Raw genomic sequence first — 72,089 nt, 5'->3', positions numbered from 1 at the left:
GTTTTCTGAGTTTTTTTTTTTTTTTTGGGTCCGGTTATGGGGCCTGAACTCTGGGCCTGGGCGCTGTCCCTCAGCTCTTCAGCTCAAGGCTAGCACTCTACCACTTGAGCCACAGCGCCACTTCCGGCTTTTTTCTTTTTTTGCTTATGTGGTGCTGAGGAATCGAACCCAGGGCCTCAGGCATGCAAGGCAAGCGCTCTACCACTGAGCCACCTTCCCAGCCCTGTTTTTTTTTTTTGTTTGTTTGTTTGTTTTTGCTGGTCATGGGGCTTGAACCCTGAGCTTGGGTGCTGTCCCTCAGCTCTTCAGCTCAAGGCTAGCGCTCTACCACTTGAGCCCCACAATACCACTTAATGGCTTTTTCTGCTTATGTGGTGCTGAGCAATCAAACCCAGGGCCTGATGCATGCCAGGCAAGCACTGTACAACCACTGAGCCTCCTTCTTAGCCCGCGTTTTCTGTTTTGTTTTGTTTTTGGTCGGTCCTGGGGCTTGGGTGCTGTCTCTGCACTCTTCAGCTCAAGGTGAGTGCTCTACCACTTGAGCCACAGCACCACTTCTGATTTTCTAGTGGTTTATTGGAAATAAGAGTCTCACAGACTTTCCTGCCTGGGCTGGCTTTGAACTGGTATCCTCAGATCTCAGCCTCCTGAGTAGCTAGGATTACAGGCATGAGCCACCGGTGCCCAGCGTTTTCTGAGTTTTTAAAGCAAATAAAAATAAGTGTTGAATTCAATTTTTGTTTGAATTTCAATTTTTCTGTATTGGTGTGCATGATCATATATGTATTTTCTCCATTAATCTGCTAATAAGATGTTATATTAATAGATGTCTTCTGAGTTAAACCCTACTTAGCTGTTATGCAGCTTCCCCTCCGTTGATGAATTTGATTTGCCAATATCTTACTTTTTTTTTTTTACTTTTTTTTTAAAATGTACATTTATACGTGAATTTATATGTACATGTTTTGGTTTCAGGGTCCCCCCCCCTTTTTTTTGTCGGTCCTAGGGCTTGAACTCTGGTCCTGGGTGCTGTCCCTAGCTCTCCAGCTCAAGGGGAACATTCTACCAGTTGAGCCACAGTGCCACTTCCGGTTTTCTAGTGGTTTATTGGAGATAAGAGTCTCATGCCCGGGCTTGGCTTTGAACCATGATCCTCAGATCTCAGCCTCCTGAGTAGCTAGGATTACAAGCATGAGCCACCAGCATGCGGCTCCGCCTTGGACTCAGGGCCTGGGCCCTGTCCCTGAGCTCTTTTGCTAGCTCTCTACCACTTTTAGCCATAGTACTACTTCCGGTTTTCTAGTGGTTCATAGGGGATGAGTCTAATGAGCTGTGTGTCCATGGCTCACGACTGTAATCCTAGCTACTCAGCTGAGATCTGAGGATTGTGGTTCAAAGTCAGCACAAGCAGGAAACTCCATGAGACTCTTAACCACCAGAAAATTGGAAGTGGAGCAGTGGCTCAAGTGGTAGAAGCGCTCGCCTTTAACTAAAAAGCTCAGGGACAGTACCCAGGCCCAAAGTTCAAGCCCCACGATTGGCAAAAAAGAAAGAAAGAAAGAAGGAAAGAAAGAGAAAAGAAAAGGAAAAATCTCATGGTCCCCAGCCTTGTTCTTCAGATCTCACCCTCCCAAGTAGTTAGGATTACAGGTGTGAGCCGCTAGCACCTATCTCTTTTTCTCTTTTTCAAAAGGGTTATTATAAAAGTGATATACAGAGGGGTTACAGTTATGTAAGTCAGGTAATAGAGACCCGAAAACACAACAAATCAAAGAATGGTTGGACAAATGGGATTGCATGAAGTTGCAGAGCTTCTGCATGGCAAAAGACATAGCTAGCAAGATCAATAGAAAGCCCAGGGATTGGGAGAAGATCTTTACTAGCCATACAAAGGACAAGGGTCTCATATCTAAAATATACTTGGAATTCAAGGCAAAGTGGCCAGGTCAGTACAAGGAAATGACCAAAGCCAGAGCCTAGACCTTGGAGCCTGTCTTGACTTCACTTAGGAAGTTCCTCAGAAGACTCCACATAGAGCTCCCCTATGACCCAGCAATCCCACTTTTGGGCATTTACCCAAATGTTTACAAACAAGACCACACTAAAGCTACCAGCACAACTATGTTTATTGCAGCATTATTTACCATAGCTAAGATATGGAACCAACCCAGATGCCCCTCAGTAGATGAATGGATCAAGAAAATGTGGTATATATACACAATGGAATTCTATGCCTCCATCAGAAAGAATGACATTGCCCCATTTGTTAGGAAATGGAAAGACTTGGAAAAAATTATATTATATGAAGTAAGCCAAGCTGAAAGAAATATAGGTCCCATGGTTTCCCTTATTTGCAATATCTAGTATATGTATGAGTCAAACAGAAAAAGTCCGATAATGTGATGTTAGGAAAATGAACCCTTAGATGTGTATTTAAGTGTTTTTTTCTTTCATGAATTTCTTTCTAAAGCTTTTATAACATTACTTCTTTGTTGCTTTGTATGTCCCTCCCCCACAGTATAACCCCTGCTTTCAATATATTTGATGTCGGTATAATTTGTGGAGGAGATGGGGAAAAACCAGTCGTTTAAGGATACAGGTGGACCCGTTGCAACAATAAGTACAAGGTGTCCTGTCGAAAATGAACTTATTACTTTGGTGCGGGGGTGGGGTGGGGCGGGGGGTGCGAGGATTGGGTGGGGAGGCGGGGGCGGCTGGGAAAGGATGTGAAGGGTAAACAAGGGAGGAGGCTGCAATGCTTGATAAGTAATGTACTCATTATCTTGCCCATGTAATTCTCACCCCTCTGTACAGTATGTTCACAAAAAATAAACATAAAAAAATAGAATAAAATTCAACATTGTTCCCTGTAAGACTCATAACATTTTCTACCTTTTTGCCTATTTGATATGAAAAGGAACTTTATCTTTCAAAATCTATGTTCTTCTCTATTCACAACATATAAGCATGCTGTTATTCACCTTTCAAATTTGTTATCTCCAAAACCAAACATTTAGATTGGTTGTATTTGACTAACTTCATAGAATAATCTTTTTTCATTAAGATTCCACTCAGGATTTTGGAAAGAATGCAAGGAACGTCTACTTTCATGCTAGTGGCACATATGACATAATTTGTTGTATGTCAGAGTTTAAATTCAATCACCATTATTAGGTCAAAATGGAAACCTTAGGACAATTCAAGAGTTTAATATTACACTAATTTTGTTATTATACCTAGAAGTGTAATAAACAAATGTATTGTTATATATTTTCCCAGTTGTTCACAAATACTTATTCCAAGGCTTTTGGTAATAAATACATCACAAAATCCATACATCCTTCAATAAATTGACTGTAATCACAAATTATTTGTCCTTTCATTCATTCATCCTCATTTTTTGTCATATAATTATTTTTCATGCTTTCTTGAGGCTTTTCACTTCTCTCTTGCAGCTTTTCTCCTGGGGACTGTTCTACCATCAAACATGCAATACTATTTTTTAACTACTTAGAAAAAATCACCCTCATGTCAAATCCTACTTTTTGGAATATTCAAAGCTCACTTTTTAATTCTAATTTCAGAAAGAGTTGGCTATATTTACTTTCTACTTTCTCACCTCCTATTTCCTTTTCAACACACTTCCATTTCCACAAAGTGACACTTTGTTGAGATTTCCAGAAATGACTGTGTTTCCCCTTTGGCAAATTCTCAATGCTCAAAAAAGATGAGCAACAGATTTTATAGAGTGGATCACACTTTTTTTTGCTACACATATTATTTTCTTTTGATTTCTTTATTTTATTTTATTTTATTATTGTGAAAATACTGTACAGAGGGGTTACAATTACATGGGCAAGATAATGAGTACATTTTTTATCAAGCATTGTAGTCTCCTCCTTTGTTTCTCCTTCCCATCCATTCCCATCCGCCCCCCACCCCCACCCAATCCTCCCCGCTAACCCCCCGCACCAAAGTTGTAAAGTTCATTTTTCGACATAACGATGTGTACATCTCATTGTTGCAATTGGTCCACCTGTATCCCTATTTAAACGATACCACTTTCTCCACAGACTTTCTTTTTATATATGTCCATAGTTATATGTGTGCATCAAGACACATTCAAGCAAAAGTATTTTATCTGAAAGTAAAATACCCTAAACCAATACTTTTTCTTTGCATTATGAATTTAATTTGCTTTTTTTACTCAAGGCTAGACCTTACTGCTTTGAGCCACCGTGCTATTTCTGGTTTTCTGGTAGTTAATTGAAGATGAGTCTCATGCACTTTACTGCCTGGACAGACTTTGAACCATGATTCTCAGTCTCCTGAGTAGGTATGATTACAGGTATGAGCTACCAATGACTGGTAGGAATGCAAAATGTAAATCATTCATAGGGGTACACAAATATAAACTCATTTTGCAATTCCAGCTACTTGGAAAGCTGAGGTAGCATGGTTTGTGGACAGCTAGAGAATAGTGCCACTCCCTATCTTAAAAAACAAAAGCAAACTAAAGAGCAACAACTTTTCTCCTTTTGCTCCCTAACCAAAACAAAAAACAAAAAAACAAGCATAGTTAAACTAGTTCATCTATGAATATTTACAATTTGAAAACTGTTAAAATTTTGGAGCCTTTATTCTCTATTATTTTGAAACTTTCTTCCTCATTGTAAAATACAAAACTCAGCAGTCCCATATAATTCTTTAATCTCTCATTTTTACCATTTTTCTTATTTGTAAATTTATCAAAATATATTTACTTCTGGCAAATTGAATTAAGACGGCTAGAAGACATAGCAAATATGAGCCAAGACTCAGTTACTCACACATGGTAGTCAACATGCATAGGAGGTAGATACCAAATTATCATGGTTTGAAGCCAACCAAATCATAATATTGTTGTTTGCTTGTTCATTTTAAGCACTGCTTACTGAAGCTTGAAAATATTATCTCATACTCATGCTTAGTTCATCTGTTCAAGGCTGTCATTCTACCACTTGAGCCACAACTCCATTCCTGGCATTTGGCTGTCTAATTGAAGGTAAGATTCTCTCCCATATATAAGCCTAGACTGGCTACAGATATCCTTAGATCTCAGGTACCAGAGTATCCGGATTATAGCCTTGGGCCACCAGTGACCAATTTATATACAGTTTTAATATACTTCTTTTACTAGAGCATTTTTAAAGTGGTTTTTTTTTGTTAATGAATTTTACAAAGGAACTTAATTCCACAAGCCAGCTTATGAATACAATGGATCTGAATCAATGTCACCTTTTCTATATTTCTCCCTTATAAAACATTCTTCATATTTGTAGAAAGCTTGGAAAGCTAACACAAATAGTTCCACTCTCTTCACCTAGTTCTTCCATTTGTATATTATATAAATGCTGTGAATGTCTTATAATTAATGAGTTTATGTTCTTGCATTATGATTAATTAAAGTACATTAATGAGAAGTTTTAAATAACATTTTTCCTGGGCCTCAAATGGAGGTTCAAGCTCTATTCCATGCTACCTTACCTGTCCAGAAAAACTGCATTGTAATCCCAAATCATGTTAGATGTATGGCCATTGGCAGGTTTCCTAACACTTCTGACCCTTGATCTTGCGTTTGTGAAAACAGACTAAAGAAACTGTCAGGTTGAACTATTGAGAATTATTAATTAATTGGGAATTAATAATTGATTAATTAATTAATCTAATTGATAAGTACATTCACAAACTCAAGTTCTGTTCTGTGAAGTAATCATTAGTATTAAGCAATTTGGAGTGCATGGTAAATGTATAGAATATAGTTCAAACAAATGATAAGAATCCACATTCATGTGCACATGTGCACATTCAGCAAGCTTACCAAGATGGCCGCAGTAATTATGTGAATGAGAAAATAGTAATGCAGTTTTCAGTGAAATCTCACCAGGACAAGAAAATGCTAAGTTCTTCCAATCCTAGATATAAATATGTAGCAGTTTGTTATAAGTCTTTTGGAGGAAAGAGTTCTAATTTTGCCCTAGTGAGTAACAAATTAAACGGTTGTGTAATATTTTACTTTATTCCTTTTGTGTGCTTGGGGAAAACAAACACACAATTAATGTCAATATGACCTGGGTGGTGGTGGTTCATGCTTATAATCCTAGCTACTCAGGAGACTGAGCTCTGAGGATCAAGGTTTGAAGCCACATTTCCAATTAACCACCAAGAAGTCAGAAGTGGATCCAGGGTTCAAGTGGTAGGGAACCAGTCTTGAATGTGTGTGTGGGGGGAAGGGGCACAAGGGAGAGAGTGAGGTCCTGAGTTCAAGCCCATGTACAGGCATCCATCCATCTACCCATTCATCTATCCATCCATCCATCAAGCAATCAATCAGTAACATCAGCAAGTGAGTGTTTACCTAAAAAAAAAAAAAACTAAAAAGTGAAAGAAGTAAATCAAATACCTGTTTTGGAAGCTAGAAATCTGAGAGGCAACAACAGACAAAAGCTTGCCACAAACTAGGTAAATTCATGTGTAATATGTCAAAAGCATATGTAGTAGGGAGGCCACGTTTGGTGGAGCAGAGAGGGTTAGGACATGAGCAGGTCAGGAAATGAGAAAAGTGATACACATAGTCAGGACCCCATCTTTTAGGCCTTATTAATAGCTATATCTGTTTATCCTTCTGACCCTAGATATAATTTAAAAAATATTGAAATCTACTGGAATATAATTCTTTTTCCAACATGATTATTCTTAAATTTAGGTATTATTAAGGACTTAAAAATATTGTTTAATTGTTTTCTTCTTTTCTTGTCATTTTTGTATCTGTCGTTTTGGGGTATTAACTTAGTACAGTTTATGATGTTTTATTTACAGCTCTGTAATTTTACTTTTAGCATTTCCAATTATGGCTTAACTTGATCCTCTTGGGCCAATTTGTTCAGTTGTACTATCATTCTTCATTCTAGAATGGATACTTTCCTACAAATATGAGTTACTTTCCTGCTGCTACCTCTCGGATTCTAGACATTGTAATTAGCATAAATTAAAGCGTTTTTTTTTCTAACTACCAATAAATAGTTTATTCTTTTGGGATTAAGAGTTTAAATTGGATATTATAACATAAAAACATTGCAGAAACAGGCAATACTGGTACAAGTTATGCTTAATTACCTTTCATGGCTAGAAATGTTATATGTAAATATCAATTTTGTTTCACTATGCTGATATAAATTAAAGTATTATAAGAAAGCTTATGAACAAATATCAAAGTTGTAAATTCAGTACATACAGAGTATCTCTCACACTAAGAAATATTAACTAAAGAAATCATTTTACTTTTAAGTCAGAGTTTATTTTTTGAAATAAACAAGATGAATTATCCAATATGTAACATTGCTATTTTCTAACTAGGTAAAATAGCAATAGGCTGTCAATGCACAATTTTTAGGGGACTAGTTTTCAAGTAGTATTTTACATTAACTTCTAACAGTAGTGTAATAATTTTAATGATAATATATTAATTTACAATAATAATGAGCCCTACTCCAATAACATTAGTCCCCATTACTGATTTAGGCAATGTGAAGTTTAGGAATCAGCTAGCCTTACTTAAAACTCCCCAAGTGAATTCATGTGATTGCATAAACACTGTTAAGAAATAATTGTTAGAGAACACTTTTTGGATATGATATGAACAACAACATTGCACAGGTCCCATACATTAGATATTACCTTACAATTAAAATAATAAAGGCAAGAAACCTAGAAATAAATGACAATTTTAGTAAAAACTTAAAAGTATATTTTACCCCGTCATTGTGGATTTCTCTAAGAATGTTTGTAAAGGATGATTAATATTGGATATATATTTGTCAATTCCCACCAGATAAAATCACCTTCTAATTTTCACATAAGCAATGTTACCTATTGAATATGACTATGAGCTTGCGATTAATTTAAATTACTTCCCTAAATATACTTTCTAAGTCCTCTTGCATTCTCTTAGCTTCTGTGGCGTCTGAGAAAATATTTTACCTCTTTTCTCTCTATTGCTTGTTAAGAAGGAAAGGACAGTTATTAAATGTGTGTTTAACAGGGTGAAGAAGTTGGTATTAGGGAGCAAGAATAATTGAAATGTATAACATTGAAGCATAACGAAAAATCACTCTGGAAGCCAGTTACCTCTCCAGTGTTAGATTCAGGATAGCCTTCAATTGCTTCCTGCAATTCGTGGATGGGATAGCCACTCACCCCCTGTCTTAAGGCCTCCTGGGGAGCATTTTTGATGTCAGAAGTACTGCTCAAGGTTACAGGACTGTTACACTTCAGAGTTCTTCCAGGCTTGTCAAGCACTGTACTCGAAGTCTCGAGTCGAAGTCTCGACTTACTCGAAGTTTCTCTCCTCTCTTGCTCATGAAACTTAATCATACACACAGTGGAAAATTATAACATGAACAGTTCTAGAATAAAAGGTGTGTCACTGTGCTAGCAGAAGGAACACGCAGAGGTGTCTGACATAGTCAAAGTGAGGTACAGTAATCCTTGCAGATTGTTCTAGGAACTGATTTTAAAGGTACTAAGATAATGAGGTTTTCTACATAAATGATTACAACTCTGGAATAAAAACGACAGAATGAACATGTTAAGCTGCAACACAATTATTCAGTGTTAAAGAAATCTTTTGGTGTGTAATTTTAAAGTATTTATTTATTTTCTGAGACCATTCATGCCAAAATTAATAGTATGATTACTCAATTGACATCATAAGTAGCTCTAAATGAAATTGTCACTGACAAATGCAATTGATTCAATAAAGTGAATTAGTATTAACATATAAAACTAGTTAAAAATTACTATTTAAAACTAGTTGATTACCAGTTAAAGTTAGTAGTTTACTTTATTGACCCAATTAGAAAAATTAATACACACTTACATTTTAAGCATTTTAAAATTAATATTAGTATATACTTTGAATGTGCCTATAGGAAGAATATAAAAATTCAAGATGTAGTCTTACCTTCTGATTTACAAAAGAAATGAATGGTCTCAGATGCTTTTTTTCTTTATAAATTTTCTTATATTTCTGCCACCAAAATCCTTATAGTTTGCACTTTATTGAAATAATTCCCATGAAAGGTATAGAAAAAAACATAAGAAAATAATATATACTAAAATATTTAAGAAAATATTCTTACATATTTATTTTTACATTTTAGTCAAAATAATACATATAACAAAAAAGGTCATAATGTAATATTTGAAGCTGAAAATAATAATAAGCGTAAAAATTGCTTCCCAAACAAGGAAACAGGATGACCCATTGCAACAATGATACCCACAAGACAGTATATTGGAAATGAACTTTACAACTGCAGTGGGAGGAGGAGTGAGAAGGGTTGGGGAGGGAATGGATAGTGGGAGAACAACAAGGGGAAGGGGTAACAAGGCTCGACAAGAAATATACTCATTGACTTACTCATGTAACTGTAACCCCTCTGTACAGCATCTTTACAATAAAATAAAATTAAAAGAATTTGAAACGCTAAGGCAAATACTGGGAGTAAGTACTTGTAAAACATTTACGTGGTAAGTGTATGGAATTAGCATATTTATAAAAACATTGAAAATAGGGGTACTGGAAAGTTGGCTAAGTGGTAGAGTGCTTGCCTCTCATGCATGAGGCCCAGGGTTCGATTCCTCAGCAACGCATAAGAAGAAAAAAGCTGGAAGTGGCGCTGTAGCTCAAGTAGTAGGGCACTATCCTTGAGCTGAAGAACTGAGGGACAACGCCCAAGCCCAGAGTTCAGCCTCCATGACAGACCAAACAAACAAACAAACAAACAAAGAAAACAAAAACAAATAGGCACAGAGTTAATTAACATGGAAACTGAAGAAACACTATAAAGCGGATGGTGATCAGTACAGTAAGTTTCTGGTCAGCCATTCTGATAGCAGTATGTGGAATAAGTAGAAATGAACAATGGAATAGAGGGAACTGTTTCTCATCTTTTGGATATAAACTTTCAAACAAGGTGCGATGGCTAGAAATATAAGACTAGAGGATTGGTATCAGAGATGTTATAATCTCCTGCTTAGCTTAATGCAAATACAGAATGGATATATAAGTTCATAGATACTCCTTAGGATCCAGCAATATACCTCCTCATTCTGTCAGCTGAGAGAATTGCAAGGAGACGACATAAAAGAACTAAACACAATCTGATAAAAGATGATTTGTTCAATATTAAATAAAGAGGGGAAATTCAAAAAATCCTAGAATCCAACAAATAACCCAAACAAACACAACCTCCTAGCCAGGCAGCAGTGGCTCACTCCTCTTATCCTAGCTACTCAAGGACCTGAGATTTGAAGCCAGTCTAGTCAGACAAATACCAGGAAAGCCTTCTCTCCAATTAATAAGGAAAATTCTCTAAATGTAGCTGTGGCTCAAGTGGTAGAGGTCCATCTTCCAGCAAAAATAGTGAAAGGAGAGAATGAGGACCTAAGTACATACCCAGCACTAACACACACATTCCACACATGTACAAACACACATGCATACACAGACACACACACACACACACACACACACACACACACAAACAAATTCAAAACCATCTGCTAGAATCGTTGTGATTCAGTGAAGAGGAACATTTATAGATATGATTCATAACTCTGTCTTGAAAAACTATGGATACAATATAGCACAGATTATAAGTCAAAACTTGTGTTTACTATTATTTAATGAATTGTTTCCTAGGGGTCTTTTGAAAGAGGTACTAATTTCTATGGGATTTAAAAGGGCACCGAACAAGTTTGTAAGTGTTCTCCATCCTTGATTATGAGAAGTCACAGCTTACTGCACATATCTATTAAAATTAACTGGTATTTTTTATATGTAATTCATCATAATACATAGTTTTAGTAGAAAAACTGCAATACTACAAAAAACCATGCAATAAAATAATTACCATAACTTATTTAATAAAGCATCTGAAGCATCTATAACTAATCTCATAGAGTTTACAAAAAAAAACATCCTGCTCTTAGTGGTTTTGAAGTTATTTCAAATGGATGTGTTAAAAGTATATGTCTTCATTTACTAAAAAATTAAGACTTTTAGAATACAATAAAGCCTATGAAATGAGCAATTGTCTATCATCATAGTTTATTATACATGCCCATTATTAATTCATCTTTCTATAGTTTCTAGGATTCAATATCAATATTATAAATCTATTTATATTTGTTTAATATAGTTTTTCCATAATATGTTTTATCACAAAAATATTATGAATAATGTTATAACAAATAAGGTAACATACTTTTTATAGCAAATATATTTTTCCTCACTCATCGATATGGTTGATGTATTCTATAAACAATTAATATTTGAAAATAATTAAATAACTTATAAAAGATATGACTTTCATAAAACTGGTTAGGTCCTAGTTGTATCCATATAAAAAAATTCATAAAAAATATAATATGTCCTACATTCCAATATATAAATTTGTATGCATTCTATTTTGTCTTCCCTTTGGGAAAAACTGATATATATATACATGTATCATCCAATGCACAGTGATTATTCTATATACTTATTGTTTGAGTGGAAGTGTACATTGAAATCCCTCACTGGTATCAGCACTCTATGACTTTAAATCTAACTCTTGGATAAAAGAGAAACAATATGCTACGTGGCTCATCATACTTTAAGAAGCACCCAAGAATTTATGTGCAAGCCTAGACCTTCTAAATTATTGCAAGAAACTGCTCGTCATAAATACTATCAATGTTTCCTCTGATTTTCAGTCTTTGCTAGTGGCTGCCATAATCCTAACAATTTCTTTAATTTCCAGTGGCTTCATTTTTTATTTTCTCTAACCCAAATCTCAAAAGTGTTATGTTGCTGTAGTTTAGCAACAAATGGTACCCCCCTATCCTTCTGTTTACCCATAATCTCTTCATGAGTGGTAATTACTATGAGAAACATTCAACATAACCCATTATTTTTCTGTCCTTAGGACTGTACAAGGTATCTAGTTAAATATCAAATGTATAACTCTTCCAAAAGGATATATAGAAAAAGTAGTGGATTTAATCAGAAAATTAATATGACCAGGTTTTTTTTCCTTTCTATTTGAATTAGGAGGGGACATTTTTGTTGGCTAATGATAACATTATGTGGTTAGTTTCGGCAAACATTTTCCTAAAATAATTTACAATGATGAGTAATTGGTATGATTTAATTTCATAAAACATGTACATATGTGTGACTGGGAGCATTCATAGGACTACTTCATAATTTTCTATGATACAATAAAAGAAAATGGAATCATTACTGCAGAGTTAAATGTTGCACAAGGAATACATTGAAGGCATGACTAAAGGTCCAAGAGACGAAAGACATAGAAGTTTATAGAAAACCTTTTTATTGTCTGAATATGAAATGAGAAAGGAAAAAAAATTTAAAAACTAGATGCTACTGACAAATCACTGTAGGTTTAGATACTAGGAGGCTGAGATCTGAGAATCCCGGAGTTTTCAGTTTGCAGCCAGCCCCAGTGGATCAAATGGTAATTATGAAGTACCAATATTAAGCTAAAAAGCCCAGCAAAAGTACAAGGCCCTGACGTCAAGCCCAAGTAGCAGCACTAACAATTTTTAGTAAGAATTCATGCATAATAATAATGATATATAAAAAATATTATATTATCATTTTATATGATGTATATTATATACATTATATAATGTATATATTATGTAATGATAATATGATGTATGTAAGATATTATGTTTGTATATAATATTGTATATTGCATATATTATAATATATACTATAACAGTATATGTTAATATTAGCTATTGTATATAAAGTATGATATATAATAGATATCATATGTTATACATTATATTATATGATGTATAGATATATATAATGTGTTATATATCATACACAATATGTAATGTTATATAATGTGCAATATATAATATACATAATATTATATATTATAATATAGTTATACTATATTATAATTCTATTATTATACATCATATGGTATATTATATCATAGTATATATGTGTTACAATTATTATAACTGTATTATAATAATTATTATTATACTGAAGAAGCTGAGTGCTGGTGACCCGCATATGTAATTGTAGCTATTCAGGAGTCTAAGATTTAGGATCACTGTTTGAAAACAGCCGAAGCAAGAAAATTTATGAGACTTTTTTCTGCAGTTTACTACCAAAAATAGCTCAAGGACAATGTCACTTCCTGAGTCCAACCCCCAGTATTGAGACCCAAGAGAGAGACAGAGACTTAAATAGATACAGAAAGACAGAGAGGAGAAAAAAGTATAGTTTTCTTAGGAGTAGTGACATATGAAAATTACTGACTTGACAACTGTTTGATAGAATCAACTGTTTCTATACTCTATTGTTACCATAACAATAAGTCAATAACAGGAAAAAACCCATGTACATAAATGGATAGTTATCTCAATTTCTCGCCAGAACATGTTTTTTTTAAAGCCAGACCAATGATCCAAAAATCACGGCCTTAGTCCACTATGCTTACAACAACAAGATAAATGATACAATTTTAAATATTCATTGAGTAGTTGAAATTAGAATACAATGTGTAGTGGTATTTCTGAATATCTAGTAACAATATTCTTCATACCATTAAAATAGACAGCGGTAACAAAAATCTCATTACTATTTTAGGCACATTCATATAGTATTCTAGATGGCATCATAAATTAATATGTATATTTCTATACCATTCACTACATAGAAAATAGATCCTCTACAATCTCTCTTTCAAAACTGAATGTAAATTGATAGCCTCATCACACACACTTGAGAAGAAAGCCATTTATACCATGTTAATCCACTTTCCAAAAAGAAGATTTTTACATGATAACTTTGATAGGGGAATTTTCTCAAAGCAATTTGTCAAGTTGAATATGACCCTCCAGCCTAAGTGAAAATATCTAGTTGTTATTCATGAGAAGAAGCATATCGGTTTAACAAGGTTGGCTTATTATAGTAGAATGGCAATTCTAGAGTTCATTGTATTACTTTCATATACATGTGTATATTGACATTTTCCCTGAGAATATTTTATTCATGAATGAGCTAAATTTTGAATTAATGAAACTATCGGACAATTAAGTTACACTACTCATGGTTGCAATGTATACTTAAAGTAATTACTTTTCTAAAGAATAATGCAATAGGCTATAGATGCTGTTGGTAGTTAATGGAGTAAATAGGCTTTGTGTAATAATTTTATACTAGAATGCTATTATGACAAATTTTAAGATTCAGATACACTGGTTCTTGCATTTATAAATGTATGTGTATACATGTATATCTATGTTTATAATGTATATGAGTATTTCTAACATTGTTTTGCAGATGATAAAAATAACTTTGGAAGACTTTAAACACTTGTCTAAGATTCCTTTTTTTTCTTTTTCTATTTTTTATTGTGAAAATACATTACAGAGGGGTTACATTTACATGGGCAAGATAATGAGTGCATTTCTTATCAAACATTGTAGCCTCCTCCTTTTATTCCCCTACCCATCCTTTCCCATCCTCCCTCCCCACCCTCCCACACAATCCTCCCCCCCCATCAACGTTGTAAAGTTCATTTTCGACATAACGACTTGTACATCTCATTGTAGCAATGGGTCCACCTGCATCCCTATTTAAATGATTTGTTTCTCCCTTCCCTTCCACAAATTATACCGACATCAAATAGAGTAAAAGCAGGGATTATATTGTGGGGGAGGTGACATTGCCCCATTTGTTAGTAAATGGAAATTCTTGGAAAAAATTATATTAAGTGAAGTAAGCCAGGCCCAAAGAAACATACGTCCTATGGTTTCCCTTATTTGCAATATCTAGTATATGTCTGAGTCAAGCAGAAAAGGTCAGATAAGTTGATGTTAGGGAAATGAACCCTAAGATATGTATTTAAATGTTTTTTTTTTTGCTTTTATGTGATTATTTGTCTAAGATCCTTAAAGAGAAGTATTAAGGTCTATACAAAAGAGGAAAAAATGGGTGGTGCTCTGGTTGTTGATATCTATAATCCTAACTACTTGTGAAATTCAGATATGTGGATTAAGGGCTAAGCCATTACAAGTAGCAAAACCCACGAGATTCTTACCTCTAAGCAAGCACTAGAAAGCCAAAAGTTGAGCTGAAGCTCATAGAGTTAACGTCTTGAGCAAAAATGTCTTTTTTTTCAAGTCTTAGGCGAAATGCTCTGGGATAGTGCCTAGACCCTCAATTTAAGCCCAGAACTGGCACATATATACATATATATGCACACACACACACACACACACACACACACACACACACACACACACACACACACACACACACAAACAGAGGCAGGAAGAAACATCTCACTCTTTAGAGCATTCTGATTCTACCATACCACAAACATTTTTCCATCTCTGCCATTTAAAGAGCTTAACTTATGATCTAACATCCATGATGGTGATACTTAAGATTACTTTCTATTTCCCTGGCATTGTTCTAAATTATGTTCCATCTATCAATGGACAATCTTAGTAACAACCCTGATACAAAGATTCTGTGATTACATTCAGTAAAAACTAAGAAAAATATAAATGACTAAATTTAGAAAATTACTGAAGTTATCACAGCAGATAACTGGTTTCAGAATGCAGTTTTAGAGAATTACTCTATTTTATCCAAGTGTCTTACTTGTATGATCTAGATTGTATCAATGTTGTCCTTCAGAATGTCCTAGATTGAGTTGGTGACTTAAGATTCCTCTTAACCAACTACCTGGCACTGCCCAGTTGAGAACTTGGACTTCCTCATGTTAAACCATTCAAAGTTGCAATGATTCCATATGTATGGCCCTTTATCTCATAGCCAAGATTCCATGGTCCAATGATCAAAGGAAGTAGCATTGTTCATGGTTAATCATAGCTAATTCCAGTAATAATATTTTTATTTCCTGTGTTGCCTCCTTAAGCTCTGCTCTTATTCTATTTCCAAAGTTAAGAGTGCTTCACAGGGGGACACAAATACTATTCAACCAGAAATCAAACCTTTCTTTGTGTAATGTGAACACCTCCTACCTCTACAGCTGGTGAAGAACAAAGTTATGATACTGGTTTTGGTTATCGTGGATACTAAAAGAAAATTGGACCATTGCTACATAAAAGTGACAATGAATATCGAGTATGGTATTGCTTAATACCACAGTGTCTTGTAATTAGAGGCAGTGGAAAAATTATGACTACTTAATCAAAGACATGACAAGATAATTATGGGCACTACTATAAACCCGGATGTGTCAGTATTGAAGATCATCCCCAAAACAAAGAAAACATGACTAGCTTTCACATTTCGGATTTTAAAAGTGAATAGAAGGCTGATGTATTAAAACATGGTCTCCAGGTTTTGATGCTATTGCCAGTTGTAGGGATCTTAGAGAGATGGGACCTACTGGGAAGTTCTCAATCATTGGGATTTTGTCTTGTCCATTCCTTGCTCTCTTTTGCTTCTTAATATTCAGAGACGTGTGCTTGCTCTGTCATGTACTGCTTTCACAATGTACAAGAAATGTTACAAGTTAGCCAAAACTCTGTGCTAAAAACATTTTCATCTTAATTTAATCATATTAGTTAGGAATTTTATTACATTAGTAGAAAAAAATCTAGTACACCATCAGAGGTTCTTGTGAGGACAAGGTGAATATGAAATGATTAGAAGAATAAAGAAGTAATTCTAAATAGTAATTAAAGCCAGGTGGCTAGTTGTGAGTTTTGATGAATACATATCTGGAATTGTTATAGTAATAAGGGAATACATCACTGTGTTGTATAATGCAATTGATTTTAATATCCAGAGGGTTTCCTGGAACCAATATCCCCTGGATATCAAGGACCATCTATGTATAGATAATCTCCTACTAGCTGTTGTTAGCTAGAGAACCCTAACTGATACATACTTGAAGAAACAAAGATAAATATAATATCCATCCATTAACTGAGATTTGTAGCCTAAAATGGGCAAGGAAATGTGATATGAATTTCTTAACTTCCGTTTATCCACCCCTGGTCTCTGCAGGATACAATCATGCTTCACATGGATTTGCTCAGTGGGTAATATCTCTCTCCTGAATCAAAGTATTGCTATATTCATTCTAACTTCCTCTATGTGCTATTTGTAGAAAAGACTGACATGTAGAATTTGGGATCTAAAACCATTATCTCACTATGAAAACAAAATGTTCATCGTAAGGATCTCTTCAGAGATTCCGTCTTAGATCAGCTCTCTGTGTGTGTGTCCCTCTTCTGGTTATTCTAAATGAACTGCTTCTGTATGCTGCATCTCTCCTATAGTTCTTACGTGATGATTTATTTTCCACTGATTCAGTTAGTCCAAGTTTTTTTTTTTTAATTTTAATTTTTAGTTTTTGTGAACATACTGTACAGAAGGGTTACAATTACATAGGCAAGATATTGAGTACATTTCTTATCAAGCATTGCAGCCTCCTCCTTTGTTTACCCTTCACATCTCTTCCCAGGCTCCCCCCCTCCCCTACCCAATCCCCCCTCCCATCCCCACCAAAGTTGTAAAGTTCGTTTTCGATATGACAACTTTTACTTCGAATTGTTGCAACGGGTCCACCTGTATCCTTGACGAATTGTTTTTCCCCATCTCCTCCACAAATTATACCGACATCAAATATAGTGAAAGCAGGGGTTATACTGTGGGGGAGGGACATACAAAGCAACAAAGAAATAATCTTATAAATGAGTTAGAAACAAATGCATGAAAGAAAAAAAACATTTAAATACATACCTAAGGGTTCATTTTCCTAACATCACATTATCTGACCTTTTCTGCTTGACTCATACATATACTAAATATTGCAAATAAGGGAAACCATGGGACCTATGTTTCTTTAGGCTTGGCTTACTACACTTAATATAATTTTTTCCAAGTTTTTCCATTTCCTAACAAATGGGGCAATATCATTCTTTCTGATGGAGGCATAGAATTCCATTGTGTATATATATACCACATATTCTTGGTCTATTCATCTACTGAGGGGCATCTGGGTTGGATCCATATCTTAGTTATGGTAAATAATCCTGCAATAAACATAGTTGTGCTGATAGCTTTAGTGTGGTCTTGTTTGTAAACATTTGGGTAAATGCCCAAAAGTGGGATTGCTGGGTCATAGGGGAGCTCTATGTGAAGTCTTTTCAGGAACCTCCATACTACTTTCCAAAGTGGTTGAACAAGTTTACACTCCCACCAACAATGAAGTAAGATTCCCTTCCGTCCACATCCCCTCCAGCATCTGTTGTTGTTAGAATTCTTGATTACAACCATTCTAATTGTGGTGAGGTGGTATCTCAATGTTGTTTTGATTTGCATTTCTTTTATGGCTAGGGAGGTTGAGCATTTCTTCATGTGTCTATTGGCCATCCTTCATTCCTCTTCAGAGAAGTTTCTCTTCAAGTCTTTAGCCCACTTATTTATTGGGCAGTTGTTTTTTGAGGATTTGTTGTTGGAGGATTTAACTTTTTGAGTTCCAAGTATATTTTAAATATGAGACCCTTGTCCATTTTATGGCTAGTGAAGATCTTCTCCCAATCTGTGGGCTTTCTATTGATCTTGCTAGCTATGTTCTTTGCCATGCAGAAGCTCTGCAACTTCATGCAATCCCATTTGTCCAACCTTTCTTTGATTTGTTGTGTTTCCGTGTCTCTATTCAGAAAATTTCGGCCTGAGCCAAGGAGACCTAGGGTTTCTCCTACTTCATCCTGTAATGTTTTCAGAGTGTCTGCTTTGACTCTGAGGTCTTTGATCCATTTGGAGTTGATTCTGGTGCAGGGTGATATATAAGGATCTAGCTTTAGTTTTCTACAAGTAGTTAACCAATTTTGCCAGCACCATTTACTGAAGAGGCTGTCTTTCTTCCATTCTACTATTTTAGCTCCCTTATCGAAGATTAGTTGACATTAGGTCTGTAATTTCATTTCTGGGTTTTCAATTCTATTCCATTGGTCCTGAGGCCTGTTCTTATGCAAGTACCAAGCAAATTCTAACCTCATTCTTCAAGGAAATGGAAGAGGCAATCCAAAAATTCATATGGAACAATAAAAGACCCTGAATAGCAAAAACGCTCCGCAACGGAAAGAACACTGCTGGTGCAATATCAATACCAAATTTTAAACTCTACTCTGAAGACTTAGTCCACGTTTTGTGTTGTTGACCCAACTAAGCATATTATTTTAAGTAATAGCATCTTCCTTCAGACCAGATTCAATTGCTTACAGAATACTAGTTGCTTATAGAATATTAATTGCTGTATCATTCTATATCAAAGCTAAGTGTATTCTATGCTATTTTTCTTAGTGAGTCAGCCATGTAATCATGTCTAAGAATTTTTAAAACATGACACTGTCCTTACTTCTTTAAGTATTGACTTTCCAATGAATCAAAAGCTTTCTCTTACAAGCTGTAATTCTGTTTTCTTTTCTTTTTTATTGTGAGAATACCGTACAGAGGAGTTACAATTACATGGGCAAGATAATGAGTACATTTCACATCAAGCATCGTTAACTCCTCTTTGTTTCCCCTTCCCATCCCTTCCCATACTCCCCTTCCACCTCCACCTGATCCTCCCCTCATCCTCCATCAAAGTTGTAAAGTTCGTTTTTACACATAACGACGTGTATATCTCATTGTTGCAATGGGTCTACCTACATCCCTAGTTAAGCGATTTGTTTTTTCCCTTCCCCTCCACAAATTATACCAACATCAAATACAATGAAAGCATGGATTATAAAGGGAGGAGGGATATACAAAGTAACATAGAAATCATCTTATAAATATGTTATAAACAATTGCATGAAAGAAAAAAAAACAAAATTCATTTGAATCTTATCTTGGGGTTCATTTCCCTAACATCAACTTATCTGACCTTTTCTGCTAGACTCAGACATATACTAGTTATTGCAAATAAGGGAAACCATGGGACCTATGTTTCTTTGGGCCTGGCTTACTTCACTTAATATAATTTTTTCCAAGTCTTTCCATTTCCTAAGAAATTGGGAGAACATCTTCACTAGCCATACAACAGACAAGGGTCTCAGATCTAAAATATACCTGGAACTTAAAAAATTAAATCCCCCCAAAACAAATCTTCAAAGAAACAACTTCCCAATAAAAAAGTGGGCTAAAGAGTTAAAGAGAAACTTCTCTGAAGAGGAAAGACAGATGGCCAATAGACACATGAAGAAATGTTCAACCTCTCTAGCCATAAAAGAAATGCAAATCAAAACAACATTGAGATACCACCTCATCTCATGTAGGATGGCTATAATCAAGAACTCTAATAACAACAGATGCTGGAGGAGATGTGGACAGAAGGGAACCTTACTGCATTGTTGGTGGGAGTGTAAACTTGTTCAACCACTTCGGAAAGCAGTATGGGGGGTCCTCAATAGACTCCACATAGAGCTCCCCTATAAGCCAGCAATCCCACTTTTGGGCATTTACCCAAATAATCATAAACAAGACCACACTAAAGTTACCAGCATAACTATGCTTATTGCAGCTTTATTTACCATAGCTAAGATATGGAACCAACCGAGATGCCCTTCAGTAGATGAATGGATCAAGAAAATGTTGTATATATACATAATGGAATTCTATTTTCTTTTCTTTCTTATACTTATAATGTCAATGTCCTTATTTTCATGTTGTGACAGTCCTATTTCTTCAAATATTTCAGTTTATATAGTAGTCATGTTATTTAAAGCATACATTAAAAGTGCTTCCCATATATGAGACACTACGAATAAATTTATTTGAGTAACTACTACAAAGAGAAATTATTTAAAAAAGCAAGCTGAGCTGTGAAGCATTACATGAAAAAATATCTAATTAATCAGTTTGAAGCATAGCCCTTTGGAACTACAGTCAGTAAATATTTAAGACAATTATCATTAAAATAGAAAAATTTTCTACTACTTCAAAAATATTGTATGAATAGAGCTTTTGTTGATAGTAAGCTAAACATTTAAATCTATATAGGTAGACTAATTAAGGATATCAGAACATAATATGCTGATATCAACGTTGAAGACCAGGACAGACATGTACTGAGTTGCCAGAAGACAATTATGTAAAATTTAAATGACTAATTAGATTTTCCAATCCGACAGAAAAAAATAGAGCTAGAACAAACATCAGTCAACTATAGAGACATTTTTTACAAACATTCCAAAAAATAAAACAAAAATAGATTTTTAGCTTTATTATTCTTCTCTTAATTAAGAACAAATTGTTCCTGAGAGAAATGTATTGACTAAACATGCTCTAACCTTTCATAAATTAATCCTCCGGGGATATCAGTTTGTCAGAATGAGAAAACAAACATGCATGCATGTGTAAAAGATTATTAAGGATAATGACCATGGTGGAATCATAATTACACTTACAAGGAGACTTCACCTAATCCTTCCTCTTGGAAAAACAAAGGTGTTCTAATGATAATAAAGTTTATCTACTTCATTTGAAAAGGAGACATGGATGATGGTGAACAGAAGCTTGACATGTAAATAACTTAGAAAGATGCCACATTTACAAATACTCAAATTCAGTGTTTCACAAGAGACTCTAAGGACAATGTTCTTATTTTTAACACACAAGAGCATGCCAAATGTCATAGAAGTGATGTCTGTACTTAATAAATCTTCCATTGCATATACACATCTTCTAATGATAGATACGGTTCTGAAAATTAGCATTCTATAGACTTGCTGAGTAACAGTGTGCAGGATGGACTTATTTATAGTAATAACTGGATTGGTGCCAATTCATTACCGGATTATATTTAATTCAGTTTAATAATATTAAATTGTATGTGTGTAGAAATGATTTGCTATAAAAAGAAAAAGAATTGGGATTAAACATGTAAAGCTTTGAGGTAAGGTTAACGAGTTTAATCCTTATGTTTATTTTCAGTCCAAATATCGCAAGACCTAAAAACAACATGATTAAAGCCACCTATATTTGTCATCCTCCTAAGGTCACAATTTTGAGAGAGATATACAGACCCAGACACAAAGAGACTCAGGACACTTAGAAGGGTACAGCAAATCAGGTCCAGTTGCAATATGCTATTACGGTTAAGAGTGCCAATTTGAAGCCTGAACTTTTGTTTTTATTTTTTATTTATTTTATTTTATTTTATCTTTTTATTGTGAAAATACTGTACAGAGGGGTTACAATTACATGGTCAAGATAATGAGTATATTTCTTATCAATCATTGTAGCCTCCTTTGTTTCCCTTTCCCATCCTTTCCCGTCCTCCCCCCCGACCCCCCCATCCAATCCTTCCCACTACCCCCTCATCGCATCAAAGTTGTAAAGTTCATTTTTCGATATAACGACCTGTACATCTCATTGTTGCATTGAGTACACCTCTATCCCTATTTAAATGATTTGTTTTTCCCCTTGCCCTTCACAAATCATACCGAAATCAAATACAGTGAAAGCAGGGGTTATACTGTGGGGGAGGGACATACAAAGCAACAAAGAAATAATCTTGTAAATGTGTTAGAAACAATCTCATGAAAGAAAAAAAAAACATTTGAATACATATCTTAGGGCTCATTTCCCTAACATCATCTTATCTGAACTTTTCTGCTTGACTCAGATATACACTAGATATTGGAAATAATGGAAACCATGGGACCTATGTTTCTTTGGGCCTGGCTTACTTCACTTAATATAATTTTTTCCAAGTCTTTCCATTTCCTAACAAATGAGGCAATGTCATTCTTTCTGATGGAGGCATAGAATTCCATTGTGTATATATACCACATTTTCTTGATCCATTCATCTACTGAGGGGCATCTGGGTTGGTTCCATATCTTAGCTATAGTAAATAGTGCTGCAGTAAACATAGTCGTGCTGGTAGCTTTAGTGTGGTCTTGTTTGTGAACATTTGGGTAAATGCCCAAAAGTGGGATTGCTGGGTCATAGGGCAGGTCAATGTGAAGTCTTTTGAGGAACCTCCATACTACTTTCCAAAGTGGTTGGACAAGTTTACACTCCCACCAACAATGCAGTAAGATTCCCTTCTGTCCACATCCTCTCCAGCTTCTGTTGTTTTTAGAGTTCTTGATTTTAGCCATTCTAACTGGAGTGAGGTGGTATCTCAATGTCATTTTGATTTGCATTTCTTTTATGGCTAGGGTGGTTGAGCATTTCTTCATGTGTGTATTGGCCATCCTTCTTTCCTCTTCAGAGAAGTTTCTCTTTAAGTCTTTAGCCCACTTATTTGTTGGCTTTTCTGCATGGCAACAATGAGAAAAGTGTGGCTGAAATTAGGAAAGCAACTCCATTCATAATAGCCCCACAAAAAAACCTAGGAATAAACTTATCCAAAGAAATGAAGCACCTCTATGATAAAAACTTTAAAAACTTGAAAAATGAAATCAATCTGAACTTAGAAAGTGGTAAAAACTCCCATGCTCCTGGATTGGAAAGACCAACATCATGAAAATGGCAATACTTCCCAAGGCTATCTGCAAATTCAATGCGATACCTATCAAAATTCCAATCCCATTCTTCAAGGAAATAAAAGAGGCAATTCAAAAATTCATATGAAACAATAAAAGACCCCCAAATAGCAAAAACGATCCTCAACAGAAAGAACACTGCTGGAGGAATATTAATACCAAATTTCAAACTCTACTACAAAGCCATAGAACAGACCTCAGGACCAATGGAATAGAATTGAAAACCCAGAAAAGAACCTACAGACCTATAGTCATCTAATCTTCAATAAGGGAGCTTAAAACATAGAATGGAAGAAAGACAGCCTCTTCAGTAAATGGTGCTGGCAAAATTGGTTAACTACTTGCAGAAAACTAAAACTAGATCCTTATATATCACCCTGCACCAGAATCAACTCCAAATGGACCAAAGACCTCGGAGTCAAAGCAGACACTCTGAAAACATTACAGGATTCATTAGGAGAAACCCTAGGTCTCCTTGGCACAGGCTGAAATTTTCTTAATAGAGACCCAGAAACACAACAAATGGGATGTTGGACAAATGGGATTGCATGAAGTTGCAGAGCTTTTGCACGGCAGAGGACATAGCTAGCAAGATCAATAGAAAGCCCACGGAATGGGAGAAGATCTTTACTAGCCATACAAAGGACAAGGGTTTCATATCTAAAATATAACTGGAACTCAAAAAATTTAATCCCCCAACAACAAATCTTCAATGATCTTTTGTTTTTAATTTGGCAGTTTGTGAACTGGCCAGGCTGCATTGTATACGAACTATTATTTCTTTTTAAGAATTTGAGGATCAAATTTAGCCCAGGGTAACAGAATGCAGCCCAGAATACTGCCTTACCTAGAGGAATGACTGAAGGAAATCTGCCATCAGCAAATTCCCCACACATTCCCAAACAGAGGGAAGAGTCTAGAAATGTATTTGAAACACCCTACATTTGCTCCAGTGGGTAGATGGCAAAACTGGAGATCACTTTGTGTTACAGTTTTCTCCTTAACAAATGCTTTATTTTTCTTATCATTTAACTTCTGTTAAAAACTCTACATGAACTGAACACCAGATACTCACTAGGCTGAAGTCTGTGGATCATAGTTAGAAGAAAGCCTAGGCAGGAAATAAATCAAATACACACAAAACAAAGCAAAACAAAACAAATAAACCCGGAACTGGTGCTGCGGTTCAAGTGCTAGAGCATTGGCCTTGAGCAAAAATGTTTTGGTAGGCGCTGATAATGTGGCTTAGTGGTAGAATGCTCGCTGCATGAAGACCTGGTTTCGATTCCTCAGTACAACATAAACAGAAAAGGCTGGAGGTGATGCTCTGACTCAAGTGGTAGAGGGCTAGCCTTGAGAAAAAGAACCTAAGGGATTGTGTCCAAGCCCTGAGTTCAAGTCCCAAACTCAAAAAAGAAATGCTTTCGGAGAGGACCTAGTCTCTGAGTTCAAGACCAAAGACCAGCATGAAAAAAAGACAAAAAACTCATTTCTACATAAACAAGATATCTATGTCCTAGGGTGCAAAATAGTATTGCAGCAGCTCACAACTATCTAACATTATTATTAACACGTTTTGTGAATTATTTTTCCTTCTTTAATAGAGTCAGGCTTCCAGTCATTTTCTCTCTCTCCATTGTCAAGAAATTGGGGAAAGGTTGAGCTACAGATACTAAATTCCAGACAATTGTAGATGAAAGTTGAGGACTCTTTTTCTTCTACACAATCACACCTTTCAGAGAAAATTTGGTAGAATTGGAAAAAAATAATAACACCAAATGAAAAGCTAAGTTCTTACATTCTCTTACTTCAGATCAATCATAATGTAGATTTTCTACACTGAGAAAGGTATGAAAAATGAGGCAATCATCTCTGTGACATCACTTAAACCAGCATTGTCATTTCTAAGAGAAATAGTCCATCTATTCTCCATTGCAAGCACTATAGAAGAAATAGCGATTTTTTACATAGAGATGGAGGGCAAACCATAAGGATAGGGAACAACAGAGCTCATAGAACATGTTTACATAACATAGTTCTCATTGTGAGTACTTTTGCATCTGAATTGTATATAACTACATCTTAAAGAAATTAAGTCATGGTTACACATATTTTAAATGATTGTTGATAAAATATTTGATCACTAATTTTCCAGTTGATCAACTGGCCAAATTTTAAATGCATCAATTATAGGTAAAAGTTACAGCAGAGCAAGGCAAAATATTGCTATTATTTCATCATTTGAGCATAGCTTGTTCTTCATATTAACCAATGGTGATCAAGTACACAATTTTTCAATAAAATAAAATTTATTCTTAACCACACCCTCTCCTAACTACATCAAGCACTGGCTGCTACTCTATAATGACACAAAAATATGGCATACACCACCCAAATTAATGAACCTATTCTGTAACAAAACATAACTTTTTTCTTTTTTTTATTGTGAAAATACTGTACAGAGGGGTTACAATTACCTGTGCAAGAAAATTAGTACATTATTTATCAAGCATTGTAGCCTCCTCCATTGTTTCCCCTTCCCATCCCGTCCCATCCTCCCTCTGCCCCCCAAACCTCCCTGCTTCCCCCGCCCCCTCCCACCAGAGTTGTAAAGTTCCTTTCGACAAATCTCATTGTTGCAATGGGTCCACCTGTATCCCTATTGAAACGATTTGACAAAACAGAATTATTAATTTGCATTCTATATTCCAATAGTTCAGGATAATTTGAGGAGAAGAGAGAGATTTCTTTTCACATTACAATCTGTAGCCTTATGAGATTTGGGGATATTTAAAAATACTGAAACTTTGGAAGAATCTTTTAGTATTTTTAGTACTATTTTAAAGTTGTTTCTCCAGGCACCAGTACCAAAAGATAAAGAAAAAAAATCTTAGTTTAATAAAAGGCACATCACAAGTCTTTGTAAAACCCATGAAAAATACATTTCAAAAGAAAGAGAAGCTCCAGTCATCCCATAAGTATATACTAGAGGCTTCTGTTGTTTTTGTGGTTTCCTCAAGTGAGAAAGTTAAGAGAAATATAGGAATTGAAGTAATGAAAGCAACTCAAAATATAATTCGGATGACTTCATGAAGGAAAATGGCATCAGAATCGGATAGTTCATCCAATACAGTTGCACTACAGATATCAGATAATAGAAATACAACTTTTAAATAATGACAGATATTTTCTCTTTTTTATCTTGCTTTCTTCCTAATAAGGAATTAGTATAGATTTTTGTAATTTTCACACACACAAATTAAATTATTCAATGAAAAACTTAGCTTGAATAACCCCAAGTGCTCACAAAATACATAAATTAGTGTTTTAGTAGGTGAAATCATCCAACACAAAGACAATTTTATAATAAATTATTGAATACCTCCTGTCACTTATTGCACACATATATAAAAAACATACCTGCAACACATCATCCAGAAGTCAGCTGTTTATGTTGGCATTACAGGGCTGCATGTGTTTGAGGATCAGCACAGCTGCCCAGTTTGTAACAGAGTCATCTACCATATGTTTCTAGTCAGAAACATATCAAAATTCAACAACTGAAGTAAAATTACTCCTCAAGGTGTGCCCCTTTCAAACTTTTGTAAACTTCAACAATACAATGTGCACCATCATAAGACAGGAAACATGTATATTTAATTGTATACAATGTGTATCAGTATTATTTATAAACATATAGTTCAAATGTGTTTCTATCAATACACAATAGATAAAATACACAAAAATATGTATGTTAATAATATATTCATTTATATTATATATAACTGTGTGTATATTATGTATTTATATACTGGTAAACTTTTTTTTGTTTTGTTTTGTTTTTTGGGTCCGGTTGTGGGGCCTGAACTCTGGGCCTGGGCACTGTCCCTCAGCTCTTCAGCTCAATTCTAGTGCTCTACCACTTGAGCCACAGCGCCACTTCCGGCTTTTTTCTTTTTGCTTATGTGGTGCTGAGGAATCGAACCCAGGGCCTCAGGCATGCAAGGCAAGCGCTCTACCACTGAGCCACCTTCCCAGCCCATGGTAAACTTTTTTTATCAAGTAAATTGCAAGACTCTAGGTATTCACATACAAACAAGAAGTGGAAACATGTGTTATTGTTTTTGTTGTTGTTGGTTGCGATTTTTTTTCTTTTTATTGGGGGCAATGGGAGGGTGCAGAAATCGGGAAAAGAAACGTGAACAAATGCAACCACTCTTCAGTATACACTATGTGGAAAATGCATTATGTAAATTCTCTGCAGGGATAGGAGGGAGAAACAGAAAATCGAAGGAAGGGTGACATTTCCAAAAAAGTAATGTACTCATTACCTGATTAATAATGGCAATTAAATTATATTTTAAAATATCTAACTTAAAAGCACACAAATTATCATAGACCTCTAAAGAGAATGTCTTCAAATTACATAATCACAAAAGAAAAATAGGTTTACAAGAGGTACAGAGCATACTCTTCATGAAAATTTTTTCATAAGAATATCTTCTATTGTGCATTTGGGTGGTGTATTCAATGAACTTGTTGAATCTGCATTGACATATCATTGTTAATCAAAATCTATAGTTTAAATTAGGATTCACTCTCAGTGTTGTACATTCCATTGGTTTTTAAATTTAATTTTACTTGATTCTTTATTTTGCCTAATCAAGACATGAACACACCAAGATATTAATACTGAGAGATGGTATGTATGTGTCTACAATCCCACTCAATACCTCTCTAAAACTACACTTAAACCAGTATAATTTGTGATTTCATAAGTAAATAAGCAGATCACTGTGGCTGCCAGCAAATCAAGATATCTTGGAATATTATGAGGTTATTATACCCAATCTATGAGTCTATGAATACATGCTGAGGTAATGATACACCTAAGGCATTGATTACATAGAATCAGTTCTAGGCAAAAGTAATGTCAGTGATAGTTTAGTTTTACTTCGTTCTTTCTTTCTTGGTGGCTAAGGGCTTCTCTGAACTCTGCTCTCATTTAGAAATAATCCAGACCATTTTATAGTTTATTAATCAGAACCAACATCATAATGACATAAGCAAAATGAGTCTGAAAAATAATGTGTTAATATGTATTAATGTCTTGCAGTTTTGTTCTTCTATATAATATAGCTTGCTTTTGAGATGATTTTCTATGATATTTCAATTTTAAGTGTACAGAATGAATATGGCAGCAACAATTTCATGCGAAGCTTAAATGAATGAGTTTCTCAGTAATCTAAGCCTCTCAGGACTTCTTCTAATTATATACTTTGGAAAGGACTAAGAAATACACTTCCATTTTTGGGAGCTAAAATGTTGACCTTTTAGTTACATCTAAAACTTTGAGACTACACCAGGTATGTATTCTGAGTTGTATCAGTATTCACCAGTGATTCAAACATCTAAAACAAAACAATGAAGAGTTCTTTTTCTGAGCTATTTATACGATGTAGAAGAATCTTTGAAATGTATATGTTGGTTTGTGTATATGTATACATGAATGAATTCATATATTATCTATAAGTTCCACAATGAAAATTCATAGCACACTAAAACGATACAATTGAGGTATAAATATATATTATATATTTCACATATATCCTAATTTATCCTTGGGATAGTAAAAAAAAACTAAACTCTAGTAAACAAAGTAAATATATTGCTTAATGTTAGATTTTTCTCCTTTTCATTAACCTGGTGTTGAATTTGTTTCTACTTTTTTAATTATTGAAATGGTTAATTTTCTTTCCAAGTCTTCTATTATTTAGTTTAAATCACATATTTTATTCTGAAATCAAACACAGATGTCATTATTTTAGATGTCATCATGGTTATTTCTCTTTTTTTATTATTTTCTTTAAGTCCACTGTACAATTCAAAGATTTAGAGATTTCTAGTGCTTCTTCTGCTGGTTCATGGGGCAAAACACACCCATGACAGTGTTTCTGATCCTGGTCTCCATGATGATTTCATTAGAGATCAGTACACTAGGCCTCTCCAGCTCTGTTTTCTGCACTGGCTTCCTGACAAAGCAACTACTCATTGGCGATCTTCTATCCCCAAGTTTCTGATTTGTGCCTCAATTTCAAATGGATCCTTTTCAAATAACAAGAAGATAATGATGGCTATTGCATCACACAAATGCCGTAGAAAGAACATCTAGGTCCTGACACTGTAAGAATTCTGTGATTCCTGTTACAAGTGCCATTCTTTTCTCAGGGCTTCTTGCTTCTTTGGCTGTAGGAATAGCTTCAGTGTTCTCTCTCTCTCTCTCTCTCTCTCTCTCTCTCTCTCTCTCTCTCTGTATCTTTTTTCTCTGTATCTCTCCCTCCCTCCCTCCCTCCCTCCCTCCCTCCCTCCCTCCCTCCTTCCTTCCTTCCTTCCTTCCTTCCTTCCTTCCTTCCTTCCTTCCTTCCTTCCTTCTTTCCTTTCTCTCCTTTTTTTCTTCTTTCTTCCCTTGCCTGTATCTGTATCTGGGCGTAAACTCAGGGCCTGTGCTCACACATGGCCTTCCTTGCTTATGGATGATGTTCTACCAATTTATTCTCTTTTTTAATTTTTTCTAAATGAAGTCTCATAGACTTTCCTGTGTGGCTGGTTTTGAACTACCATTCTTCAAATCTCAGCCTCCTGAGTAGTGAGGATTATAGATGAGATCCACCAATGCAGGGCTCTCATCTTTGGATTAAGTAGAGAAGATAGTACAAGTACAAATGCAATAGTATAATGAATTTCAGATTCAGTCTAAAAATCAATAAAAATATATGCACATATGCTTTCATATATACTTAAGAACATTAAGATATTAGCAAAAAAACGGCCTGTACATGAGGATCATGGAAACATGAAACATATTTTCTTTACATTAGTAATTTTTCAAGGTTTCTAAATAGATAACATACTACAAATATTTCAACATTTCACTATCATAACTAAACCTCTTCATCTTAGCTCCTGTATGTTACCATAATTAAAACATATGTGGGCTATTTATGAGCAATATAGGTGTATTTTTTTATGATTATAGAGTTTCGAATAGCTCAGTTGCTATCAAATGCTGATCTGGCCTTTGGGGGCAGGCTCCTTGTTTCTTTCTTAGACGATGCCTCTTCATTCATCCTCATGTGGGAAATGGGTCAATGCTGTATCTTCCTTCCCATGTAAAAAGAGGTGCACCACCTCCTTCCTTTATTTAAAGCACAAACTCCATTCATGAAGCTGGAATCCTCATAATTTAATCACTTTTCCCCAAATTCAGCCTCCTTTTACTTTCACAAAGAGGTTTTGGTTTCACCCTATGTTTTGGAGGTAAACATTCTCACTATTCTATACATTTTTAGACAGCAATGCATATGATAAATATAAATAGATAAAACAAAGATTGATAAAGACCTAATCAGTCAAAATCTCTTCAAGCTATCAGGAGCCACATGGTATTAATATAGAATTTAATACCAATTTGTATAACCACTGGGGTTACAGCTTGCTAGGATAAAAAGCCAGAATAGCATAAAAAATTACAACATGCAAGCCAAAAGATCTGGTGGCTCATTTCTGAAAACCTAGCTGCTCAAGAAGCTGAGATCTTAGGTTGCAGTTGGTAGCCAGCCTGGTCAGGAAAAATCAGGGGACTGTCTCCTATAAACTACCGCAAAAGCCATAAATAAAGTTGCGGCTCATGTAGAATGCTAGAAGCTCAAGGACAGCATCCAAGCAGTATGTTCAAGCCCCAGGAGTGGGAAAAAATGTAACATGCAGCACAAAGGTAGAAGGTTGTAAGCAACTCTGTAAATTTACTGCAACTTAAAATGTTCTCTAAGTCACTCTATCAGTTTCCTGATTGGATCCACAAAAGTGAGTAGTCATGTGATGTTCACATTTTCTTTTATCCTTAGCCATTTGTCTCAATTTCCAAATTTGATTAGACTAGATTTTATTGAAAAAACAGAATTAGAAAGAATTAAAGTCATAGAAAAATGTGGACAGACACACAAAGAAAGTAATGCAAGTACTGTCCATATTTACAAGCAAATAAGGATCTTGCAACATCTCCACCATCCCCAGCCAAACAAAGAAGAATGATGACAATGTAGGAATGGTAACACTGGACCTGTGCTCTCTTAGGATGCCCCGTAGGGCTTAATTAAACCGACAAAATTGATAGATTAGTAGGACAAATGCAAACAAATTTAAATGCTATGTGACCTGGATAAAAAAATGAAGTAAAAGAGCACACATGCTTTCATATGAAGAGAAGAAGTTATATAAAATGAAAATATATGAATGATATGGTCAGTAAAGAGAAGATAGTAGTTTTGGTTGTTGTTGTTGTTGTTGTTTTTGCCAGTCCTGGGGTTGAAGTCAGGGCTTGAGCACTGTCACTGGAGCTCCTTTTGCTTAAGGCTAGCACTTAAGCCAAAGCACCACCTCTGGCTTTTTCTGTTGATGTGGTACTGAGAAATCGAACCCAGGGCTTCATACATGCTAGACAAGCCTCTACCACTAAGCCACCTTCTCATCCTCCAAAGTAGTTTTAACAAATTCCCCCCACCCCAGAATTCTCATTTCTGTCACTCCAGGTCTAAGAGTTTGCTTTTAGTTATTTTATTTTATTTTTCTATTCTGGGATTGCAATTTTTTTTGTCTTTTTTTTTTTAAATTTAATTTCATTTTATTTGTGAACATACTGTACAGAGGGGTTACAATTACATGGGCAGGATAATGTGTACATTTCTTACCAAGCATTGCAGCCTCCTCCTTTGGTTTACCCTTCACATCCCTTCCTAGCCTCCCCCTCCCCCCCAATCCCAATCCTTCTCCTTCCCCCCCTCGCCCCCCCCCCCCCGCACCGACGTTGTAAAGCTCGTTTTGGACATGACAACTTGTACTTCTCATTGTTGCAACAGGTCCACCTGTATCCTTAAACAACTGGTTTTTCCCCATCTCCTCCACAAGTTATACTGACATCAAATATAGTGAAAGTAGGGGTTATACTGTGGGGGAGGGACATACAAAGCAACAAAGAAATAATCTTATAAATGCGTTAGAAACACATGCATGAAAGAAAAAAAACATTAAAATATATATCAAAGGGTTCATTTTCCTGACATCACATTATCTGACCTTTTCCACCTGACTCATACATATACTCGATATTGCAAATAAGGGAAACCATGGGACCTATGTTTCTTTGGGCCTGGCTTACTTCACTTAATATAATTTTTTCCAAGTTTTTCCATTTCCTAACAAATGGGGCAATGTCATTCTTTCTGATGGAGGCATAGAATTCCATTTTTTCATGGGAGTTTTTAATCTCCTGGCTTTGGAAGAAGGGTTTTGGGTAACGGGATCACTTTTATCTGCTATTGCATGTAGCTTTTCTGACAACAATCCTAAAACCCACCAAAGCAGCATATTTGGGGGAAGGGGGTGCGTTCTTCTTCCTTCCATCAACATCTATGAAGATACTCCAACTTCTTTCCTCCCAAGGAGTCATAACAGTTATGATTGTTATCAGAGAATTTCAATGCATTTCTTTATTGTTTTATCTTTGAAATAAGACTTCTTTTTTTAATACATTTTTTTATTGTGAAAATACCATACAGAGGGGTTACAATTACATGGGCAAGGTAATGAGTACATTTCTTATCAAGCATTGTTGCTTTTTCCTTTGTTTCCCCTTCCCATCCCTTCCCATCTCCCCTCCCCCATCCCACCCCTGTTCCCTTCTACCCCCTTCCCCTCCCTGGCCAAAGTTGTAAAGTTTGTTTTTTGACATAACATCTTTTACATCTCTTTGTTGCAATGGGTCTACCTGTATCCCTATTTAAACAATTTGTTTTTTTTCCTTCCCCTCCACAAAGTATACCAACATCAAATACAGTGAAAACAGGGGTTATATCATGAGGGAGGGACATACAGTTTCTCTTCAGATCATATAAATCTTTGGCCTTTTAATACATTCTTTATTGTAAAAAAATGTACAGAGGGGTTCCAGTTACATGAGCAAGGTAATTAGTACATTTCCTATCAAGCATTGTTACTTCTTTATTTGGGGGCAATACTGGAATTGGAAGTCAGCACCACACACTTGATGGGTAGGTTCTCTGCCACTTGAACCATACTTTGTTTCCTTTTGTCATAATTTTGTCATTTTTTAGAGTGTCATGTGCTTTTTACCTGAGCAGACATCTGATGATTAGCCTCCTACTGACACCTCTAAGGTAGCTGGGGTTGCACCAGCAAGCTGTTGTCCCAAGCCACAGAATTTATACAATCATTAGACGTACTTTGGATTTTCCTAATTTGATCATAACATAATGGAAATTTTAAGGTATGTTTTATGTGATCCAGCTTCTTTTCCTAAACAACTGCTTTGAGATTCATTTATGTTACATGGATTTATTTCTGGTCTATCATAATAGATTTGTATGTCCTTTTATGAAATTATATTGGCTTGGTTATAGTAGCTTGTAATATATATCTTAAATCAGAAATAGGGCCGTTATTCTGATACAAAAAGTTTAGCTTAAATATGACTCCTTTTGAAGAATTTACTCCACCAATTACACTCCTGCATATACAATTCTTCAGTCAGCTTGATTCTGTACATATACATATACCCCCATATATGTGTTGATATGGGAGTTTGTATTATGCATTCACAAACACACAAAAATCCACATGTGATGGACTGGGAACATAGCTCAGCGGTAGAGTGCTTGCCTTGCATGCATGAGGCCCTGGGTTCAATTCCTCAGCACCACATAAGCAAAAAGAAAAAAGCCAGAAGTGGTGCTGTGGCTCAATTGGTAGAGCACTAGCCTTGAGCTAAAGAGCTGAGGGACAGTGCCCAGGACCAGAGTTCAGGCCCCACGACTGGACCCCCCCAAAAAAAATCCACATGTGAGAGAAAATATCATTGGTCCTGAATTATTTCACTCAGTATATTTTCCAGATATCTTTTCCCTGCAAAAGATATAATTATGTTCTTACCTAATGGTTGCAGAAAATTCCAGTGTGTGTGTGTGTGTGTGTGTGTGTGTGTGTGTGAGAGAGAGAGAGAGAGAGAGAGAGAGAGGGACATTTCGGGTTTAGGTGAGGGGTTTGTGGAGGGAGAGATGGATTAATAATAAAGGAAACAGAGGACAAATACAGTCAGAATACTCAATGTACATATGCAGTAAAGCAAATGGGAAATGGGAAATGAGTGGTTACATGTGGGATTGTCGAGAATGGTAGCAGAGGTAAGTGATGAGGAAGCATTGGAGAAGGCTGGGATGTAGCTCAGAGGCAAAGCACTTGCTCAGCAAGTGCAACATCCTGGTTCAATCTCCAGCACACAAAAATAAAACAAAAAAAAAAATAAAACCACTTGGATATATTGGCAGACATATTTGACTGTAACCTCTTTGTATGACCATTTAAAGTTTAGAAAAATTATTCTTTTCTCAAAAGTGTAGAAAATTAAATGAAAAATAACTTCTTATTCTGTATATTGCCTTTTTATTTTGTGGTCATTCCTTTAATGTTTCTAGCCTTAGTCACTTGATGCAATCTCACTTTTCAAATTCTGTTTTCTTACATTTGTGTGTAGGGGGGACATCATATAAATAAAATAATAGCAAAACAAAAATAAAGTCAAAATATTTTAACTCCATTTTTTTTCTCCTGGGATTTTTTTTAGTTTGAAGTCTAATATTTTAATTTTTAATTCTTCTTCAGTTAATTTGCTTGATTTGATGTAAAATAAGGTTTGTTTCAGGGAATTTGGAATAATATTGGTGTTGATTGCTCCTAAAATATGTGGCAGAGTTAAAGCAATCTGGTTTGGGCTTTTTGTTTCAAAGTTTTTGATTTAGGATTCTTTCTGAACTTTTTTTATGTGTTTGTTCAGGCAATCTACATTTTCTGATTTCGTTTTTGTAGATTGTATGGTGCTAAGAATATACTCATTTCTTCTGAGTTATCCACATTTTTGGCAAACCATTGTTCACACTAGTGTCTTATGATCCTTTCAATTTTCAGTAAGTTTGTTTCAATGTGTCTCATTTCTGAATTTATCCAAAGTCTCCTCTCTCTCTCTCTTTTCTCTCTCTTTCTCTCTCTCTCACTGATATTAATTTTTTCTAATTTTCTAGGTCATAAACATGTAAAACTAAATTTTAATTTAATATTTTTTCTTCCATATGGTTGGCATTTCTCAGTACAAACTTCACTTGTCATAATGATCTCATTGCAATTAAATTTCTCTGTTTTTTTCATCTTCATACACCTTGAGCTATTGATGATGTATTTTAGAATATGAATCTTTCATAAAACTTGAAAATCTGATGCTTCCATGTTTTTCTTCTTTCTCAAGATTTCCTTGCTTGCTTGTTTTCTGGTGCTTCTACTGGGGCTTGAACTCCAGATCTCATGATCTCACTTGGCCTCTATGCTCAGGGATAGTTAGCATTCTGCCACTTAAACCAGACCTTCACTTGTGGCTTTTTTCTTTTTAACTGGAGATAGGAATCTCACAGATTTGTTAGGTCTGGTTTGGAACAATGATCCTCACATTCCGGCCTCCTGTGTAGTCAGGATTACAGAAGTGAGCCACCAGCTCTTGGCTAAAATCTACACTTTTTGAATGTAGTTCATTGGCTGACTACCTGTCAGGTGTATATGTAGTGTATATAATAAATACAATTTTGCTCAGGTATGTGCTTATTAACCTATATTGGTTTTTTTCCCTAACACCCTATATCCCTAAGTTCCAAACAACTCCCCTCCCTCCTTTTCATGTGCAAAACTAGATTTTAGTTTCAAAAGTGCAGAACTTCAGTCTTTTCCTTTATCATTACTCTTGCACATCACCATTCATTCTGCCCAAATGAAGTGCCTCATTCTTACTCTCAGAGCTCACACCTGAAACCACCCTATGTCAACCAAAATAATTCATAATTCAAAATGTGGTTATCGTTATTATTTTAAAAAGTTCATATATCTCAGTTACATTTTCCCTTGAACCTCATATAAAATTCATGTGATATTGCCAGGCATCTGTCATGAAAACAACACATTTCATAAAGAAGTATCTTCTAAATGTCCTGTAAATTCCTAATGTCAGGGTCTAATGTTACATGTTAGAGGTTTTCTACAGAATTTAGTAGCCTCATCTTACCTAATTTAATAAATGTATCTATTTCATACTTTCAAGTGATAAATTTTGATCTAACTTCACAGAATTTTAAGAACCTAGGAAATCTATGATTTAAAAATTAATTAATATTTTTATTTAAAATGATTTAAAGTTTAAAATGCGGACCCCATTTTAACATCGTACGATTTATTTATATTTATATTGTTTATACTCAATATTAGTATAAAACAATTGTTTTAAGATGTACAGAACATAATACAATTAAGTGTCCTAAAAATATTATAATTATGCTTAGTAAACTTGATGCCAAATTCATGAATCCATGCTTTTGTTTTCTTTTGGAAACTGGTACTAAAGACTGATTTCTTGTCTGTGTAACAAAACTGCTCTGCTTGTGGTTAATTCATACTCAATCTTCTCTTTTTGCACAATTAATTATATGGCATAAGAGTGAGGTATGAGTGAGAAAAGAAATTGATGGCTTTATGAATGACAAATTTATAATCCTTATAATAATGTACACATTCTCCTATAAATGCTACATGAACCTCGATATCATAGGAAACAATGGTTATAAAACAGAGATGAGCATTATCTGAAGTGTATTATCTCAATTTAAAAGTGCAAAGTCTTGTTTGAAATCATTTTAATATGTTTTTTGTAAATATTGTGAATTCATTTTGCTCACGTTCTAAACTACATAAATCTTTTGCTGAAGAAAGTAGAGTATGTTATTATATCTCTACCCTTTATTGCTTCATTTTGCCATTTGTTAATTAAGAAATATAAGTAGCCGGGCGCCTGTGGCTCACGCCTATAATCCTAGCTACTGAGGAGGCTGAGATCTGAGGATCGCGGTAAAGCAGGAATGTCCATGAGACTCTTCTCTTCAATAAATCACTAGAAAACTGGAAGTAGCGCTGTGGTTCAAGTGGTAGTGCGCTCGCCTTGAGCTGAAGAGCACAGGGACAGCGCCCAAGCCCAGAGTTCAAGCCCCAAGACTTAAAAAAAAAAAAAAGAAAGAAAAAAAAAGAAATAGAAGATAAGGATTTGTATTTTATTTTGTAATACTTACATTTTTGCTTTCCCAGTAACCAATGTGCACTTTCTAAGAAGTATATTAATTTGGAATTTGCTAAGCTCTATATACTTAAGCATATTTTATCAACAATTTCATTAAAATATAAAAATTATAAAATAAGAATTTAAAATTAGTTAATGTGTACAGGATTCTAAATCACTTTTTGCAGTTTTAAAATTACATTCATTTACATATATATTCTAATAAAATTAATGCAATATTCAACTGTGAAAATGTATATTACATATTGGATAGGTTATATAATAATAACATATTAGTAATTTATATTAACATGTATTTTATGAATTAATTAAAACAAATGAATATACAATAAGAAATTGCTTCTTTAATTTTATCTTTCTATCACAAAATAAAAGTGATATCACAAACATATATTTAGATTATAAATCAATAAATTTTTGAACTGTGTTTTTGAAAAATCTCGCCATGATTCTTAAAATGGAAACAAGTAAATAAAATGATAATTAAAATAATTTTACTCTATGTACTTAACTACTCTTTTATTTTACTTGGACCATGGAACCTCAATATTTAAATTATATATTTCCTTGTTGAAGGTCTTATATAATATCTCCTTAGTTTCAAAACATCAGAGACTCTTCTAGTTAAAGAGATTAGTTTGTCATTAGTTGTTCTTTTAAGAAATACGATTAGAATTTACTTGCATAAATTATTACTTGATATTTTTGTGGCTGACATGCCTCAATAAATCAGTAGCTATCTGGCCATATAGTTTCCAATATCGGATTACAAGTACATGATTTAGTATGCTCTAATTCATCTAGAATATTTATAATAAATATAAAATATTATGATGAGATATGTTTAATATTGCTAAGGATGCTTCAGTAAATGCAATTAAAAGACATGCTCACTGACATTTTAGAGGGATGTTTTCTAATCTAAATACAAATAGCAGAGAATTTAAATGCCTTTTTGGTGAAAGCAATATTACTAGTCTAAGTTTTCTTAGTTTTTACCTCTAGAATTCATCCTTTCTTTGGGGAGTAAAACACGGATTTGAGAAAGCAGAGCTAATTCAAGTGTGTAGTAAGTCAATCTGTTTTACTGCCTTTATTTTTTTTCATTATATAAAACCAAACATGTTAGGAAAACAAGGCCGGCAGGAGAGCGTTTTCAAATAATCTTTGGCTAGAAGTACAAAATGCTGCTGGTAGCCTTTACTCAACCTTCAACAATTAATTTTGGTCACATTATCAAGTACTGTTTCCCTGACTCCATTGCTGGAAATGATCAGGAGTAGAAGCTGAGTTGTGCATTCAAGGCTGTTTACCAGAACTTATAAAGCTGAAAATTCTGGAGAGAAGACACTAATATTAAACAAAAATGAATGTTTAGCTGAAGTACTCCATGTATGTATGACTAAATAGGAAGTAAGAAAGAAGCTTGAGGGTAACAATGTTAAGTAAAATAATGAAAATAGAAAGAATTACCTCTGTGTATGTAAACTAATTTACAATTCCATAAATTTAAATCTACTTCCATAATTATGTATACATTTTATGTTTACATATCTTAAAACAGACATACACATAAATATAAACATCATGAGAGAAGAAATGTCTTCAAAAAAGTAAAGAAAATAAGAGAATCTAGGGTTTTTATGTTAATTTTTAAATAGAAACAAACATAGGAATATTAAGCTCTCAGAGCAGTTAGTAAATAAATCTACAATGTCCATAAATTTCCCCCATCTCTCTCCTGCCCTAGGTCAATATTCTGTAGCCATTACACAATCACAAATTTGAGGTAAAGGATGTATCAAAATATGTTTACATTGGCTGGACAAGTTTGCTCATTTCTGTAATCCCAGCTATTTCAAAAGCAGAGATATGAAAATTAATACTCAAGTCCAGCCTAGAAAAATTGTTAGTGGTAGCTTGTGCTTGATGTCTGTTATATCATACATTTTGTACCTTTTCAGGCTTTTTCCCCTTTTTGGGGAAGCAATGAGGCTGTGTTTTGCACTTGCTAAATAGATGCTCTAACTCAAAACCACATATTCAGCTTTTTTAAAAAAAATGTTGCATTGCTTATTTAGTGATGAGGGTTAGCCTTCTGCCTAGCATGTGCCTATATTGTAATTATTCTTTTTCACATTTATTGATCTAACTGAGAAGGCAGGCACACTACTATTCCTAACTACTGGTTGAGAAGGGTGTTAAAATAATTTTTTCTCATGATCTAAAATCATGATCCTTCAAATCTTGATCACCTAAGTAGCTTGCATTATAGGCACAAGCCACAATACCTGGAAAGCTGTTTCAATTACGGAGGAGTTACAGTTACATGAGTAAGGTAATGAGTACATTTCTTATGGAGCATTGTTACCCCCTCCTTTGTTTTTCCCTTGCCATCCTTTTCCTCCCCACCTCCCCAACTCTTTGTAGGTCTGACTGATCCAAAATAAGACATCTCTGAAACGTATAATATTTGATTATAGGACCACTTGAAAAGTAGTATAGAAAATGTGTAAAGGGAGTCACAGGAAAAAGTTTTGAGTTGATTTTTTAATCTTAGAAATTACTTATATGTTTTACAAAAGTTTCTCCACAAACACAGTACACTTACATTTAACACTAGTATGGATGGTTTTATGATTACTTACTTATCTCCAAAGCCACTCTCTAATCTACATGATTGCTTGTTTCTTTATTGTTGAGATATTTCCCAGAAGAGCCCAAAAGATAGAACTTAGAAGAAAAGTTTTCCAAGCAGCCGTTTTCAATATTTCCAAAGTAAAAGAAAACCACAGTGATGATTTAACTGAAATTTTGGTGACATGAGTCATAAAATGAATAGCAATTATATAAAAAGGAATCAGGTGAAAAATCTAGAAGTCGAATTGGACCAGAACTAGAATGAAAAATCACTGCCAGGGCTCAATGAGCTTCTTGACAGAAGAAATAATTAGCAAATTTAAAATATGGCTGAGACTGATCTGAAAAAGAGGGTAAAATGAGAGTAGATTATTCTTGAGCAACCTGTGGGTAAGATAAGAAGATAAAAAAAGAAGAGAGAAAATGATAAAGATTTGAAGAAACAACCATTGAAAACTATAGTGTTAATCTCTAAGATGGTCTACAAAGACCTCATAAAATATATATAAATATCCATACATTTTACTAGCAGATATAACAAACTACTGAAAGCCAAAAAACAGACAAAATGCCTGAAACTAATAAGAAAAAATCAGCTTACATCATGCAGTGAACTACACTAAGATTCACAGCTGACTTCAAGAATTTCCCTAAGGCATCAACTCAAGAGAATAAGACTGCCACAGATTTTTTTTAAATTGTGAAGATACCTTATGGAGCGGTTACAATTACATCAGCAAGGTAATGAGTACATTTCTTATCAAGCATTGTTGCCTCCTCCTTTGTTTCCCCCTCCCATCACCCCGCCCCCCAACCTGCCCCTGCCAAAGTTGTAAAGTTTGTTTTTTGACATAACGTCTTGTACATCTCATTGTTGCAATGGGTCCATCTGTAAACAATTTGTTTTTTTCCCTCCCCCTCTACAAATTATACCAACATCAAATACAGTGAAAACAGGGGTTATACCATGGGGGATGGGCATACAAAGCAACAAAGAAATATCTTATAAATATGTTAGAAAAAAAAAGCAAGAAAGGAAAAATATTTGAGTCCTTATCTGGGGTTCATTTTGCCTAACATCAACTTACCTGACCATTTCTGCTTGTCTCAGACATATCATAGTAATTGCAAATAATGGAAACCATGGGACCTATGTTTCCTTGTGCCTGGCTTACAGATTTTATGCTTTCCATTCAGGATATTATAAATACTACTTTGTAAAATTTGATCAATATCAGAAACTATACCCTGCATAGATAGAATGTGGCTGGAGGATCCAGGACAGTGGGTTGAGTAGGAGACAAATAGGTAGAAACTAGACTATAAGGCTGGTGAATGGAAGGATCAAGTGAGAAGGGTTAGGATTGGCAGAAATGAGCCCTGATTGTATGTTTTTTTACTTACTTATTTTACTGTTCACAATGTATAGATAAGCTGAAGCATTCTGATAGATAGTTTCCTACAATCCTGCACTAATGAAAATAAGAGGGAATTTACTATCACCAAAAGACAGGAGAAACAAAGCAAAGTATAGTAAAGAAAAGGAAGGAAATCATACCATTCAGAATGCTTTGCACTGTTACCACATACCATAGCTAAGACTCTGAGAAACTTTTCTGCTAACAGAGATGGGATGGGAACTGATAGCACTGCTGATCAGTACAGCACCTGCCTAGCAAGTGTAAGATCCAGAGTTCAATCCCTGTTAACAACGAAGCAAGTGAAAAAGCAAAGTTATAGGACAAGAAACAAAATCCAGACTTAAAAGGGAATATTCTGAGATAAGGGCAAAATGCAGATCAACAGTAAGTAGATATCTCCCTATACTGATCAATTTAAGGAGCTCTAAAGGGTCACTCAAGAAGATTTTGAAGTTTCTATGTTACTCTGGAAAATAATAAAGATGTGAGATGCTGCAATGATGTGATGGAAGAAGATAAAGGAGAGCAGAGGAGGAATCAAAAATCATTAGTACAGAGTTACAGGATTAAAAAAATGAAGAGGGCTGGGAAGGTGGCTCAGTGGTAGAGCACTTTCCTTGCATGAATGAGGCCCTGGGTTCGATTCCTCAGCACCACATAAGCAGAACCAAAAAGGCTGGAAGTGGCGCTGTGGCTCAAGTGGTAGAGCACTCGCCTTGAGCTGAAGAGCTGAGGGATAGTGCCCAGGCCCAGAGTTCAGACCCCACGACCCGACCCCCACAAAAACATGAAGAAATTTTCCATCTTTATAGAACAATTAACAGAGAAAACAATGAAGAGTCACTGGTGAAATGGTTAAGGAAGTTAATTGAGAAGCCAAAGATAATTACAGTTTAAAAGGAAATGTTATATATAATCCATGGCCTGTTATTTCATATGAAAGTAACTTTTACTGTAAAAAATGTTTTGATCCATGTGAACATGTGTTTTTTGGGAAGAAGCGTCCGAAGTATCAAAAGTAGAGTGCCATTGTGATGGTTTATTACCTCCCAACCTGGGGAGTAATTGCTGAAATTTTTCTTGCATGTCTTACTAGTATGTAAAGATGAGTTAGTCATTAAATACAATTTTAAGGACTTTAGTCCACAGCTGAATAAACCCAAAATATTTTCATTGACCTAAAACTTTAAGCACATCATTAGAACGGACTTTTGAATTTGGATAGGTAAGCTAGAAGACTTTTATCATGCCCACATCATTCTATCCACATTTCTTCTCTCTGACACATGTAGAGCTGATGTGCCAGCTCTGGGTTTTAAACATTAGGATGTCCACTACACATTTCCATAACCCCATTATTTTGACAATATATCTGGGAGAGAGGAGATGTACGACCTGGAAAGGGGGTAATGCGTGCTGGCAATATGAGCACCCAAACCCATATTCCCTCCCCCCCCCCCAAATATATCATTCTTGAATAGCAACAATCTGAGAATAACAGTGATTTGTGACTCACCAATCAGAAATTTATTTCTTCCTTATAAGAAAACTAAGGCACCAGATTCTGATTCCCATTTTGAGAGTGGATCTCATTGTAAGCCTTATGGCAACTCATAATTAAATATCTATAAATAGGTATGTACGTGCACAGTTTCACATTTGAATAAAACACACACTTTAGTAAGACACACCCCATGGAAATAATCATATTGAAGAATGGGAAGAATGGATAGCTTTCCAGATGTATTTCATGTGTTAATCCAGACAATCCATAGTGATTGTGTGATTGTGTCTGGGCAGAGTAAGCTGATGTCAGTATCTCATTTTCACTCATGACCCTTATTTTACACATGAGGAAAATATATTCTAGTCCTACATATACAATACCACTGAATAATATTTTCTATTTTCCTGACTTTACTTCTCTATAATATTTTGTTTGGAAAATTATCTTGGGTTTATAAGTACATCCTCTTTTGTGATACCTTTTCTAGTGTTCGCAAGGGGTAAGAGCATCAGAGGCCCCTGTATTGTAGCCCAGCCTTTAGCAGCTTTGCATGGTAGAACCCACAAGTTGTGTTTCTTTAGTATCTACTAAATGAATGAAGGCAGAAAATTGACCTAAGTTAATGACTCATTCTGAATTATTTTTAAATATGGTAGAGAAGTGCAATATAAGTTTGTTAAGATATAAGATGAGAAGCACTAATCTTCATGTTGCCAATAACAACACAATCCTACATGAACTTGAGAGTCTCTATTGGTCTAAAGACAAAATCCAGATCATTTTATCTTCTCACATAACTAACACATCCTGGCCTTGATTTTTCAGCTTTGAAGGAAAGACAGACTTTTCATCAGGAAAAGCCTTTGTATTGCTAAAGGTCCAACTGGAAAAGTCAGATTAATATTTTCTCCTTTTTTACACTCTTTTCTGTACTAATGGTGTAAGAACTTAAGACTTTATCTGGTTCAGAGATCACTCTTTTAATAAATAATTTCAATCTGTAACAATTGAGATCTTCCCAGCTAAGGTGAATTCCTAACAACTGTGTAGGTGTTACACATATCCCTTATACCAGTAAAATCTACTTTATCTCATTTAATACTGGCCCCCTCCTGGAGAATAATTAGAGTTTCCCAGTCTTATAGAAGTGTTTTATAGTTGAATCTGTTCTCTTGTCATGATATAAAAATTATTTTTATAATGTTGGAGTTACTTCAATTCCTATTATTTCAGTTCCTATTAACCCTTTGCCAACTGTGATTTTTTTCCTCCTCTTTCTCTTATTATACTATGGAAGACAGCAGTTAAGTCTTTGTAAATCTCATTTAGTTAATATGAGTTCTGTCCTGCTTTCTTGCAATGAGACTCTCTCTCAGAATTTCTAATTTCTTTTAATGATGAATACATCTTCTTTTCTACTAATCCTGTTTATTTTGGGATGTTACAAGAGTTTGAATGTGTATCGCTTCTCAAAATATCAACAGAAATGCATTACTGTTAGGTTGGAATTAGAAAATTAGGGTATTGTGGTATATTTATGTCATAAAAACCAAATAAACAAATAATAAGCATCACACACTCCTGCATAGACTAATGCTATGGTTACTGGAGTAAGTGCACCAGTTCTTGTCCTCTCTCTTACTCTCCTGTCACATGATGTATTTCACCAACAGATGATGCCCTTAACAGTTGCCCACACTTTGATATTTGGCTGCCTACAGTGTATAACTGTGAGCCATTATGTCTTTCTAATTATAAGTTATCTTCTCTAAACTAACTACTCATTTACAATAGCACAAATGGTTATGACAGAAACTGGAATGTAAAAGTAGAGCAGTGTTGTAACAAATAATTGAACATTTAGAAGAATGTCTAAGATAGCTGATGAGAAGAAGCATAAGAACTTTGGAGGAGGCTAGGAAATGCCAATATAATCAAGAATGATAAGGCAGGAAAAGTTTAAGAAGGAGAAATCTGTATAGAACGTCTAAAACTTCAGAGAGGTTAGTGAAGTAGTATGTTCTAAATAGTGGTAGAAATGTGGAAAATAAAGGTAGCTCTAGTGAGCCGCTGGTGGAAATTAAGAATAAAATATTGGAAACTGGAAAGAAGGCAATTCTTCTTATAAAGGGGGAAAATTTGTCCAAATTTTGTCCATGTCTAAAGACTTTGTGGTAAACAGAATTTAAAAAATAATGCATTGAAAACAACTCAGAGGCTGTGCTTCATGAAGGAAGTCAATCTTAGAAGAGTAGAGTGTGATCTTATTTCTATGAATTAATGAGAAAAGGGAAATTTACAGATAATGAGAATGAAGAAGTACTATAAACAGCCATAGGTTATCTACCACTTTAGCGTTGTTGAAAGAATATAAAATTAGATATTTTTTCAAATGTGGTGACATTTCAGAATTTCTAAAACCACTTCAGATAGATAAATAAATGCTATTGTCTGTAAATAACATACCAATTAAGCTGCTATATTTACTTAGGGAATGTCAAGGTTGTATGGAAACACACAAAGAATGAAAAATGTTATTAATCAAGATGCATTGTACTTAATTATTTGTTGAATGGTAACCCCCTTTTACAATTACTTAACAAAAATAAAAATACATACATGGAAGAAATGAAATTGTCCAAAAAGAAATATACTCTTTACCAGACTTACGTAACTGTAACCCTTATGTATATCACCTTTATAATAACAGTAAAAATAAGGAAATAACATAGGTAAAAACGAAATGCAATTTTCCTGTCAAACAGGGTCACTTAACTTGATAATGTTAAGATTTATTTGCTATACCTGTCATGTCTACCTCTAAGAAATTCAAAATAGACCGAAGTAGACATCAATGTTGCTGGATATTTTTTTAATTGATAAGTTTTTTTTGTGAAAATACCGTACAGAAGGGTTACAATTACATGATCAACGTAATGAGTACATTCTTTATCATGCATTGTTGCCTTGTCCTTTGTTTCCCCTTACCATCCCTGCTTCGACACTCCCCTTCCCCAGCCCAGTCCCTTCTCCCCTCTCCCCCCGCCAAAGTTGTAAAGTTCATTTTTCAACTTAATATCTTATACATCTCATTGTTGCAATGGGTCCACCTGTATCCCTATTTAAACAATTTGTTTTGCCCTCCTCTCCTCAAATTATACCAACGTCAAATATGGGGAAATCACATACAAATCAACAAAGAAATATCTTATGAATATGTTAGACACAATAGTAAGAAAGAAAAACCATTTGAGTGCTTATGTTGGGGTTCATTTCCCCTAACATCAACTTATCTGACAATTTCTGCTTGTCTCAGACATACACTAGTTATTGCAAATAAGGGAAACCATGAGACCTATATTTCTTTGGGCTTGGCTTACTTCACTCAATATAATTTTGTCCAAGTCTTTCCATTTCCTAACAAATGGGGCAATGTCATTCTTTCTGATGGAGGCATAGAATTCCATTGTGTACATATACCACGTTTGATTGGTCCATTCATCTACTGAGGGGCATCTGGGTTGGTTCCATATCTTACCTATGGTAAATAATGCTTCAATAAGCATGCAGATGACTTTAACATCTCTCACTCTCATCTTCATAACATTTTTCTTCCTCTACACTGGATTTGATAACATAGTTTACTCAGTTAAGCATAAGCAAATATAAACTTTTCTGCCTTGGTAGGTTCAAGTTTGCTTAACAATTTGAATATCAAAACAAAGACTTCAGGGTTTCAGGTTTAGATATTACTCTGGTTGGTGTTATTGTTGAACTGTAACTTAGCTTACAGAAAAGAGATATATGAAGATTATTTGAATGGTTCATTGCCTGGTCCTCATTGCTTGTGAGTCGATATGATGTACAAGATCCCTGAGTACTGAAAAGAGCTGAGGCTCTAATTTTAAAGTGTTATATCTTTGTTGCTAAGAAGCACTACATTTAATTTCAACCATTGTCAGTCAGAGACATCCATCAGAGGTCCATTAAACAGGAACTATTTGATGTAAGCTTTGTGGGTGACAGAGCCTATGTTTCTAGCACTAGCTAAAAAAACTAAAGCCACAAACAAACTCTTAAAAAATCACACAACAAAGCCCTACAGATTAATGAGACATACAAACATAAACAGACTTCATAGCCTGTTTTACTAGTTGTGATTTTTATTAACTATGCCATTAAATTTGAAAGCAAGCCAGTAGATCCTCTCAGTCCTTCTATCGGTCTCTGAATTAAATGAAGATACATTTAGCTGTAAATTCTGAGAACCTTTCAATTTGGGGTGTGGGGGGGAAGAAGTGATGTTCTTATCCCTTGATATTTCCACTACTGTTTCCCTTATAAAAACCCAAAGAGATTTTGAAAAAAAAAACAGACCCCAGGTATGGTAATGTTGCATTTCAATACCTTTTTATCTTTTGTGTATTCAGAAATATTAGAAATCAAATACTTCTAAGCACGTTTTGTCCTCTACTCCCACAATGGTATTTTAAACTGTTTTGTGGTTTCTAAAGGAGATAATGTTTGGTGCTTCCTGCAATAGCCTGAGGCTACAAATGCTCTGAGTCCACCGAGTTTATTCTCCACAATTGTTCAGGCAGCCTGCATGAAGCCATTTTGCCTCTCACATCCAGATTCAAGCTGCATACATTCATTTCATTTGTAATAGCACGTTGAATACTGAATGTACCATAGGCTGATCTTAATTTGGTTGAAAGCAAGGACTCCAATAAGTCTTTCCAAAAGATTGGACCCCCACAATCAAAATCTAGGCAGAAATAAAGAATAATGACAAGATCAATTCCTACCTGCCATCCCACTATGGACTATGGATATTATTGATTACGTATTATTCTAGGTCTAACTGTCACCAAAATGATAAATAAATTATCTATCTAGAGTCACTTTTAGCTATTTATAAAATGAGCATTAAGAGTATTTCTTTGGATTTTTAATCACCTATACATCACATCACGTAGGATTGCATTTCCATGTTAGAATAAACATGCAAGTTAGAATTATAATGGCTATCCTTGCCAAAGGTTTGCCTATTTTGGTCCCAGCAAAGATAATAAGAAAGAAAATTACGAGATGCCAAATATGGCATCTAAATTCTCATATTAGGTCTTGTACCAAATTTAGCAGGTTTATTTATTCAGACAAACCCAAATCACATCATTTGAGCAAGTTCAGTGAGATTGTTTCTTTTGGAAACTTGGAATTAAGTTGGGACAAATTGCTGGGACAGAGGACAAAATGAATGGGACTATTATTAAATCCTGTTACTTACTAACGTTTCCATTTGTGCCAGAATAAGAATGGAAGTAGGGATGCTAGAAAACCTAAAGGAGGTACAGAGAAGACTAGGCAGAGTTTTAGACCTCTAATGAGTTTAAGTCCTGTCATTTGGGAGACTGTTGCACTAGAATGACATTAGATATTCTAGTGTGTGAGTCTCTTTTATATTGGCTTGGCTTCTGTTAGTTGCCAGCCACGAATCAGACTAACTACCTTTTATGTAATGCATATTTGGTAAATATATAGTCACCAGAAAAACAAGGCATCACCTATCATTTCAGATAATTCAACAGTGAACCCTAAGCAACAGTGAACCACTCATCAGTAGTGGGGCATCTAGGTTGTTTCCAAATCTTGGCTATTGTGAACAGTGCTGTTATTATGCAGCCATTAGAAAGGACAAAATAATGGCACTTGCAGGGAAATGGATGCAACTAGACCAGATTATTTTGAGCAAAGTAAGCCAAGAACAAAGAGACAAATGGCACATGGTCTCCCTGATATGTGGATGCTAAAGCCAAAATGCAAGAAGATATGACAAAGTAAACAGGACTCAGGAAACAATGGACAGCCTCTCTTTTTGCCATATCATTGCTAAATAACCTATATAGGGTAGACATATGCACGCAATGGAAGGAAGCCATAAGGAGTAACAGAATAAGTGGGAAACAGAAAAACATGCAACAAAGGGACCCATCAACTGCACTGAACATAGAAGAAAAAGAACTAAGCAACCCAAAGACAGAGATGGGAAGGGAGGAATGAGAGGGAAAGGGAGAACAGCCTACACTAAGCAAAAGAAAAGAAATCTAATCATTACCTAATGTGGAAGAAATAATTTGTATTGCCAAAGCTCATAGAATTCACAACCGTTATAGACCATGATAATGAATATTTGCCTTATGAAGGTTAAAATGTGTTTGTGACTTTAACTAAGTATCACTACTCCACAATACTCTAAAATATGTGAAATTTATGTAATCACTTAATCTCATTTTTTAAAAAAGTGAGAGTAAGGATGGGTTAGGAGTGATGAGAGACAATGTCGTCAGACACCTTGTACTCATATATTGTTTTGTAGAATGGGAACTCCTTTGTACAACTACTTAAAGATATAATAATAAAAATGTAAAAAATGCGATTTTTAGTAGCCAAGTGGGGGGAAAATATGGGGAAGGGTTACTCCTGCAAAGAACAACCTGAAGGAAGGTTTTGCTGTGCCTGAGAATTAAGTGAAAGTCCCCTGACTTTGTCACTTTGTTCTTTGATCTGAAGTATTCTCTGCTGCAGTCCCTTTGCGATCACGCTGGGCTTCAGGAAAGAGATTTGCTGGTAAGCATCTTGTGTGCAAAGCAATTCTACCACTCAAACAGGTAATGCCTTTTTCCTCACATCTTAAAAGAAACTGCCAAAAACTGAGATCACCTGCCAGAGAACTAGCTCCTGCTCTGTCTCCAAGCTAAGGTGACAACAATTTCTCCATAATTCCTCCAGAGAAAAAGACCGGGCCACACATTTGCAATTTGGTGCTCTTTTAACGTTTCACGATGTTCTTGTATACACACACACACACACACACACACACACACACACACACACACACAGAGTTCTTTCTGTTTAACCTGAAGCTAATGTCTGTAACCCTGAAGATCCCTGAAGATGTACTTAAGTGTTGTCTTCCCATGGCTGCCATGTAGGAAATCTCCATTCTCTACACTTTAGCATGTTTATTTGGGAAAAGAAGGCAAGAGCTAACATGGGACTCCTGTAATTTGGGTTTGGGGTCAAAAAAACAGTTTAAAGCCAATCACAAGATTAACTATTAAACTTTAAATAACATTCTTAGCTACTATTTTAAGATTGGGATTATAGTCAGAACACTTCAGAATCAGGCTTGGGGAAGAGCAGCGTGGCTTATTTTCCTGAATTATGGCTTTTGGTGTAGCTGCTACCACTCCTGAGTCAGGCAGGCAGAGGTAAAGGTATAGGCTCCACTGTTACTTGACTTTGCTATGGGAGAAAACAGGTATGTGTTTAAAACTGAGAGACCATGAGTAGTTTAATCCCTGGGGCCTGAACTACAGTCCCATCAATGGTTTTTAAAGAAAGAGACCAGCTTTTTTTCTTCTTAATGAAGGCAGGCACTGAAATAAATCTCTCAGGTAACTGGATAACCATGGAAATAATTTCATAAAGACTTCAATGAGAATAGATGATGAGAAATGTAGTCTTGAAGTATGAAAAGTCATAGAAAAATGGATCACTACAGCTTTCATCAAATAACAATGCTAATTTTTCATGCAGCATTATCACAGTGAGGTTAAGAGGCCAAATTATCAACAAAATATTACAAAGAATACAAAGACATAAGAATGTATAACATATGAAAAAGAAAATAAGAAGTTAAAAGAAATTGTCATGAAGAAGTCCAGGTAAGGAACTTAATAGACAAAGACAAAGGGCCTTTAATGTCCTCGATGAGGTAAAAGATACCAGTGAATAAGTTTAGGAAATTGAGAGAACTGTGAATGAAGACATAAAGAATATCAATAAAGAAATAGAAGTTAGATATCAATATGTATATCAGGTGATCTAAATAAATCAGATACTAAAGAGAAAGAAGAAAAAGATAAAATGAGGAAGAAAGGAAAGTGAGAGAGAAGGGAAGTAGGGAGGAAAGTGGGAGAGGGGGTAGGAGGAAGAACAGAGAGAAACAGAAAAGAGCAAAAGAGAAGGAAAGAGGGAGGGAATGGAGAAGGGAGAGAGAAAGAGGGAAGGGAACAAGTAAATATTTGAAGGAAAATTGAGGGAATGCTTTCAAATTGGTTATATAAATTACACATAGAAGTGGGCAGGGCTTAGGAAAGAGAGAGGACAAAAAAAGAATGATGGACACAAGCAGCTATAATATTTAATGAGCATATGTGGAAAAAGAAGGCTACAACCAGAGGAGGTGAATGGGGTGGGGATAGAAAGGGGAGGAAATGATAGAAGTGGTGACAATGATGAATAAAAATTATCTTCTTACATGTTTAATTGAAACCCCTTTGTATAACTAACTATAGTATGTAGAGAGCTGCGAGAGGCCGCACCTGGAAGATGGTGCCAGCTTCTGCCCTCCGCCTTCCCAATGGCGAGTGCTCTCTGTGGTAAACAACTCCTTATATGGCTAAGGCAAAGAATCTGGCTTGCTTCCGCGCACCTGAGCCTATTGGTGGATCCCACGTGGTGTATCAGGGTTGGCTACCCAGCGGGTACTTAAGGCTGTGGGGAATTCTCCCCGGAGTTGGGGTCAGAAGATTACTCAAAGGTCCTGAATAAACTGCAGAGAGAAGAGCTCGGTGTCGTGTCTTCCTTGCTGGTCGAGGCGGTCATGACAGGTTGGTGGCTCATACGGGGACTCAGCCATAACCCCAACGAAGACTCAGAACTCTCTGCGGTCAGGGTGGTGCACTGGTAAGTTCCCAGGTAAAAGGGGAATCCACGACAAGAGCGGGGGTAAGTTCCCAGGTAAAAGGGGGAATCCGCGACAAGAGAGGGGAGTAAGTTCCCAGGTAAAAGGGGAATCCGCGACAAGAGAGGGGGAATATTTGCTCTTCTCTGTAGATAAGGAGAGAGCGAGAACCCGGGGCTACTCAATAGAGTAGCCAAAAGTGAAAGTAAAAGATTGTTTACCAGGTTAAGATTTTTAAAACATGGGCGCTTCTTCTTCGCACCCAATTTTTTTGGCTCTCAATGAGCTACTGCACTCTAAGAAGTTAAAAATAAAAAAGAGTACTTTAGAGAGATTTTTGGATGAATGTGACATCCTTGCCCTGTGGTTCGCTGTCTCCGGAAGCCTCACGGTGGTCTCTTGGGAGAAACTAGGGAGGGACCTAGATTTTGCCTCTGAACAAGGAACGCTTAAGAGCGGAGTGAGACCAATATGGAAACTGATAAGAGGCTGTCTTGAGGACCAGCGCTGCAGTGAGGCGGTAGAGAATGGTCAGGCCGCCCTAGAAATGCTGCAGGAAGAAAGATCGGAAAGGGCAGGCAGTGAAAAGGGGAAGAGCAGGAGGGGGTTATACCCCGATCTTGCCGAACTAGAGACCTCTGAGTCTACAGACTCAGAGGAACTACAATCACTCATAGAACAAATAGAAAAAACAAAGATAAGAAAGAGGATGAAAGGGAAGGAGAGAGCGGACCCAGATAAAGACGAATGCATGCCTTCCATGTGCCCCGCCGCACCCTCGGCCACTCTGCTCTATGTGGACGACCCCGGAAGTGGCAGCCCCGGCAGTTCTTTCAGCCCAGACGTGTGGAAAGCGGTCAGAACCAAGTTACATCTAGCCTGTCCAATATTTCAGGATCCACAAGGACAGCGGTATCATGAACCCTTAGATTTTAAGGTGATAAAATATTTAGCTGAGTCTGTGCAGACATACGGAATCACGGCCTCCTTTACTGTGGCCCAGGTGGAGGCCCTAAACAGACACTGCATGACGCCCAATGATTGGAGTGGGCTCGCATGAGCTTGTTTGAGCCCAGGTCAGTATTTAGATTGGAAGGCCTTTTTGATTGAATTTGCTAGTGAAGAGGCTGCGGCCAATCAGGCTGCGGGAAACCCAGCATGGGACAGAAATATGCTGCTTGGAAGGGGCTGGGAAGGTGGCTCAGTGGTAGAGTGCTTGCCTTGCATGCATGAGGCCCTGGGTTAGATTCCCCAGCACCACATAAGCAGAAAAAAGCCAGAAGTGGCGCTATGGCTCAAGTGGTAGAGTGCTCGCCTTGAGCTGAAGAGCTGAGGGACAGCACCCAGGCCCAGGAAAAAACCTATTCAAAAAACGCTGCAAATTTGTCTAAACAGTTGTCTAGTTATCTTTTAGGTAATTGAACTGGGGAGTTCGACAACCTGATGGAACAGCTCAGGGTTGCCACTCGACCCGAGTGGATGCCAGATCGGCGGAGGGGTTATCTTCATGGATCTCCGCTGCTATGAATCATCTTAAGGAGTGGGCGGGTTTGGGAGCCCTGACAGGCCTCCTGGTATTAGCCTCCTTGGTATGTCTGTGGTGCATTTGCCAAATTAGAGGTTCTCAGCGTCGCAAGCCTTTACAGCCATTGGAGCAGGTCAGTCCCCCCAAGCGTGGCTTGCCACCCTAAAACAATGAACACAGATTGCAAAGCCAAAGTACTGCAGTCGAGAGGCATGAGTTTTGCCCTCGAGGAGAGCATGTTTGATTGCACACGGGCTCGATTCGCCTTTTCCCGTCCTTGTGAATAACGAATCAATGGACAGGCTGAGTCATCCCTAGAGAAGGCGCCCTCTGGGGAAGGCTTGTATGCAGTCCTTGCATTGCACAACAGGGATCAGACCTCTGTTCTCATCTGTGTTCTTTAAACAAAAAAGGGGAAACTGTAGAGAGCTGCAAGAGGCCGCACCTGGAAGATGGCGCCGGCTTCCGCCCTCTGCCTTCCCGATGGCGAGTGCTCTCTGTGGTAAACAACTCCTTATATGGCTAAGGCAAAGAATCTGGCTTGCTTCCGCGCACCTGAGTCTATTGGTGGATCCCACGTGGCGTATCAGGGTTGGCTACCCAGCGGGTACTTAAGGCTGTGGGGAATTCTCCCCGGAGTTGGGGTCAGAAGATTACTCAAAGGTCCTGAATAAACTGCAGAGAGAAGAGCTCAGTGTCGTGTCTTCCTTGCTGGTCGAGGCGGTCGTGACAATAGTAAAAACGAAGTAAATTATAAATATAATTATACATATAAAAACTTCCAAAATATGAAGTAAATTAATGAAGATCTATCCTATAATATGTCATATTCAAAATTCTGTAAACTGAAGACTTAAAGGGAATCTTTTCAGCAATAGAGATGGTACTGGCTTATATGAAAAAGATCTAAAAATAGATTAAGAGATAATTTCTCATCAGAAACCATGGAAGCCATAGATACTTTCAGATTTATTTATGATGCTGAAATAAAAGCTTTCAAGGCATCTTTAATTTGAGAGAGAAATTAAGTCATAAATAATTAAGCCAAGAGATTTTATTGTCATTATTTACTGTAAGAAATTAAAACATATCCTAAACTAAAGATAAAGAGACAATGAAAACCAGATATCGGTGGCTCATGACTGTAATTTTAGCTACTCAGGAATCTAAGAGCTGAGGATTCCTACCAGCCCATGCAGGAAAGTCTATGAGACTCTGATCTCCAATAAACCACACACACACACACACACACACACACACACACACACACACACACACAATGAGAAGATAACTACATGATATTATGAAGCTGCATGAATAAATAAATGTCACTGGTAAAGATAACTAACCTCTTTTACAAGCTTATGGTGAAGATTAATTGCACAATATAAAAAAGTAAATTTTATGTACAATATTTTCATCCGATATTTCTCACGTAACATGTAATCATCTCTCTATATCCGCAGAATTTAGCCTTCATAACCATGGCCAGCTGAACAAGAAAAAGTGAACATTATACCTCAAGATAAAGAATAAATGAAAGGTATTCAACTGTAACTTAATTATTAGATGAAATAAGAAAGCTTAGATAAAAGTTATTCATCTAATGGACCATCCGGGAAATTACTACAAATGGATCTTTTACTGAACTGTAAAGAATGAACCTGGATCAATGAAATTTGTCCTGATAACTTTATAAACATAATTTCCAAAAACATAAATGAAATAGAATTGATATGTAAGTACCATAATAAAATAGAGACAGCTGTTATAAAACTGTACTCATTAAAAGAAAGACTGAAGCCCACCAACTATATGTGATTAGAAATATGATGACAGATTCTGAACTGTGTCAATCACCAACTGGTGGATAAGACAATTTAAACAATTAAAAGATTAAATTGAATTTCAAATACAATTTTTAAACTTTTTATTCCCAATATACTTCAAATGGAGGATTGATAAAAATCCAGCTAGGGAGCTGGTCATAAAATACACAATCTGAAAATCTAAGGTTGCAATATAATCAGAATGTAACTATTAAAGGTTAAATTATACACAAATATACAATAGATAAATTGAAATATTTAGTGATTAATACCGAGGAGGGCCCTACATATACAAACACCTTTACTACAATGTGACAATTTAAAGAAATTTCATAATTGTAGGTTTATATTGAAAAAAATAAAAATAAACTCAGAGTTTAAAACAAAGACTATAAAATAGAGACATTAACTTTAAGTCTGCTAAAGGAATAATAAAAGCATTGAAATGGAGCAAAACAAGGTTAAAAATGTAAACAACTCCAAGAGACTATATATATATACACACACACACATATATATATGTATGTATATGTATATGTATATATATGTATATATGAAAGTGATTAGACAAAAGTGAAAACAAAAATAACTTTATAAGTCATAATCTCACATGTTAGACAAAGAATTTTCTCCAGTACTTTAAATTCAGGGTAGGACATTCTTCGATGTGTTATGTAATCTTCTATGGCCAAGAATTGTCATTTCATCTCAGATGTTTTTCATCACTAGCAATAATTCTTTTGTTTAGCTTCTTTAGAATGTACACATATTCACCTGCTCTAATGATCTAGTACAAAAATTGACATATCCAGGAGATGGAGAACCTGAAAATGTGGTCATTGTCAAGAAGCTAACACAGAGAATCATTAGGAGATAAACAAGTTAGAGATTACCTGAGAGTCAGATTTGAAATGTCATATGGTTTATAAAGAGAAGGTTATGAGGCACTGTTTCTGACAACAGCAATGGTTGCATATGTATGTGTGACTATCAGTTTTGTTTAATAGAAAAGAATAAGTTTTTTCCAAGGAAAGTAATGATTTTACCATTTATTAATGTCTGTTTCTATTAGCCTGATGAAACAACCTTAATATCACATTTCTATTATTTTCAATATAGTAATTACTGTGCTATTATATCAAAGCTAACACATTAGACACACATACACACAGAAACATGGAAGGAAAAGATTCAAAAATCAATAAATTACAAAGCACATGAGGAAGACATTATACTTTTTTAATGTTCTATGGTATTCTAGCAGTTTGCTAAAAATTTCACCAGACAACTACAGAGTATGATCCAAGACAACAGTGATTTTGAAAAATCTTGTATTTTTAACATTTTCATGCAGGAATTTTTAATTTTTTGTAATTAATTTTTACATGTTTTTTATTGTAAAAATACTGTACAGAAGGGTTACAGTTACATGAGCAAGGTAATGAGTACATTTCCTAACAAGCATTGTTGCTTCCTCCTTTTCTTTTAATGTCCATGACTTTTTTTTCATTTTTTTAATTGTGAAAAAAACATGCAAAGGGGTTACAATTACATGAGCAAGATAAAGAGTACATTTCTTATTAAGTATTGTTGCCTCCTCCTTAATTTCCCCTTTCCATCCTTTCCCATCCCCACATCAAAGTTGTAAAGTTTGTATTTTATCATAACGACTTGTACATCTCATTTACACAATGGGTCCACCTGTATCCCTAAATAACAATTTGTTTTTTGTCTTCCCCTCCATAAATTATACCAACATGAAATACAGTGAAAACATGGGTTTTATCATGGGGGAACCGACGTACAAAGCAACAAAGAAATCATCTTATAAATATGATAGAAACAATCACAAGAAAGAAAAAAAACATTTGAATACTTATCTTGGGGTTTATTTTCTTAACATCAACTTATCTGACCTTTTCTGCTTGACTCAGACATACACTGGTTATTGCAAATAAGGGAAGGATGGGACCTATGTTTCTTTGGGCTTGGCTTACTTTACTTAATAAATTTTTTTTCCAAGTCTTTCCATTTCCTAACAAATGGGGTAATGTCATTCTTTCTGATGGAGGCATAGAATTCCATTGTGTATATATACCACATTTTCATGATCCATTCATCTTCTGAGGGGCATCTGGGTTGGTTCCATATCTTAGCTATGATAAATAATGCTGCAATAAACATAGTTGTGCTGGTATCTTTAGTATGGTCTTATTTGTGATCATACGGGTAAATGCCCAAAAATGGGATTGCTGGATCATAGGGGAGCTCTATGTGGAGTCTTTTGAGGAACCTCCATACTGCTTTCCAAAGTGGTTGAACAAGTTTACACTCCCACCAAGAATGCAGTAGGGTTCCCTTCTGTCCACATCCCCTCCAGCATCTGTTTTCATTAGAGTCCGTGATTATGGCCATCCTAAATGGAGAGAGGTGGTACCTCAATTTTCTTTTGATTTGCATTTCGCTCATGGCTAGGGAGGTTGAGCATTTCTTCCTGTGTATATTGGTCATTCTTATTTCCTCTTCAGAGTAGTCTCTCTTTAAGTCTTTACCCCATTCTCTACACTCCTATTCAATTTAGTATTAGAATGCTTAGCTACAAGCTGCAAACATAAAGGGGATCCAAATAGGGAACGAAGAAGTAAAACTCTCCCTCTTTGCTGATGAAATGATCTTATATTTAAAGAATCCCACAGACTCCACTCCCAAATTACTCAAGCTGATTCAAAAGTTTGGCAAATTAGCAGGGTATAAAATTAACCCTCAAAATCATTGCTTTTCTGTATGCCTACAATGAGGAAAGCATGGATTAAATTAGGAAAGCAACTCCGTTCATAATAGCCCCACAAAAAATAAAATACTTAGAAATTAACTTAACCAAAGAAGTGGAGGACCTCTATAATGAAAACTTTAAAAACCTGAAAAAGAAAAACAGAACTTGGAAAGTAGAAAAAAACTCCCATGCTCCTGGATTGGAAGGATCAACATTATGAAAATGGCAATACTCCCAAGGCTATCTACAAATCAATGCAATACCTGTCCATGTTCTAATCTCATTCTGCAAGGAAATAAAAGAGGCAATCGAAAAATTCATATGAAACAATAAGACATTGCCCCATTTCTTCGGAAATGGAAAGACTTGGAAAAAATTACATTAAGTGAAGTAAGCCAGTCCCAAAGAAATATAGGTCCCATGGTTTCCCTTATTTGCAGTAACTAGTATATATCTGAGACAAACAGAAATTGTCAGACAAATTGATGTTAGGCAAAATGAACCTCAAGATAAAGATTCAAATGTTTTTTTTTTTTTTTTGTGATTGTTTCCAACGTATTTGTAAGATAATTTCTTTGTTGCTTTGTATGTACCTCCCCCAGAGTATAAGCCCTGCTTTCACTGTATTTGACGTTGATATAATTTGTGAAGGGAAAGGAAAAAACAAACTATTTAAATAGGGTTACAGGTGGATCCATTAAAACAATGAGATGTACAAGACGTTATGTCGAAAAACGAACTTTACAACTTTGGCGGGGTGGGGGGTTGGGTGCTGTTGGGTTAGTGAAGGGGGGGTGGGGTGGTTAGGGGGTGTAGAGAGGAAGGGATGGTATGGGGAAACAAAGGAGGAGGCAACAATGCTTGATAAGAAATGTACTCACTATCTTGTCCATGTAATTTAACCCCTCTGCATGGTATTTTAATAAAAATAATAATAATAAATAATACCCCAAAAACAAAAATGATCCTTAACAGAAAGAACAGTGCTGGAGGAATATCAATACCAAATTTCAAACTCTACTACAAATCCATAATAATCAAAACAGCTTGATACTGGCTTTTTTTTAAAATAAGTTTTTATTGTGAGAACACTGAACAGAGGAGGATTACATTACATGAGCAAGGTAATGAGTACATTACTTTTTTAATTTTTATTTATTTTTTATTGTGAAAATACTGTACAGAGGGGTTACAATTACATGGGCAAGATAATGAGTACATATCTTATCAAGCATTGTAGTCTCCTCCTTTTCTTATCAAGCATTGTTGCCTCCTCCTTTGTTTTCCCCTACCATCCCTGCCTCCCATCTCCACCACTACAACCCCCACCTCACCTTCAGAGCTGTAAAGTTTGATTTTTGACAAAGCATCTTGTACATCTCATTGTTGCAATGGGTCAACCTGTATCCCTATTTAAACAATTGGTTTTTTCTTCCCCTCCACAAATTATACCAACATTAAATACAGTGAAAACAAGGGTTATACCGTGGGGGAGGGACATAGAAAGCAACAAAAAAAATTCCCTCAAATACTTTAGAAACAATAGCAAGAAAGAAAAACACTTGAGACCTTATATTGGGGTTCATTTCACCTAACATCAACTTATCTGACCATTTTTGCTTGTCTCATACATATACTAGTTATTGCAAATAAGGGAAACTATGGGACATATGTTTCTTTGGGCCTGGCTTACTTCACTTAATATAATTTTTTCCTAGCCTTTCCATCTCCTAACAAAGGTGGCAATGCCATTCTTTCTGATGGAGGCATAGAATTCCATTGTATGTGTGTGCATATGTATGTATATGTACATATACATATATTTAGCACTATGTATGTATGTATGTGTATATATATATATATATATATATATATATATATATATATATATCACATCTTGTTAGTCCATTCATCTACTGAGGGGCATCTGGGTTGGCTCCATATCTTAGCTATGGTAAGTAATGTTGCAATAAACATAGTTGTGCTAAATGGTCATATGACTATGTTTTATAACTTATAATTACCATGTTGAATATTTGAATCTTCTCTTGTTCTGTCTGTGTATCTAGTACTTACATTATCATACATTTTCCTTTAAAATTTGACTGCTTTCTTCTTGTTTCTTAAAATGCTCTTCATTTGTCTCTTAATTATTTTTGAGTCCTACAGAAATGCAATGATATAACAAGAGAAAATAGTATTTTTTAAAATAAAAATTTTGTCACAAGGGAACTAGCCTGGCACGCATAGCTAGGGCATTCTCAGGAAGAGATAAAAAAAATCTGTATGAGGTCTTCTCTTAGCTGACAACATTTAGTTTTTGGATGTTTTATAATTTAAAGCCATCTGGCAATCCTCTAAAGGGTTGTAACTTAGATGCATCATTTGAACTTCCACAGTCACATTCTCTTCCTATTATTACTCAGGCTGAATTTAAAAAATTCCCCAGCTATTCTTAATCTGATATTTTATCAAATAAAGAGACAAATGAGTTGTTCCACAGAGCATTTAAATAAAAAATGAGAAGAATGCTAGATGAATACATTGTCCTTTAAAGCCGGAGAAGGCTTCTTTCTTCCAAGGAGCAATCACAATGCCAGAACCACAAGAATTTGGTGTCACTAAGTGCAACGAAACCATTGGAGAAACAAGAAAACAGTCTATATGTCTGCAAGTGGATTTTTCTTGCTAAAACATGTTCTCACACAGTTTTTGGTTAACTATAACATATGCATAGAAACAGACACACACGTATCAGTTCATGCACATACAGCCATGTAATAACTTTAAAATATTTCGTATTAAATTTATGTGTAATGATGAACTAGAGGTCAGAATTATCATACAAAACCTCTTACCTGTGACAGTGAGTACCTGAAATTAAAAATTTCCAGTTCATTTACCTAACCCATCAATCACTTAAGTCTCCAATTTGTCATCTCTTTGAGGGCTTCTTGGTTTTATGGTTTCTTTCTCCTTTACTGTAGGAGTCATTAAATCAATATCCAGAATAATGTATCCTCAATTTCTGAAAAACATTTAAAGGCGTTTAATTGTATCTCAACTAATTTCCTCAGTTGGAAAGCATTTATTTGCTTGCAGAAATTGGGGAAAATGGTAATCATAACACAGTTTGTAAGATTTAGAGATTGAATTCTATTTAGTCAATTTTCAACACAGATTCAAATGTTTATTAAATTATATGCTGCATTAAGTTCTTCTTCAGCTATCTGAGAACAATCCACAACTTCAAATTATGTATATCTGGAATAAAATCTTAGTTCTATCAACTTCTATCAAAAAAGGGTTGGCAATAATTTCCCAACTTTAGCGATTGGGTGTGTGTGTGCAAGTGTGTGTGTGAGTGCATGTGAATGAGTGTGCATTCAGAAGTTCTGGGATTTGAACTCAGGACCAGGGCACTGTTCCTGGGCTTTCCTTTTGCTCAAGGCTCATGCTCTACCACTTGATACACAGCTTCCTCCCTCCCCAAGTGACCACATCAACTACTGTAATCACATAAACTGATGGGTAGTAAGGTTAATATTGCCAAAAGAGGTCTCTTCCAAGTTCAGAGTTAATTATTTAAATTATGTAAGGCCAAAATTCTTCTTGAGTGTTACTACAGATTTAAATCTGGTCACATAATCTACCTACATAACCTTTTTTACATAATCTAACATTTTGCTTGTGAAAATTCTGAAAGGTCCCTCAAAGGGTGTCTAATCCATTCAGGGTTATAGTGCACTAAAGTTAGACTATTTTGCCCTTAAATTGCATCACAATTCACTGTACCAAGTTATGAAAACTTCAACGTGCCCAACAATGGATGAACACATAAAAATTAGTTATAGTATGTGGGTGTGTGTGAGTGTGTGTGCGGTATATGCCACACACACATATATATATATATATATATATATATATATATATGGAGAGAGAAATACAGTAAAATTTAGTCATAAAATAGAATTAGACTATATGCAGTTAAAAGGATGGCATTGGAAATCATGTTAAACAAAGTAAGCCAGACTTGGAAAGATTAATATTGTGTTTTACCAGACTTGGAAAGATTAATATTGTGTTTTATTTTATATATGAAATTACAACTTAAAAAAACAAACAAAATGAAGACAGGTGTGAATAAAGATGAGAGAACAGCCATGGAGGAGGGGTAAAAAGAGAGAATGATGGGAGATATTTATGGACCCAATATTGCTTGGTTGTTTGAATATCAACTTCACAGAGAGCAGTAATAAACTTTTTTCATAATTGTTGGATTGTGTTTTTCTTATATGTATTAATTCACACATACTGTTTCATAGATTTTGATATTTTGCTGGTGCTTTTTAATGTACTGCTTGTACAACTCTTCTTGTACAAGTCTTCTGCAAGTGCTCTAATTCTTGAACCTTACTCCAAACATTACATTCAATTTTATATGTAAATAGTAAGGAAAAAGTTATTTTGTAAGAGTGAAATGTTAAGGATATGAGGAAATTCCAACATATCAAAATAAATGATAAATATAGAAAGTGTGAAAGCTATAATTCTAATATTGTGTATATGCATCTCACAAATAAAGTGTACATGCACTGTATGTCCTCTGTATATTTTATATACTGTATATTTATTTTATATGTACTGTAGTATGGCGTGTATATATAGTGTATATATAGTGCCTTTTATATGTTTATGATCCCATTTTAAATATAGTGCCAATCTATATAAGTGCACATAATATATAATGTATATATATAAATATATGTGTGTGTACACACACACACACACACAATTCCATTCCTGGGACTTAAACTTACATCCTGGCCACTGTTCCTGCCTGACCCTGGACTCCTTTTGCCCAAGTCAGTGCTCTACCACTTAATCAACCTTCTGGCATTGGTGGTTAATTGGAGATAAGAGTCTCAAGGCCACTCCTGCCTTGTTGGCTTTGGACTGGGAGTCTTACATCTCAGTTTCCTGAGTAGCTAGGATTACAGGTGTAACCACCTTCACCTTGTGACAAATCTGTTAATTTTAAACACACCATGTATTCTCAAGTGCTGCTAGTTAAGTTTGCTGCACATCAGAAGACATGTGAAAACATGGTTTTCAATACTAATGGATGGAGGATGGTGTTAAACAAAGGATGGTGTTAAACAAAACAAGGAACATTTCCATAGTTAGTTACATTATAGTAAATCAAGCCATGTATGTAGTGATGAGAAGCTGTTGAGGTTCAGTTTCTTTACATTATTAACAGAACCATTAAAAATATACAAAGTATAATTGTTTTTAAGCTATTTGGAGAAAATGACTAATTTTATACATTAATATTTATATAATGGAACTAAGTTAGTTAAAGGTGAGGAAAGGAAGTACTGGGGTTTTAAACACAGTGCCTAGGCCCTGTCCCTTGGCTTTCACTGCCCAAAGCTAGTACTCAATCACTTAGCCACAACTCTATTTCAGGCTTATTGTTACTTAAATAGAGATAAAGCTGTCAAGATCTTTTCTACACCACCTGGATTTGAACTGTGATTCCCAGATCTCAAACTCCTGAGTAGCTGGGACTGCTGTCTTGAGCAACTGACATAAAGTTATTATTTGTTACTACTACTTATGAAGTAAATCCTGTGTAGGCTATAAAATCATGTTAAAATTTATGTCAAGTATCTAACCAGATTGTGAAGAAGAAAGTATAATGTGGTAGTTTATCCAAAAATTTAGCCTAGGGAAGATTCCCAGATAATCTTTAAGCAACATATAATCGTGATGATAATGTGACATTTTTTCTTGCTAGAACGCTAGTTATGTACTGGAACTCACTGAGTTACAAATGCTGGTTTATTTTAATCGTTGTTCACTTTCAGGAGTGCTGAGCTATGTACAAATGGGCATTGAAGTTCAATATATATCACTGCTCTATATAACAACTATTAGTATTTTTTGACAAGGAAGTCATCAGAAACTTTTGCTGTTTCCTTCTCAAACTATAATCATATTCTTTGGTGACCTCAGACTTTCCTGCCTTACTCAGTTCGAACTGCCTGAAGCTAACATAATCTTTGTTTTGTTTGAGTGATGCAACCCCCTGACAGTTGCCCCAGCTTGAACCTCCTTCACTTTTCCCATCTCTCAACTCTCCTATAGACTATGACACAGCGGGCTTGATTTAATTAAGTTGAATTTAAACTCCAGTTTAAGGTCATTCTTCACATTTTGGGCTTTGCATTTCTGTGCGCTGCTTCTTCCTTAAAATAACGAAGCTAATATTTTAATTTGCAATGAGATTTTTTTCCCTTCTCTGAAACCTCATCATTATTCCTTGTGAAGAATACCCTAAGACTGATGTGTTCTGACTGGTCCATTTTTCTCTGTAGAAGCTCACATAGCTCAGTTACCTTTAACACTGGATCTATTATAGACCCATAGAAATATAGTTAGTACCTCAACACTGACAGATAAAATATCTTCTCACCATTTTTGTCATCTGACTTAGATATTAAACCTTGTATTTTATAAGTCACTTAAGAAGTGGCATTAAGTTTTTCAAAAGGAAAAAGATGTATGTGGAAGTCTTGATTTTTCTTAAGAAATCTCCCTGAGTTGTTAGAGAAAATGTTGAAACTCTGTTTCTCCACTTATATAGAATGGTTCTAATGTTTAGAGAGAATGGTTGCTTGAAGAAGAATGAAGACTGTTGAATTTATTTTCCATTTTTTTGAGAATAAAAGGGAAATCTCAAAATATATAAAATAAGTAGTAAAATATATGCTAACTTTTCTTCTCATCTACTTTTAAGAGGCTCAAGCTACATTCTTACAAGATTCCAAATGGACCAAAAGGAGAAAACATGATTTTATATTTTAACATAGAAAGTTAGAAGAGTGTGGTGAAATATACCTGGAGCATTTCGTCTGTATATGGAGTTTAAGAGCTCATTTAAAGTTCATTTTGTTCTTTACCCAAACTAATTAACAGGGATATCAATACAATCAATTTGTAATTATACATATGTGAAATATCAAATTGATTAATTACAAAAATAACATAATGTTTTCTAATCCAAATAAGTTTGCATTTAATATTATCCTGGTGGATTCCACTCACTACTTTTTCTAAATGAACATTTTATTTACAAATTCTGTAGAATTTGACTCCTGAATGACCACTAGCTTCATCTATTTCCTGTGTGTAAGTCTGATGTTTTAAATAATTGAATATTCATCATGTAAAAGCTTATATGTCAAATGTTCCTTCAGAAAACAAGTTAAATGTGATCAAAGAATTGTATGTAAACAAAAGTAAAGGATTCATCTTATGTGTTTAAATTTGACTTAAAATCACTTTGCCCAAGTCTTTCCATTTTTGTACTAATGATACATTATCATTCTTTCTGATGGATGATTAGAATTCCATTTTGTATATATACCACATTTTATTCCATCCCTCCTTTGAGGGGTATCTAGATTGGTTGCATAGCATGACTATGATAAACAATGCTGCAATGAATATGGTTGTGCTTACAGCTTTAGTGTGACCTTGTTTGTAGTCCATGAGATAAATGCCCGTGAGTGGAGTTGCTGGGTCATAAGAAAATCTATGGTCAGTCTTTTGAGGAGCCACCATATGCTTTTCAGAGTGGTTGAACAAGTTTATATTCCCACCAAAAGTGAAGTATGGTTCTCTTTTCCTCACCTTCTCTCCAGCATCTATTGTTATTACATTTCTTGATTATAACCATGCTAACTGGGGTGAGGTAGAATCTCAATGTTGTTTTGATTTGCATTCTTTTTATGGCTAAAGAAGTTGAGGATTCTTTCTTATATAAATATGTTTTTAATTGTAAAGATACTGTACAGAAGGGTTACAGTTACATGAGTAATGTAATGAGTACATTACCTCTGAAGCATTGTTACCACTTCCTTTGTTTTCCCCTATGATCTTTTCTTCCCGATCTCCCCAACTCCTCTCCCCAACAAAGTTGTAAAGTTCATTTTCAACATAGTACATCTAATTGTTTCTGTGGATCAACCTGTATCCTTGTTTCAGCATTTTGTTACTACCCTTCCCCTCCCCAAATTAGAAAAATGTATATAGAAGATGCAGGGCATCAGAATCAAATACACTAAAAACAGGAGTTATACCATAGGAAAAGAATATACAAAAGAAACAAACAACTCACATAGTACATTTTAATATTTTAAAAATGACAGCAACAAAGAGAAAACCCCTTGTTTTCCTATTTTGGGGTGCATTTTGCTTAATACCATCTTATATGTTCATATATGCATAGCTTTTGACCTTTTATACTTGGCTGGTAAGATTATGCTAGACATATACTAGTTATTGCAAATAAGGGAAACCACGGGATCTATGTTTCCTTGGGCCTGGCCTACTTTATTCAGTATAAATTTTTCTAAGTCTTTCCATTTTCTAACAAATGGAGCGGTGTCATTCTTTCTGATGGAAGAATAGAATTCTATTGTATAAATAGGCCACATTTTCTTTTTCTTTTTTATATCAGTTGTGGGGCTTGAACTCTAGGTTTGGGCACTACCCCAGCGTTCTTCAGCTCAAGGCGAGTGTTCTACCACTTGAGCCACAGCCACTTCTGGTTTTCTAGTGGTTTATTGGAGATAAGAATCACAGACTTATCTCCCCGGGTTGGCCTTGAACCAAGGCTGAGATCTTCAGATCTCAGCCTACTCAGTAGCTAGGATTACAGGCATGAGCCACTGGCGTCCAGCAATATGCCCCATATTCTTGATCCATTCATCTACTGAGGGACATCTGGTTGGTTACATATCTTAACTATGGTAAATAATGCAGTGATAAACACAATTGTGCTGGTAGCTTAGTATGGCCTTGTTTGTGATCACTAGGGTAAATGCCCAAAAGTAGGATTGCTGGGTCATAGGGGAGCTCTATGTGGAGTCTTTTGAAGAACCTCCATACTGCTTTTCAAAGTGGTTGAACAAGTTTACACTACCACCTACAATGCAATAAGGTTCACATTTGGCCACATCTCCTACAGCATTTGTTGTTGTTAGAGTTCTTGATTCTAGCCATTCTAACTGGGGTGAGGTGGAATCTCAATGTTTTGATTTACATTTCTTTTATGGACAGAGAATTTGAGCATTTCTTCATGTGTGTATTGGCCATTCTTATTTCCTCTTCAGAGAAGTTTCTCTTTAAGTCTTTAGCCCACTTATTGATTGGGCAGTTATTTCTTAGATAGAAGACGCTTGCCCATTGCATGGCTAGTTTAGGTCTTCTCTCAACTCATGGGGTTTCTATTGGTCTCGCTAGCTATATCCTTTACCATGCAGAAGCTCTGCAATTCCATGCAATCCCATTTGTGCAACCTTTCTTTGATTTTTTGTGTTTCTGGTTCTCTCTCACCCCAGTTAGAATGGCAAAAATCAAGAACCCTAATAACCACAGATGCTGGAGGGGATGTGGACAGAAGGGAACCTTACTTCATTGTTGGTGGGAGTGTAAACTTGTTCAACCACTTTGGAAAGTATTATGGAGGTTCCTCAAAAGACTCCACATAGAGCTCCCCTATGACCCAGCAATCCCACTTTTGGGCATTTACCCAAATGTTTACAAACAAGACCACACTAAAGCTACCAGCACAATTATGTTTATTGCAGCATTATTAACCATACCTAAGATATGGAACCAACCCAGATGCCCCTCAGTAGATGAATGGCTCAAGAAAATGTGGTATATATACACAATGGAATACTATGCCTCCATTAGAAAGAATGACATTGCCCCATTTGTTAGGAAATGGAAAGGCTTGGAAAAAATTATATTAAGTGAAGTAAGCCAAGCCCAAAGAAACATAGGTCCCATGGTTTCCCTTATTTGCAATATTTAGTATATGTATGAGTTGAGCAGAAAAGTTCAGATAAAGTGATGTTAGGAAAATGAACCCTAAGATATGTATTTGTGGAGAGCTGCGGAAGCCGACCAAAGATGGCGCGGCCACATGGCGCGGCCGTGACCAAAGATGGTGCTGGCTTCCACCTTCTGCCTTCCCGATGGCGAATGCTCTCTGTGAAAAACAACTCCTTATATGGCTATGGCTTGGCTACTGGCTTGCTTCCGTGTTTGCAACCCTATTGGTATATGCCACGTGGCACCTCGGGATTGGCCATCCAGGAAGCTTATAACCGGAGCGCCGGTGCAGGGCGAGAGAGAAGCTAGCAAACAAGGTTCCTGAATAAACAGCTTTGAGATGAATCCCGGGTTGTGTCTTCCTTGCTGGTCAAGGTGGTCGCGACAAGTGGTGGCCCATACGGGAGCTAACTCCACAAGGGATTCAGAACTCCTGGCAGTCAGGGTGGTGCACCGGTAAGTTCCCAGGTAAGTGGGAATCCGCGATTAAAGTGGGCATAATACAGGGATCATCTCTGTAGGTAGAGAGAGCGGAAACCTGGGAAAAAATACAGGCCTAAAGTAAAAGTAAAAGAAAATAAAATTTTTAATAACTAAGATGGGCGCTGCGATGTCACATCCAATTTTTCTGGCCCTGGAAGAGCTACTACGCTCGAAAGGACTAAAGTTAAAGAAGGGTACCTTACAGAGGTTCCTTGATGCATGCAATATTGTGGCTCCTTGGTTCATAGTGTCCGGGAGCCTTACAGTGGCCTCATGGGACAAATTAGGGAAGGATTTGGACTTTGCCTATGAACAGGGCACATTAAGGGCAGGAGTCCGCCCCATTTGGGCATTGATTAAGGGCTGCCTGGAGGACCAGCGCTGCTGTGAGATTATAGAAAATGGACAGTCAGCATTGGAGCAGTTACAGGAGGAGAGGTCAGAGAAGGCGATCAGTGAAAAGGGAGACAGTGAACAGGGCAAAAGGGGGTGACTATACCCAGATCTGTCCGAGCTAAAATCAGAAAGAGGAAGTTCCAGCGAGTTAGACGAGGAAGAAGTGAGAGCACTTATTCAACAGATGAAAAGGAGCCGTATAAAAAAGAGAGAACATAAGTTAAGCTAACCTGTGCTTAATGAGGATGTAGAAAGAACTTCCGGTCAAGCCCCTTTAGATCCTCCTCCATATCGACATGGAGCCAATGGGCATATGTTTTGCCCGGATACTTGGCGAACTGCTTGAGCAGAACTCGCCTTCCCAGTTTTTCAAGGCAGTAATCAACAGAGATTCCATGAGCCTCTAGAATTTAAAGTAATTAAGTTCCTGGCTGAATCTGTGCAGACGTATGGGATTATAGCCTCTTTTACCATAGCTCAAGTGGAAGCTATAAAGAGATACTGCATGACCCCCTCTGATTGGGCAAGCCTAGCACGGCCATGTTTGAGTCCAGGCCAATACTTGGATTGGAGGGCATTTATGCTGGAATTTTGTAATGAACAGGCAGCCATCAATCAAGCAAACGGACACCAGGCTTGGGACAGAGATATGCTCTTAGGACAAGGCCGCTTTGCTAATGCTCAGACAGGATATCTCCCTGAAGTGTATCAACAGATAAATGCTGTTTGCATTAAGGCATGGAAATCACTATCAAATAAGGGGGAAGTTAGTGGCAATCTCACCAAGATCCTGCAAGGGGCTACTGAGCCTTTTTCAGATTTTGTGGCCAGAATGGTGGAAGCAGCAGGCAGAATTTTTGGGGACCCTGACATGGCCATGCCTCTTATAAAACAATTAGTCTATGAACAATGCACCAAAGAATGTAAAACCGCCATTACCCCGTATAAACATAGAGGGTTGGAGGCATGGATGAAAGTGTGCAGAGAGCTGGGAGGACCTCTAACTAATGCGGGACTTGCCGCCGCAGTACTCCAGTATTCAAATAGGCTGGGGGGGGGGGGGGGAAACTCTGGAGTGACATCTGGAGCATGCTGCAAGTGTGGCAAGGCTGGCCATTTCAAGAGAAATTGCCCAGAGAGAAAAGGAATCGGAAGAGCTGGAGGAGTTACAACGGGTAAACAGCCAGGGCTGTGCCCCAGATGTAAAAAAGGAAAGCATTGGGCCAGTGAATGTAGATCAGTCAAAGATGCTATCGGACAGCCCTTGGGCCCCATCACGCAGCCAAAAAACGGGCAGAGGGGCCCCCGTCCCCAAGGCCCGCAAATATATGGGTAAATGGAGAGCCCAAATGAGGAAATTCCCCAAGAAGGATGGCCTACCCTGAGGCATCCCAAGAACCGCGGAGAGCCACTACAGGCTCGGCGGGACTGGACCTCCGTGCCACCACCAGACTCGTACTGACCCCGCAAATGGGCGTTCAGTTAGTAGAGTCAGATTTTCAAGGCCCTTTGGAATGGGGCACAGTGGGGTTACTAATTGGCAGGTCTTCCGTTGCCCTTAGAGGGCTTAAAATTCACCCAGGAGTTATTGACCCAGATTATACAGGTATAGTTAAAATTATGGTAGAAGCTCCAAAAGGCATTGTAGCAATTTCCCCTTGATACAGAATTGCCCAATTGTTACTCCTGCCTAGCCTACATGAAAAATTTCCTGCCATACAGTCTGAGAGAGGTGAAAAGGGTTTTGACTCCTCCGGAATTGAGTCAGTGTACCTAGCCCTGGATTTAGACCAGAGACCCATGCTTGAACTGGAGATCGAAGGAAAAAGGATTATAGGACTGTTAGACACAGGGGCCGATCGTAGCATTATTGCAAAAAAGGATTGGCTGAGAGGGTGGCCATTACAGGCCTCAGAACAAACCCTGAGAGGGTTGGGCTATGCCAAAGCTCCTGACTTAAGTGCAAGACCCCTCAACTGGAAGGATGGAGAGGGACACTCTGGAAACATCCAGCCTTATGTTTTAGAATTGCCTGTCTCCCTGTGCGGTCGAGATTTACTAAAAGAGATGGGGTTTTGCCTTAGTAATGAATATTCTCCTACCTCAAATGAAATGATGTTACGAATGGGCTACTGCCCAGGGCAAGGACTAGGAAACAACTTGCAAGGCCGTAAAGAGCCTATTGATGTCCACCAAAAACTTGATAGACATGGGCTGGGTTTTTCATAGGGGCCACTGAGGATCAAATTCCCATTACTTGGAAGACGGAGGAACCGGTATGGGTAGCTCAGTGGCCTCTATCCTCTGAAAAGCTTTTAGCCGCTCATAAACTGGTAGAAGAACAGGTAGCCCTGGGCCATGTGAGACCCTCAGTTTCACCATGGAATACTCCAATATTTGTAATAAAAAAGAAGTCGGGTAAATGGCGATTACATCATGATTTGCGTGCCATAAACGCACAGATACAAATTATGGGCCCTGTACACAGAGGGTTACCTTTGCTTTCCGCACTTCCTGCCCATTGGCCTATTATGGTAATAGACATAAAAGATTGTTTCTTTTCTATCCCCTTGCATTCCGCTGATTGCGAGCGCTTTGCCTTTACTGTGCCCTCTTGTAATCATGAGGAACCTGACCAAAGATATGAGTGGGTCGTGCTGCCTCAGGGTATGGCCAACAGCCCCACTATGTGTCAGTTATTTGTCGGCAGGGCTATTGCTCCTGTTAAAAAAAGGCATCCAAAACTAAGGGTGGTCCATTATATGGATGACATTTTGATAGCTCATAAGGAAGAGGCTGAGTTACAAAAGGCTTATGCAGAATTGGTTTTTGCCTTAAGGGAACAGGGTCTTTATCCGGCACCAGAAAAAATACAAACAGGCAGAGTGGTGGAGTATCTGGGATCTAAGATACATCCCAGGTCGATTATGCCTCAAAAATTGACCCTGAGAAAAGATAACTTAAAGACTTTAAATGATTTTCAAAAATTATTGGGGGATATTAATTGGATA

This window comes from Dipodomys spectabilis, unplaced genomic scaffold (assembly GCF_019054845.1).
Source record: "Dipodomys spectabilis isolate Male_0828 unplaced genomic scaffold, ASM1905484v1 ptg000293l, whole genome shotgun sequence".
Taxonomy (NCBI): Eukaryota; Metazoa; Chordata; class Mammalia; order Rodentia; family Heteromyidae; genus Dipodomys; species Dipodomys spectabilis.
The sequence above is the reverse complement of the archived record's forward strand: the minus strand, read 5'-3'. Positions refer to the sequence as shown.